Source organism: Canis lupus, chromosome 1 (assembly GCF_003254725.2).
Source record: "Canis lupus dingo isolate Sandy chromosome 1, ASM325472v2, whole genome shotgun sequence".
In the NCBI taxonomy this organism is placed as follows: domain Eukaryota; kingdom Metazoa; phylum Chordata; class Mammalia; order Carnivora; family Canidae; genus Canis; species Canis lupus.
Window position 1 is genome coordinate 40630247 of NC_064243.1, and position 71918 is coordinate 40702164.

At 43.0% G+C, this 71918-nt stretch overlaps 1 protein-coding gene, 2 long non-coding RNA genes and 2 pseudogenes across 6 annotated transcripts in view; 3 read left to right on the forward strand and 2 right to left on the reverse strand.

The window, feature by feature from the left end:
- LOC112644296 (UL16-binding protein 1-like) overlaps positions 1-6507 on the forward strand; it is an 8959-nt gene extending 2452 nt beyond the window's left edge. Inside the window, exons 2-5 of the mRNA XM_025422539.3 lie at positions 1593-1856; positions 2093-2368; positions 3060-3192; positions 4434-6507. Coding sequence (XP_025278324.1) covers positions 1593-1856; positions 2093-2368; positions 3060-3184 — 665 coding nt within the window. The 3' untranslated portion in view covers positions 3185-3192; positions 4434-6507. The remainder of the gene's footprint in view (positions 1-1592; positions 1857-2092; positions 2369-3059; positions 3193-4433) is intronic.
- A 7021-nt stretch (positions 6508-13528) lies between these two features.
- Positions 13529-13628, forward strand: LOC112645706 (U6 spliceosomal RNA; annotated as a pseudogene).
- A 5619-nt stretch (positions 13629-19247) lies between these two features.
- LOC112643456 (COBW domain-containing protein 2-like) lies at positions 19248-20871 on the reverse strand (annotated as a pseudogene).
- Positions 20872-42567: 21696 nt separating this feature from the next.
- Positions 42568-55633, forward strand: LOC125755997 (uncharacterized). Of its 4 annotated transcripts, XR_007413774.1 has the most exons (6): positions 47182-47246; positions 47641-47752; positions 51071-51384; positions 52840-53110; positions 53360-53477; positions 55258-55633. It is a non-coding gene; the product is annotated as an uncharacterized LOC125755997 (long non-coding RNA). The 4 variants fall into 4 exon arrangements; XR_007413779.1 differs by lacking the exons at positions 47182-47246; positions 51071-51384 and adding an exon at positions 42568-42634; XR_007413764.1 differs by lacking the exon at positions 51071-51384.
- LOC125756006 (uncharacterized) lies at positions 51992-59149 on the reverse strand. The gene is made up of 3 exons (XR_007413803.1): positions 58994-59149; positions 55932-56040; positions 51992-53025 (listed from the first exon to the last, which is right to left on the reverse strand). It is a non-coding gene; the product is annotated as an uncharacterized LOC125756006 (long non-coding RNA).
- Positions 59150-71918: the final 12769 nt, after the last annotated feature.

Here is a 71918-nt window from a genome sequence, read left to right on the forward strand (position 1 = left end):
AGCATGTTTGCTACTACAATACCTCTGTGTCACAGGGTCTACAGGGTCCTGTGGCCCAAGAAGCAGGTCCAGGCCACACACTCACCCGTGTATGCCTATGGCTGCTTCCCTGCTGGCAGCAGACATGAGTAGTTACAACAGGCCTATGCCCTATTTAATATCTGCAGAGAATCTGTGCACCAGGTTCACACCCTTGAATCCTCAGCTTTTAAGGTCAATATTCAACTCTGTCATTTGATCCAGGAAAGGGCCCTCTTTTACATTGTACTTGGAGAAAAGAGAAGACACCATAAGAATATTGTACTTGAAATTCCCTACTGCACAGCCCTCAACCCAACAACTGCAAAGATTTCTCATTACTGCTACAAATAATAATCACTGTGGGTACTTGAATCAAATGACATCAAGCGAAGAGTACCTGGGACACCTGTGTTTTCATGACCTGACCCTCACCCCTCACCATGTACAACACACACATTACCCTGCACTACATCAGTTACACGAGGCCATATTGACACTTGGATCCCCGACGATGATGTCAGCTCACACACTAGGTCGCACTCTGAATGTCCGGATGGCCTCTGCTCCCCACTGTGTACCTAGACCTGTAATGAGCACGTGGCTTTTTGGGGAAGGTGAGCAGGAAGCATTGCTCTAGCTGCAGACCTGAAGGGTCCCTACTCATCGACGTTGGCTTCTGCTTCTACTAAAGGGTTCCAGCTCTGAGAAGCGGCTCAGCTCTGAAACCTGGGCAAAAGACCCAGACTTGCTATTGGGTAGCTGCCTTCAGCCTCATCCTCATGACCTCTGGGGCTTGGTCTTTGTTTTTATTAAATCTAGCGGCCCCTGGGTTGGCTGTCCAGCTATTTTGCCTCTCCAATCATGGTGTTCTGTGAGTCAAAGGGATGGAGAGCAGTTTGTGGGGCAGGGCCAGGGCTGGCATACCACCCTCTAGGGTCATTTCAATCATTGCTGTCTCCCTGCTCTGACACTTGAGCACCTGTATCCCAAATCTCTTATTTCAGGATTTATCTCCCCAAATACATGCTACTGGGCATCTATCTCTGCAAAACCGTCTCCTACTGCCAAGCTTGGCCATCAACTACAACCATAACTGAGCTCCTTGACAATGCTGGTGCCTGTCTCACCATGCATTCTTTATGAGTTTAATATAGAAAGTCTTTCAGACCTGTCCGTGAGTATAGTTGGTGGATATATTTTTAGTTTTGTTTTTGGTATCTCTTACCATATGTTATCTGTCATATGCATGTCTCTGAACCTTTTAATCCCTTCTTCTGCTGTCTTCCTTGGCAATTCCTGATATTCGAGACTGTGCAGTGAGGACAACCTTTTTTTAAAGCTTCCAGGTCAATCGTAATGGCAGATGGTCACTATCTCCACAGCTATAGTAAATCCTGTGACCCATCATCGTGACCTCTCACTTATCAAAGAAGATGCGGTTTTGCAGGGGCAGGCCATGTCTTGACAGCCCAGCGCTACAGAGATGATGCTATGCTGACGCATGGATGGGACAGAGGTCCTGCCACTCTCCTCTTCCAACTCCAACCACTACCTGCGTTTTTACTTCACAGGTGCTACTTCTCTTTTTTGTGAATTCTCCGTCAAACCTCAGTCCAGTGCTGGACGACCATGGTGTGAGGTTCGAGGCTATGTCAAAAGAAACCTGTTTCTTTCCTACAACTGTCAGAGCAAGGAGCTCACACTTGTTGGTCCTATGAGGACGAGGATGAATGATACAGGGTTTAGGGAGACACAGAAAGAAACTCTGAATGACCTGATGGAAGAGCTCCAAAAGAAAGTGCGTGACATCAAAGCAGAGATTTACCCTAAGAATGGTAAGTGTGAAAGGCCCAGGATGGAAGCGGAGCAGTTTGGTAGGCCCAGGGAGCTATGGTGTTCATGGAAACCTTGGAAGTCGGGCCTACACGAGCAGCCCAACAGCCAGGCAGACAAGGAGAACAGAATAGGACTGGGAGGATTGGAGGGGAACTGAGGAGAGGAAAGCACAGGTGCAAAGAAAAGATTGTTTAAGACCAGAGGCTGACTTCTTTCCTGTGGCGGGGCGGGGTAGGTTCTCTCGACCTGCATGGTGAGATGAAGTGTGTTCGTGGGGCCAGCAGATACACCAGTGCATCCTGGAAGTTTGCCTTCAATGGGCAGATAACCCACCTCTTTGACTCAGAGAATGGAAAGTGGACAGTGCTTCAACCTGCAGGCCGACAGTTTCAGGGAACATTGGACAGTGACAGAGATGTGACCAACTTCCTCACGAAGGTCTCCAATGGAGATTGTAAGAGCTGGATGGAATACATAATGAACCACTGGGATGAGAAGCTGGAGACAACAGGTAACTCAGAAGATTGGATGGAATGGTGTTCTCTTGAAACGGGTTTGACCTACCCCACTCAGTGTGCCTGTCTGTGAGTGTGTGTGTGTGTGTGTGTGTGTGTGAGAGAGAGAGAGAGAGAGAGAGAGAGGAAGAGAGAGAGATTAATCCATCCATGGTGACTTTTCTTGGTGGAATAATGGCCCCAGGTCTGTTCTAGCATCCTTCCTTTCCCTTCTCCTCTCCTGGAATCACCTCCTGGCTGTACCCACCTGTAGTCCTCTGGTATTTCTTAGATTTCCTGCTGACCTCAAACAGGGGGGTGTCAGTATGGCTCCAGAGATTGTCTTCTTACTGTTCCCTTTTCTGAGAATCGCTGATCTTTTCTCGTCACCTGGGGCATTGCTGGAAGTCTGTTAGTGCCACCTGTGGTCGCTGTCAGCATCCTCATCCTCCAGCACTTCTGGTCCTGTCACAATGGAACAACTTATATGGCCACCCCTGCTTCCCCTAAGGCTATAGGAGCCCCTAGGGGACAGGATGTGTCCCTTCCCTCCCTCCAGACATCAGGACTTATCACCCCAGCTGCCACAATGGGATGATAGACACTGTCTGCCTGGTAGGATGGCCTTGGGGCTGTGGGCACTGAGGAAGCTTCTTGGGAGAAGTTGGGTACCGGACTGGGGCTCTCACTCTTGTGTTTTCATTTCAGTGCCACAAAGCAGGCCTCAAGACATGGCCCCATCCGGGGCCTCGGGCAGCGCACCCAGCACCTGGATCTTCCTCCTGTTCCTCTACTGTGCCATCCTCCTTGGCATCCATGTCGGGGTCCTTTAAAGGGACAGGTACCGGCAGCACAATGGGAGGGAAGGGAGGGACCCATGGCCTGGGGCGAGGACAGGGACAGGGGAATCCCCAGGCTGCACCTGCTCACTCGCCGAACCTTCTCACAGAGCAACGAGACCAAGTGAAAGAGGTCTCACATCACTTGTTAGCAATAATCTGGATATGCTCAGCCCTGAGTGCTGACACACGCTCATGGTTCAGGTACCTGGCAAGAGAGAGGGCCCCCCCAAAATTTAAGGCCTGGGGATACTAAGAGGATTGACCAAGCCGGGCCTGGGCAGACCTGAGTCTCTATGGAGAGTCAATCTGGGCCCAGAGAGGGTGGTGTGGGACAGGAAGGACCCAACCCAGGCGGTATTCACCTTTGAATGACAGCAGCCTGCAGGCTCCTTGTGATGTCTCAAGGGGGAGAGGACTCCATTCAGGGGCTTCCAAAGAGAGGGTCCAGAGTCTAAGCCCAGCAAGAGGGAGTGGGAAGGCCTCTGCAGAGCAGCTCTAAGTGCCAGAGAGTAGTGCTATGTCCCCCCCAGAATGGGGCTCAGGTTTTTGCATGGAAAGCAAGGGTGAGCTGTAGAGACTGAGGAGGACAAGACTAGAAGGGGGCCAGTTCTGCGTGCACGGGTAGGAATTCTGGCTCAGGTTGGTGTAGTGCCTGGCAGCCGGCTTCCCGAGGACCTCAGATCCGGAGCCACTGAGCAGCCCCTGCTTTGAGCAGAGCTGACCTGGGAGATGGGGGAACTGAGGCCCTGCATGTGCTCACAGTTGAGCAGCACCAGGAATGGATGGGGTGGGGGAAGGGATCATCATGCCCAGCACTCCGTGTGCTGCTGGCCAGGAGGTGGGAGGGCAGGAAAGGAAGGATCTGTGCCTGCAGCATTCCCCAAGGTTACAGTTGTCAAGTGTAGGTCCTTGCCTTCTGTCAGATGCCCGCAGCAGGTCCCTGAAGGCCTGCCAGGAGAGGGAGAATTAGAACCTGAGTCAAGGGAGCAGATCGATCTATGCCTCACTTTAGCCTTGAGCTCAGACCATTGGTAACACGGCCTGGGCTGACTCAGTGATTTGCTTCAGGAGGGAGGAGGTTTGTGAAGGTGGCCGGGCCCAGGGCTGGGGAGATGACTGGGTTCAAGTGCCTGCCGCTTGGCGAGGGCTGGGCTCGGGTAGGAGTGCTGGCAGAGGGCAGCCCCGGGATCACCAACTGAGGATTTCCTCAGCCACTGAGACAAACCTGTTCTTTCTCCAGGCTGGCGAAGCTACCAAGGAGCCCAGGAGAGTAGGGTCCAGCTGCGTAACCCTGCCTTTGTGCAGGCTGCCTTTGGATGAGCTGCTGTTCAATTTTAGACCACTAGAACTCGTGGCCTTACATTCCAGAGACCTCGAACCAGACCACATGGTGCAGCACTTGGACATTCTGTGTCCTTTCCTACATTCAGTGCCTCTCCTGTTCAGCACTCTGCCTTGGCAAATTCTTGTTCGAGGTTTTTTCTAGACCCTGAATTTCTTCTAAATCAACCACAAATTTGGGAACATTGCGAATGAAGTCCACTCTTTGATGAGAAAGTTCAGTTCCAACTGGGGAAAGTTACCTGAGTCCCAGCCTTTATAGCCTAACATTACACCTCACTTGGAAAAATAAACCAAACATCCAAGTGCCCATCTTGGGTCAAAGGAAAAATGTTATGTTTTTAGAAAACTGGAGCTACAGAATATAAAATGCCATAAAGTCAGAAGGAGCTGCATAAGGCATTTTTGCTTCTTTTTCTCTGGTAACCCCCCCCCAACACACACACCCATTCTTCCATGCCCAAAGTTGAAGGCAGGTCATACTAGAGGATCTGCCATATTTTCTGGGCAGAAAAACCACTTAAGCCACCTTTGTTCCTGTCTTCGCAGCATGGAAAACCCAAGTCTCAAGTATATGTAAGAGTCTAAAAACAGAATGAAGTTATAATGAAGTTGCAATATAGCAGCCTCTCTCATCTGAAGGAGGTGAACAGGGTTCCAACTGGACTTGAAGCTAGCTGTTTTGTTTCCCTTTTCCAACCTTTCAATAAACCCAAGCATGCATTCATAGAATTAGCAAATGTACAATGTGATCCTTCCTTAGAAGAATGAAAAATCATTTAAAAATCTCCAAAGACTTCTGAGATAGAAGCCAACAACAGCTTTCTTTTCTAGGAGAAAAATCCCTCTTCTTGTCCAAAATGTAGATTTACACATGTAAAGATGTGTATTTTACAGAGATTCTGTTAACCTCACATTATCTTGTCTTTATGCTTCTTTGTCACATCAAAGGTTTTACTGCAAAATTGGACCTTTGTTCTTTTCCAGCAAATGTACTTCACAGGATGAGTCAAGATTTAGATATTTAATATCTGTAGTTTTTAACCATCTCTTTCATTTCATATTAGAATGCACATGTGGAATTTACTCCTTGTAGACTCAACTGTGCTTATGACAGTAGCTGAAACTAGAAGACAGTAAAAAAAAAAAAAAAACCTGATGTCATCCATACTTGCTATTTATTTAGTCTTCTTGTTTGGAACAAAAGGTAAAGAATTCACAAATACCAACATCTAAAAGCACCTGTTTCAAATTTAACATCAGCTTCAGCTTCCAAAATAATTTCTTTATAATTAGGCAAAAAAAAAAAAAAGCAGAACAAGCAGGTCAGTTGCTTCTTTCTTCTTGGAGAACTCAGCAAGACAATTGCATCCTAGGAGCTTCTCAAGGTTGAATCTGAGAAGTGGAATAAAAAGAAAAGCAGCCTTTTCTGATCCAAATCATGGAGGTAAAATGTATAGAGAAGAGAGATCCACATTTAAGAATAGGGAAAGTGGCTGGATAAAAGGAGGACTACCTACTCCAGGAGACAACAGAGAATCCTTGCCAAATCCTGAGTTCAGAATTTTGTTTTCTTCTCAAGATGAATACCATAGCACCTGGAAGCCAAAGAAAATGCTCTTCCTCAAACCCACCAGAAGCCCTGCACCTTCCGGGGGCTTTATCGCCCCGTGCCCAACGGCCGGCTGGCAGTGGAACATCTCACTCTGCCATCCTTGCTCCTTTCCAAGTCCGCCAACCCTCTTCTCTTGTACATAGTATTACCAGAAAGACACTGAAGGTAAGAACAACTTACCTCAAAAAAGAGAACAAGAGGCAGTACTGACTGGTAGGGACCTAATTGGTATGTATATAAATAAGATATTAGAACTAGAGTTCAGATTAATGATTGTAAACAGACTAGCTGGGCTTCAAAAGAGCATAGAAAATACTAGAGAATCCTTTTCTGGAGAAATAAAAGAACTAAAATCTAATCATAGATCCTCTATGATGACAAAATAATCCCTCCAGGGTGACAAAAATAGAAAGATGAAATCAGAAAGGGAGACAAACCACGAGAGACTCTGAATCATAGGAAACTTATAAATATAGGCGGGGGGGGGGGGGGTTCCTGGAAGGGAAGGGCGTGGTGGATGGGGTAACTGAGTGGTGGGCATAAAGATGGGTCCATGGGGTGATGGGCACTAGGTATTTTTTTTTAAAGATTTATTTATTTATTTATTCATGATAGAGAGAGAGAGAGAGAGAGGCAGAGATACAGGAGGAGGGAGAAGCAGGCTCCATGCTGGGAGCCCAACGTGGGACTCGATCCCGGGACTCCAGGATCGCGCCCTGGGCCAAAGGCAGGCGCTAAACCGCTGAGCCACCCAGGGATCCCCGGCACTGGGTATTATGTCATGATGAATCACTGAACTCTACCTCTGAAACTTCCTGCAGACTGTATTTTAATTAATTGAATTTAATTTAAAAATGAGGGCAGCCCGGGTGGCTCAGTGGTTTGGAGAAGTGTTTTCCCTGTGCAGTCGCCTGTGTGCTCCCTTCTCCCTCTGTCTTTCTCTCTCTCTGCCACTTCTCTCCATGGCCAGATCTTCCTCTTCCCTGCCACAGTTGCAGTCCTCTTCTCCCCCAAACCACACCTCCACAACTGCTACCTTCCACCATGTGGCCTCTTCTCTCCCTCTAGTTGTGTAGGTCGTTCCTTCAGTTCTCAGATCGCTTTCTTGGGTGTTCAGAATGATTTGATATTTATCTAGTTGTGTTTGAGGGATGAGGCAAGCCTAGGGTCCTCCTGCTACTCTGCCACCTTAGCTCCACTCTCTAATCTTGTTTTATTTAAAAGACTTGAGGTTGTATCTCAAAAGAGAGAAAGAATCTTTTTTTTTTTTTTAAAGGTTTTTATTTATTTATTCATGAGAGAGGCAGAGACACAGGCAGAGAGAAGCAGGCCTCCCCATGGGAAGCCTGAAGCAGGACTCAATCCCAGGACCCCAGGGTTACCACCCGAGCTCAACCAATGCTCAACCGCTGAGCCACCTAAGTGCCCCAAGAAAGAATCCTTGAGGTTCTCTCTTATATACTGTCCTATAGTAATTTTTTAAGCAAAAACAGGATCATGATACTAACAAGGATCTGATTTCTGATCAAATGAGACCTTGGACAATAATCTCTTAGTACAGAATTCTTGTTTAAACAGTTAAGGCAAATGTAGGAATCCCAACAATTAGCTCCAAGAGAAAATAGTATTATTGTTAAGAAAAGGTGCAGAGAAAGATCATCATGTCCCGAAATGAAGGCAATGAGATGCTCCATTCCTGCCATAATCAGGATGATCTGGAGGATTCTGTGTTTGCCATAGGGATTGATATGAAGGTAGAAAGATCACCCACCAGGAGGGAGAGTGGATGTTGGAGAGTATATCGTCAGGGCCTCCTTGGTAGCAATTTCAGCCTCTACAAGAGAAATAGGTGTTTGTTTAAACTTTTCCCTCATTAGCATAACACAGAGTCAGCTCCAGGCCACCCACTGGACAATGGGGTTCAGGACTAGAGCCAGGACTAGTTCCCTTTACTTAGATCCTCCTGGCCCACCCTACAGCTGGAAGCCCTACCCAAAGACAGGGACATGGATCCTGGTTCTTGTAGCCCTGGAGAAGGTTGGAGCCACAGATCATTCTTCCCTTTTCTTTGGCCTCTCCTCATCCCAGTAGCTGTCCTTGCCCTGCCACATTCTTTCCTGGCTGGGTCAGGATACAGCATCCAACTCCAAAGCAGCTCAATCCCATCTACCTCCTGAGTCTGCTCAAGGTGGGGCAGTTCAATAAGCTTGAGATCTGGGCTCTATAGGAGGCCGGCTGAAGGCAAGAGCACCGGGGCTGAGCCAGGAATCCCAGGGCTCCATGGAGATCTGGCCTCCTAAAGGCCTAAAGGGAGAGTCTCCCCATTGGCCTTTCTTCCCTGCCACCTCCCAAGCAGAGTTGTGTGGGATGTAGCCCTAAAAGCCAGCCCTTTGGTTGGGTCTGCAAAGGCCTTCCCCCTCCTCTTCTTGGGGTCAGACTCTGGACTCTCCTGTATGCACCATGGAGAGGTCCTTTATCTCTAGGACATATCAAGTGCAGCCAGCAGGCTGCTCTCCCCCCAACCAGAGTGTTGTCTATGCCTTGTGTTCCCACTGCCTCTACAAATGCCCTCACGTGGGTCCCTCCCCAATTGAAAAGCTGGTCTGAGCTAAGCCTGAATTTGCTAAATCCATTTAGCATCAATAGGACCTAAACCTTGGTGAGGGCCCCTGTGCTTTCCCACTGGCCTTTGACAGTGAAGAGCTATCAGAACTCAAGGCTGAGCTTGCCTAGGACATTACTATCAAGCAATGTAAGGTCTTGGTCCTGCTTCCTTTTATATATTAACTTGATTGTGCTAAGGAATGCCCCAATAGCTGGGAAAACATTCTTTCTGGGTTTGTCTATGAGAGTGTTTCTGGAAGAGATTAGCATCTGAATTAGTTGACTGAGTAAAGAAGACTGTCCTCACCCAATCCACGAGGGCCTGAGCAGAACAGAAGGCAGAGGAAAGGTGAATTTGCTCTGTTTGCCTGGGGCATCCTACCCACCCCCTCCTCAGACGTTGGTCATTAGGACTCCTGGTATTTGGTTCTTTGGACCAGGACCTAGATTTACAACAGTGATACCCTGTTCTCAGGCCTTCATGTTTGCACTGGAACCCCAACACCAGCTTTCCTGTTTCTCCAGCTCACAGACAGTGAATAATGAGACTTCATATACCTCCATAATCGTGAGCCAATCGCCTGTAATAATTATCTACGTCAACATCTACAGCAGCAGCTCCTGATGATTCTCTTTCTTGGAGAACCTAATACGGTCGTATGCACAAGGTCTCATTTTCAGAGTGAGAAGGTTCAGACGATAGGCCAAGGAGAGGCCTGGCTATTCACCTTTCTCTGTGCTTGCCTCAGGCTATCTGCCTTTCACTTCCCATTCAATTCTGTCCATATTACCTGTTGCATAAAGGACACTGCCTTAGATTCCAAAGAGGATTGAGCCAGTGAGATGCACAGGGAGGATTGAGGTGATTGGTCTGATGGCTGTGGCTTGACTTGGGCTAATATGGGAGTTGTGGCTGATGCTCCTGACATGGAAACACAATAATGAAAGCCCTTGTAGACAAGGCTCCAAAACTGAGGGGATGAGTCCTTAGCTCCTGCTCCTTCAGGTAATGCTATGATACAGGGCCTCCTGTAGCCAACTTTGTGGTAGCTACTGTAACAGGTGCTGGGAAAGGAAAGAAGACAGAGGGTGGGCTCATACAGATCAAACAGCTAATGGGAGAAGCAAGGGTTTCCATATAAACAATAACTCCTGCCAGGACAGAAGAGGAGGTGACAAATATGGATGGTGATGGATATCTTGTTCAGAAGCTAACATTTCAGTTGGCATTGAAGGATTTCAAGAAATAGACCAGGTGAGATGAAAAACAATCATGATGATGATTGCTCAGAAAAGAATAAGATAAGAAGAAAATCTCTGGAAACAGAATGATCCCTTTAGGATAGGGGCCAATAAGAAATCCACAGTGAGAAAACCAAAGGTGTGTGCAGTGGAGAGAGATGCCAGGAGGGGAGAAGGGAAAGGAAGGATGCTAGAACAGACCTGTGGCCATTATTCGGCCAAGAAGAATTCACGATGGATGGATCAATATCCCTCTCTCTCTAGCTCTCTATCACTTACAAAAACACACAATCACACACACACACACACACACACACACACACACAGACACAGACACACACACACTGAGTGGGGTAGGTCAAGCCCATTTCAAGAGAACACCACTCTATCCAATCTTCCAATCTGAGTTGCCTGTTGTCTCCAGCTTCTCATCCCAGTGCATCAATGGGTGTTCCATCCAGCTCTTATAGTCTCCATTGGAGACCTTCATGAGGGAGTTGGTCACTGTCCAATGTGCCCTGAAACTGTTGGCCTGCAGGCTGAACCACTGTCCACTCTCCATTCTCTGAGTCAAAGAGGTGGGTTATCTGCCCATTGAAGGCAAACTGCCAGGATACGCTGGTTTATCTGCTGGCCTCACGCTCACACTTCATCTTGTCCAGCAGATTGAGAGAACTTACCTAGCCCCGCCACAGGAAAAAAGTCAGCCTCTGGTCTTGAGCAATCCTTTGCCCCATATGCTGTGCCCTCCTCAGCAACCCTTGGCCCCTCCTGGTCCTGCTCTGTTCTCCTTGGCGGCTAGCCCCTCCTGTAGGCCCAACTTCCAAGGTCTCCATGACTCAGGTGGTTAGGGAAGGGGCCTTCAAACAGGAAGTACCTCAAACTTCTCTGTATTGGCCTGGAGGTCTAGGAGCCCTACTGGATCCCCGCCCATTCCTCCACCTGGAGCCACGCCCTGGACTCTTTTTTTGCTCTCTTTCACTATATGGGGTAAATATAAGTGGTAATTCTGCTAGATTTCCTGTGGACACAGAATTTAAGGATTGCTTAGAAATCAACTTTCAAGCATTCATCTGTCAGGATCCTGACACGCCAGATGCAAACAAATAATCTGGGAATGAAGCATGTGAGAATCTTGATGATTTCCCCAGGCCCCCCATGCCTGACTGACTCTTCTGTATCCTTCTTCAGTGCATATAGAGTCTTACATCAGAAACAAATCTGCTTCTTACAGTTGATTTATTTCCCCTTAACAATGATCGGTATTGGGACGACTGGGCGGCTCAGCGGTTGAGCGCCTGCCCTTGGCCCAGGACATGATCCTGGAATCCTGGAATCAAGTCCTGCATTGGGCCCCCTGCACGAAGCCTACTTCTCTCTCTGCCTATGTCTCTGCCTTTCTCTCTCTTGCCTCTCATGAATAAATAAATGAAATCTTAAAAAAAAAAAAAAAAAAACCAAAACAAGGATCGGTATCCAGAATATACAAGGAGCTCCAACACATAAAAATATAGTTCTCCTAAGAGTTGGGCAAATTTGTATCACAAGTCACAGTGTATATAAATCTTGGAAATCATGAGTATATGCAAAGTAATCAAAATAACATAAAGCACAATAGGATCCTTACACACACGTCAAACTCACAAAACGGGAAAGATACCTATAGCAAGTGGTGGACAGGAAATGGAATCATAGGATTTCTCTTAAATATTTGTAAGAGTAGAAATGGAATCACTCCTTGCCTGTATTTCACCCTATCCAGACAGTGGTTGATGTGTTCATCCTACTGCATGATAATAGCAGTGTTAGTTTCTGGCTGGAAAACATGGCCATCAAAAAGCATGGAGCTGTATGGTTGTTTGCTGTCATCTTGTGTGTCATAGTAAAAAATGAGCAATATGCTATCCAACTGAAGTACAATATATACAAGATGTTAAGAGATTTCTGCTTCTCTCAACTTGAGACTACATAGCCTGAACTAACACCAAGAAATGACACAAGGATGGACGAGTACATGGGAGGAACAAAGCTTACAAATATATATTTGAGGACTTCTGGATACATACACTCACCGTGGCCTTGTAAATCTAAATCTCTTTACCTACATTTAAAAATTAAAGCAATTAACCAAAAGGTAAATAAAACACTCTGACCCTCATCTTCCGCACATCCAGGAAATGAAAAATGCCTAAGTCCACCAATCTGTGATCATAACAGACATTGCTGAAAGAAATGGGGCAGAGGCTGAGGACGAGGTGGCACTCAGGTACCATGAGACCTACAGTGAGATGATCCTGTGGTGACCCAGGAAAATGTCCTGGTCTGTGGGAAATACATTCTAAAGTGTGTGGGCTCAGGGGACATCAGGAAACCTGGAAGCACATCAGTGTGGCCACTTGCTGTCATGTGGTTCTGGAAGAAAAGGGTTTGATACAGGCCTCACGATGTCCTTAGACGTTTAGTTTGTTTCAAAAATGTGTATGGTTATGAAATATGGGAACATAAATATTTACACCTCAGAATGTGATGTAACAAGGTAAATGCCTCAAAACAGCTCCTGGTCATTGTTTAAAGGCAAGTCCTCCCTCTCTGTTCCCTTCTGCCTCTGCGTGTTCCAGCCTTGCACAGCTTCTCCCCCCTGCTACCTCACCAGCAGGGTCAGCCCAGGCCCTCCTAGAGAGGAGAGCAGCTGAGGTCTGGAATCGGGAGGCTTCACACGTACCTCTACAGACCTCAATCCTCCCTGTGGTGCAGGAAATGGCAGGCAGCTGAATCAGCGCCTTTGGGATGCGATCACCCTGTGTGTGCATGTGTGAATGTGTGTCTATGTGTGTATGTGTTCCAAGTGATTTTTCTGTTTGACACTCATGACTTCTAAGGGATTTCCACAGAACTCCCATTTCACTTCCTGAAATCTCTTCCTTTTCAATATTCTAAGGTTCTCGCCATAATGCCTCCAGGCTTTCTGTTCTGGCACCTTCTTCTGTCAGGTATTGTGGATCACACAGGCCGATAGCCTGTGGCCCAAGAAAGATGGGTAGAAAATTACCTGCCATGAAGTCTTCCTTACCATCCTGTTTTAGTCAGAATTCTCCAGAGAAATACAACCAGTATGATGTGGAGACAGAGAGATAATAAGGGATTTATTTACTCATGTGCCTGTGGAGCACATCAACTCCACAACTCCATCAACTCCACATCTGCAGCAGGGGCCAGCCTACTAAAGGCCAGGAGAAGAATGGTGCAGATGAAATCTGAAGGCAATCAGCAGGAGAGTTCCCTCTACTGGGGGGAGGTCAGTCTCTTGTTCTTTTCAGGCCTTCAACCGATTTGACAAAGCCTACCAACGTGAGGGAGGGCATTCTCCTTTACTTGAAGTTCACCAATTGAAATGTTAATTGCATCCAAAATATTGTCCACTTGGACAGGTAAAATTCACCATCCCATTTCCCAAAAATAAATGGATCATCTCTTTCCCCTTCTCTGGGTCCTCACAACTGAATCCAGAGTCACAATATCAACCTGGTGCTTGCTTTGGCACCTCCTAAAGTCAAGAAACTGGATGATACAGAGAAGATTAGCATACCCCTGTGCAAGGACAACATGCAAATTCATGAAGCACTCGATATTTATGGGTGATTGTTGCCACTTCAGCATTTTGTTCTCTTGTTCATCTATTCTTCTCTGGACAGAACAACAAGGCAAAGACTCACCTCAAAAAAGAGAATAAGAAGCATTACTGACTGGTAGGGACCTAATAAGAATGGATATTAGTAAGATTGGTACTAGAGTTCAGATTAATGATTATAAACAGATTAGCTGGGCTTGATAACAGCATAGAAGACACTAGAGAATCCCTCTCTAGGGGAAAAAAGAGCCAAAATCTAATCAAGTTGAAATTAAAAGGCTATTAATGAGCTGCAATAAAAATGGAGGCTACAACTGCTAGGATAAATGAGGTAGAAGAGAGAATCTATGACAGAAAAGACAAAATGATGGAGAATAATGAAGCTGAGAAAAAGATAGACAACTACAAGAGCATGATGAGAGAATTCAAGATAATAAATCATATCCTAAAGCAAAACAATGTCGGAATAATTGGGATCCCAAAAGAAGAGGAATGTGGGGACAGGGGATAGAGGAAGGTATCTTTGAGCACATGATAGCTGAGAAGTTCCCTAATCTGGGGAAGGAAACAGGTATTTAAGTCCAGGAGGCACAGAGATCCCCTCCCAAAGTCAAGAAAAATAGGTCAACATCTCAACATATAACACAGAAACTTGCACCTCTAGAGAAAAGGGAGAATCACAAAAGCACCTCGGGACAAGAGGTTCATAAACTACAAGGGTAGAAACATTAGTCTGGCAGGAGTCCTATACTCAAGTCCTGGCAGGAGAAAAAGGACTGGCATCCTGGCAGCCCTGGCCCTGCCCCACATATATATGATGTGATAAATTAGAAAAATATGCATCCAAGAATACTTTCTCCAGCAAGGCAGTTGTTGAAATAGGACTAGAGATAAAAATCTTTCAAGAGAAACAGAAATTCAAGGAATTTGTTTAATAACCAAGCCCTGGAAGAAATATTAAGGAGGATCCTTTAAGTGACAAGAGATCTTAAACGTAACACACACCAGGAGGAAACAGACAATATAGAGAAATAGTGACTCTACAGCTAATAAAATGGCCCTAAATTTATATCTTTCAATATTTCTTGTAAGTGTAAATGGTCTAAATGCCCCAATCAAAAGACACAGTGTATCATATTGGATAAAACAGCAAGACCCATTGATATGTTGTCTACAAGAGACTCATTTTAGACCAAAAGACACCTGCACATTGAAAGTGAGGGAGTAGAGAGCCCTGTATCATGCCAATGGACATCAAAGTAAGGTGGGTAGCAATCCTAATGGAAGACAAATTAGATTTTATTTACTTTTTATTTTTTAAAAATATTTTATTTATTTATTCATGAGAGACACATACACACACAGAGGCAGAGACACAGGCAGAGAAAGAAGCAGGTTCCATGCAGGGAGCCTGATGTGGGACTCAATCCTGGGACTCCAGGATCATACTCTGGGCTGAAGGCAGGCTTTATTTTATTTTATTTTTTTAAAGATTTATTTATTTATTTATTTATTTATTTATTTATTTATTTATTTATTTATGAGAGAGAGAGAGAGAGAGGCAGAGACACAGGAGGAGGGAGAAGCAGGCTCCATGCCAGGAGCCTGACGTGGGATTCGATCCTGGGACTCCAGGATCGCGGCCTGGGCCAAAGGCAGGCGCTAAACCACTGAGCCACCCAGGGATCCCCAGCCACCCAGGGATCCCCTGAAGGCAGGCTTTAAACCACTGAGCCACCCAGGGATCCCCGACAAATTAGATTTTAAACCAAAAACTAATAATAGATGAGAAGAACACTGTATCATAACAAAAGTGTCTATCCAACAAGAAGATCTAACAATTGTAAATATTGATGGCCCTCAGGTGGGAGCAGCCAATTATATAAACCAATTTATACCCAATATAAAGAAACATACTGATAATAATACAGTCATAGTCGGAAACATACACACCCCACTACTGCAATGGATAGATCATCTAAGCAGAAGATCAACAAGGAAACAAGGGCTTTGAATGACACACTGGACCTGATCATCTTCACAGAAACAGGTTTCCATTGATGTGGCCTCAAATCTCATACCACGGTCATCCAACCGTGGGCTGAGGTGTGATGGAGAATTCAAAGGAAAGAAAGAGAGCCTCTGTGAAGGAAAGACACAGGTAGTGTTTGGAGTTGGAAGAGGAGAGTGGCAGGACCTCTGTCCCATCCATGTGTCAGCACAGCGTTATCTCTGTAGCGCTGGGCTGTCAGGGCACGGCCTGCCCCTTCTTCAGGTAAAGGCTGGTGCTCTTCCTGTGTTGGAATAAGGTCAGGAGGCCTCTGCCTGGCAAGAAACTGCTCAGCCTTTGCTAAGTCCCCTGTGTCTACCAGGCTGATACCCAGCATCCCTCAGTCCTTAACCAATCTGGGGAAATGGCAGGCTTGCTGCAGGAAGGAGAGGTCTACATGCCAGAGGACTGTCAGGATGTAGCCCAGTGTCCTGTCGGAAGATGAGGGACTGCTCCTGGGGAACTGCAGTACGGTGGGGGCAGGGTGAGGGTAGGCTCCAAAGTCACAGAACGGAGGGGTCACGATTGTGGGTCACAAAATTTACTATGACCATGGAAGATGTTGCTGATCTGCTACAAAGATGGGTCTTGGAAAGTTGAAGAAAGGGATGGCCTGTGTTGTGCGGACTAGAATATCTGGAACTTCCAAGCAGATAGTCAAAGAAGGGATTACAAGGCTCAGAAAACTATATCAGAATGATATAGTAAGCAAAGCAAAGCTAACAATCCCGATCAAAAAGGAAAAAAACCGGAAATGGTCCACAAAATAAATCCATTGGGGAGGTCTGGGGATTTCTCCCTTCCTTCCTTCCTTCCTTCCTTCCTTCCTTCCTTCCTTCCTTCCTTCCTTCCTTCCTTCCTTCCTTCCCTTTCTTTCTTTCTTTCTTTCTTTCTTTCTTTCTTTCTTTCTTTCTTTCTTTCTTTCTTTCTTTCTTTCTTCTTTCCTTTCTTCCTTTCTTTCTTCCTTTCTTTCTTAAAGATTTTATTCATTTACTCATGAGAGACAGAGAGAGAGAGAGAGAGAGAGGCAGAGAGAGAAGCAGAACCCATGCAGGGAGCCCCATGCAGGAGTCAATCCCGGGTTCCCAGGATCACACCACCTAGGCCGAAGGCGGTGCTAAACTGCTGAGCCACCCAGGCTGCCCCAGGGATCTCTTTCTTTAACAAACCCATAAAGAATGCCTGATGAAAAGGGCACCAGCATTGTCAAGAAGCTCAGTGATGTCCCTGTTTGATGGCCACGCTTGGCAGCAGGAGATGGTATTGCAGAAATAGGTACCCAGTAGCACGTATTTGGGGTGAAAAATCCTGAAATAAGAGGTTTGAGATACAGGTGCTCAAGTATCAGAACAGAGAGGCGGCGATGATTGAATTGACGCTAGAGGCTGGAATGCCAGCCCTGGCCCTGCCCCACAGACAGCTCTCCATCCCTTGGTCTCAAAGAACACCGTGATTGGAGAGGCAAAATAGCTGGACTACCCAGCTATTTTGGGGCTGCTAGATTTAAACAATAAAAACAAAGACCAAGCCCCAGGATGCATGAGGAGAAAGCTGAAAGAGGCAGCCAGAGAGCAAGTCTGGATCTTTCGTTCAGCTTCCACAGCTGAGTTACTTCTCAGAGCGGGAACCCTTTAGTAGAAGCAGAAGCCAGCTTCTAATCAGGAGGGACCCTTCAGGTCTGCAGCTAGAGCAATGTTTCCTGCTGGCCTTCCCCTCAGGGCCACGTGGTCATTTACAGGGGTACATACACACTGGGGAGCAGGGGCCATCCTGTAACTGCTGTGGTGCAGGGTAGTGTGTATGTTGTACATGATGAGGGGTGAGGGTCAGGTCATGAAAACACAGGTGTCCCAGGTACTCTTCGCTTGATGACATTTGGTTCAAGTACCCACAGAGTGATTATTTCACATTCCCTGGATTTGTAGCAGTAATGAGAAATCTTTGCAGTTGTTGGGTTGAGGGCTGTGCAGTAGGGAATTTCAAGTACTTACGGCGTCTTCTCTTTTCTCCAAGTACAATGTAAAAGAGGGCCCTTTCCTGGATCAAATGACAGAGTTGAGTATTGACCCTAAAAGCTGAGGATTCAGGGGTGTGAACCTGGTGCACAGATTCTCTGCAGATATTAAATAGGGCATAGGCCTCTGTTGTAACTACTCATGTCTGCTGCCAGCAGGGAAGCAGCCATAGGCATACACGGGTGAGTGTGTGGCCTGGACCTGCTTCTTGGGCCACAGGACCCTGTAGACCCTGTGACACAGAGGTATTATGGTAGCAAACATGCTAAGTGCAGTTTTACATCTTGATGCAAGGTCAGGCAGAGATTCTTAATGTTCTAGCAACATTAGATCCATCTGGTTGATCTTGTGCTAGGCTATTGTTAACAGTTATAGTTCATGGAGTTCGAGGAAAATTTTAAACACTTTTTCAAACGATAGATGTGCTTATGGGTATGAGGAGTTTGTTCGTTTTCTTTTGTTCAGGTACTGCTAGTTTTCCTTCCCTCCACCTTTTATAAAAATCAAAGTTGTTGCGATATAATTTATAGGCGATCCTCCCCTTCTTTTTGAATGCAAGTAATTTCAAGTCCCTTATTGATGGAAGTGTATAAGAAGCACCTGGGCTTTTGGCAAATTATAAGGCGTGTTCCCAGGCTATGGAAGTAAAAACAGATGAATGATTTTGCTGCAGCTATGTATCCTCTTAGCAACCTGTAAATTCTATAGAGAATCATATTTCTAAGCAGCACTACCTTCAGGTTTCAGAGCGGACAAAATGGAGTGATTTTTTTTTTTTTTTTTTCAGCCACCACACTTTAGCTATGAGAGACTAAGTGAGGGTTGGAGCTGGATTACATCACTTTCACGTAGGATCATTTTTATCTTTTATAAATTTTATAAAATCAGCCGACATAATGGTCAATTTATTATAAGTCTGATAGTTAATCAAGTATCCAATTCCCTTTAGTCATTGGAAACACTAATGTTAATTCTAGGCTTTGAGAAATAAATAGCCACATTGTAGAGCAACAGCACCTGGAAAAACAAACTGAGCTGACTTAATCAGGTATAACCAGATATTTTTAGGACTCTAACAGAAACTTAGTGAATTGTTCCATCTTAAAATTTTTATATATTTGTATGTATATTTATTTACTTACCAAACCTAGATTTATCTCCTTTTGGCTTCCTTTAACAGAGGAACTCATGATATTTGGGTCAGTTGGTAAGTGTGCCCTGTGCCACACCTAAAACTTTACTATGAGGAAGCATGTATTTCTAAAAATTGTAAAGAATATTTATAAATCTGCCAGTCCATTAGGAATGCTAGGATAAGATACAGTCCACTACTGTTTACTTCTTTTTTTCCCCCAGAGACATTATATTTTATTGTATGAATGTCAAATTTTTGCGTACTTATTTGCTACATCTTACGTGTTCCATAAAATAAACGCTATTTAAAGTACGCTGGAATTCATAGCAGAAGTGATGCATAGAATAGATGCTTTAAATACACCCAGTAGGAAACTTACCCCCAAATTGACACCTGATCTCTGGGATAAGAAATGCTTCTAGTGTTATGGACAGACTTGATCTTCTTTGAAATGTGTTGTCCACTACTTCTCTGTTTCAGTTACAGTAGCTATAAACTGTTGTCTCAGGATCCCTGGACAATTGCCTGTTTTGATTTGTCTTTGATACCAGCCTCTTTAGCCCCATAGGACCTCAATGCAGTCGTCGTCCTTGTTTCTCACATTCTTCTCCCATGGAAGATTCTAAATAAATACATTCAGATTTTCTTCCTTTGGATTTCCTGGTACTTCAAATGTCACCGTAATGATGCTCTGATCAAGGTGAGGCTGTGTTGTTGGCACGTGCTGAAGTTTTTTCTGCAAACTTGTTCTAGAAAGACTGTCAAAGGCATGAAGATCTAATGTGTTCAAGAGATCAACTCTATCTTTGTGTTTCTAAAATTTTTCCTAGTCTATTTATTGATCTAATGGCTATTCTTTTTTTTTAATTTTTATTTATTTATGATAGTCACACACACAGAGAGAGAGAGAGAGAGAGAGAGAGAGAGAGAGAGGCAGAGGGAGAAGCAGGCTCCATGCACTGGGAGCCCGACGTGGGATTCGATCCTGGGTCTCCAGGATTGCACCCTGGGCCAAAGGTAGGCGCTAAACCGCTACACCACCCAGGGATCCCTCTAATGGCTATTCTTAATTTGCTTAAATCCTTTTCTGAAACCGTTTTATTAATGATGATGATATCTGCCAAAGCAATTTGCCTAGAAGCTCCATTGATAAGGCCATCAGGTTTTTCTTCTTCTAATTGTTTTATTTATTTATTTATTTATTTATTTATTTATTTATTTATTAATTAAGATTTTATTCAACCAGTCATGAGAGACAGAGAGAGAGAGAGAGAGAGAGAGAGGCAGAGACATAGGCAGAGGGAGAAGCAGGTCCCATACAGGGAGCCTAATGTGGGACTCGATCCTGGGTCCCCACGATCATCCCCTAGGTCAAAGGCAGACGCTCAACCGTTGAGCCACCCAGGCGTCCCTTCTAATTGTTTTAATCCATATTTTGAAATCACAACAGTTATGATGCCATCAAGATAAATATCAACTCCTAATTCAGCATCAACCCACACATAGAAGCTCCAGCAGCCATAGCTGTTAACCCAATGGTCTCTAGTAGTATGTACTCAAATTTCTCCTTCTGCATCAAATTCTCAGTAGTCCTAAGGCCATTGTCCTTTACTGAACAGCAGGGGCAACTGTTTCTAAGGTCCAACCATTTTCCATAGAACTCTCCGCCTTGGCTGTTAGCTAAAGATTTCTCTACTGCACTTCCTTCCCCAAATTCATTTAAAATAACTGCTACTCTTTAACTGTGTTCATCTGTCAAAATATAGTTCAGAAGTGTTGTCTTCCTAGTACCTCAGAGATATTTGCTGTCTGCCAGAAGACCCCGGTGCCTAAGGTGAAGAGGCACCGGCAGCTCCCAAATTCGCAGGATGCCAGCATTTATGGCATTTTCTGATCAGGTTAGTTACCTAAATAGCCGGTGATAAGTGTGACGGGATCATAGTGCCGGGACCAGACTTTTCCTCCTCCTCTCTTAGCTTCGTCTCAATAGGAACCAATTCAGGACAGTCCTCCTCCCTCTGTTCCTCTTCCTCATCTGCAGCACCCATACTTTCCTTCTTAATTTCACAAGAAATTAAGGTTTTTAAGAATGAGAAAGTCTAATATAGAAATGTAACAAATATTTTTTAAATAGTTTAAAATACATTTAAAAATATACATAACTGTGTAAATTGTAGTAAAACTTTGCCTTTGAGGAGAAATCATTAATTTTGGCTTTACCATGCAGGGTGGCGCTATAGGAAAACATGTAAGAGCAGGAGAATTGTACCTTTACGAGTTCAAATGAACAATGAAAATACATATTACCAGAGTTACCATGGGATGCTTAGACACTTCCGTGCAATGTGAGCATTTTTCTGCCTAGAAACTGCATAATTGACTGTTCAGCTACAGTGGGCAGACACCATGTGGCATAGCAACAATGGAGCAAGAAAACTAGGAAAATTTTCTGTTAGAAATCAAATGATTTCAAATTTTTTTTTGCAAAGCATTCTTGGTAAGGTTCCTGCTCCTCCTAACAAACTAACAAGCAAAGAATAGCAGCAACAATGACAACAGTTAAGTCTCTGATTTCTGCAGTAATGGATGAAAATTATTAATTAAGGGAATTAATATTTATCTGTAAAGAAAGATGTATGGGCATAATATTAATAGCTAGTAATATACATTTTCATGAAAATGTTTTGCTTTAGTAGCAGAAATGTGCTAAACATTTAATTACATCTGTATTTACTAATCCGATAATTTTATTTTCCAGTTTTTCTGATTTTTTGTGTATATTACATTTTCCCCACAATATTGAATACTTAAAAAAATTGCTTTTGTCAGAGAATGTCATCCGTTTTAACTATTGTCAAAATATTTCTTAACTAAAAAAAATATTTCTTAACTCTTTGTAACAGTAAACCTTATTTCAAAGCAGTGTGCTTGCTTTCTGTTCGGTTTCTGCTTAAAGAATATTCTTACCCGATGTTATTTGAATTCTCTCTTACTTTTCTTTTTTTTTTGGTAAGGACCCTTCTTGGTCTCCATTTTGAGCCAAAAAAAGATTAATCTCTGCTATCTATCTATCTATCTATCTATTATCTATCTATCTATCTATCTATCTATCTATCTATCTATCTATCTATCTATTTATTTTACAGGGAAATCATGTGAATGGGATGGGGGCGGGAGAGACAGAAAGAGAATCTTAAGCAGGCTCCATGCTCAGTGTGGAGGCCAACATGAGGCTTGATCTCATGACCTTGAGATCATGACCCCACTCAAGATCAAGAGTCAGATGCCCAGCCAACTGAGCAACCCAGGACCCCGCATCTTCACCATCTTAATAGCCTCTCTGCTTCCCTCCTAGAAAACATTTAACCAGTCACCGGTACTCCACGAGTGAGTCAAAGTTACTGAAGGTGATGCTCATTTTCTCTCAAAGGCAGGGCTAATCACTTGTTTGGTAGCCATTGGCAGAAGAGAGAATTGATTGGGCCATAGCATGAGTAGTCAGGGACATGCCCTGGAGAAGAAGGAGGAGGTGGAGGAGGGGAGGAAAAAGAGAAGAAACCTGTGGGAGAAATACATGAATTGTAAACAGGGGTGTCAGATGGTGGTGCACTGCTGCTCTTCATATAATGAACATTTGTCTAAGAGTTCTTTGACTCATTTGTCACCATCCCCTTGGGTTCCCTCTAGTATGGGGGAAATCTCCTCTTGATGTTTCTTGAAGACACTGTCTAGGCCTTTCTCTCAGAGCTTAGGATTTTAGAAAAAAGAAAGGAGTCTTTTCTATTTTTCTACTCTGCTGTGAATCTCTCCTGAAGAAAGGAGCCCCAAAACCTACTTGCTTATATGGGGAGAAGGGAAGGGGGAAATATTGAGAAAAATGTAATGTTTATCTTTATGTTGCTATAAATAAATTCCACTCAGCTGACATAGGTCAGGTTAGATTTTATTCCCTTCAAGTTTAACCTGGATAAGACCACATGAGAATCATTCATTGATGCTATTCCTATGTGTTTTAACTGGTTAAGATTCAGGATAAATTTATCCGTCTTTAACTGAGAGGTATGGCATTTTAGGTTTAGAGTTTTGGCTCCCCATCTCCAAGGTGGGAGGAATATATAAATCCTTTTTAAAAAGTACAACTAACTGGGGATCCTTGGGTGGCTCAGCAGTTAAGTGCCTGCCTTCCGCCCAGGGTGTGATTCTGGAGTCCCGGGATCAAGTCCCACGTCAGGCTCTCTGCATGGAGCCTGCTTCTCCCTCTGCCTGTGTCTCTGCCTCTCCCTCTCCCTCTCTCTGTCTCTCATGAATAAATAAATAAAGTCTTAAAAAAAAAAGTACAACTAACTGAGTTTGCATGAGAGGGAAATTTATAGGGGCCAAACATGAAAAAAAATGCTAAAAAGCAGAATGGTAAGCTAAGGGTGGACACTGAGTTTTCCAAAGGTTGGTGGGAAGGTAGGGAAGGTGGAGGTTGTTGGCCTCGGTATGCCAGGGTTTTAGATTTTATTCCTAGTTAGGGACAGGGATTAGGCTATGGGCTTTATCAAGGTGAGGAGTTGGAACTGAGACCACATATAAAGCTGAGGTATAGTAAAAAGGTGGGTTAGGAAAAAAAATCTGCTCAGGTGCACAAGGAGATACTACAAAAGAACACAGCAGGCACATTTCTCTGTCTTGGCCTGGGTTCTGTGTGTAAAAAGAAAATAAACAAAAGACTATCCTAAGAATGAATAACTATAAGCTGTCCTTATTTGGCTTTCAGTTTAGAATTTACTCTGCCTGACTGACCGATCCAGGTATCTCAAGCCACAAAATAACCTAAAAAAATTTCTGGCTGGTAGAGATCCAGCGCATCTAGCAGAATCAAACATAATATCCCTCTAGAGCACAACCTCAAATAGGCTGCAGAGATACCCTATAGATGATGCTCTGCCAAAGGAAACTCCTGACTTAATTGACATTAATCCTCAATTTCTGGAAACACAAGAAATACCAAGTAGGATATAGAAAAATAAATTCACTTGAAGGTACAATATGGTGAAATTGCAGAAAATCTTTGAGATCCTCAAAGAGAGAAAGGGGAAAAAATCTAAAAGCAACGATTAATACAGTTACCTTTAGTGGGAAGACAATCAAATTGACAATAGACTTGTAAACAGTTTTGAAAAATTCTCAGCTATTATCTTTCCAAATATGACCTTGTCCCTCTTTTCTTTTACCTCTCCCTTTAGGATGACAGTTAAATGTGGGGTGAACCATTTCATGGTGTTTGCTCTGTCTCTCACTCTTCTATATTTTTCTACTCTTTGGTCTTTCTGTGCCTTATTCTGGATAATTTCTTCTGATTCACCTTCCAGTTGACAATTCTCTCTTGAGCCATGTATAATCTGCTATTAAAGGCATTTGCCGAGTTCTTAATTTCAGCTATTCAATTTTAAAATGATAGATTATTCCATATTTCAAATATCTTATTTTACTTTTATATAATTTCCAGATCTATATTGAAGTTTTTCAACCTCACTTTTTTAAAAGATTTTATTTATTTATTCATGAGAGAGAGAGGCAGAGACACAGACAGAGGGAGAAGCAGACTCCATGCAGGGAACCCAATGTGGGACTCGATCTGGGGACTCCAGGATCATGCCCTGAGCCAAAGGCAGAGGCTTAACCGCTGAGCCATCCAGGTATCCCTCAGCCTCACTTTTTAAAAGTTCATTAAGCATAGGTATTTCAACACTCCTGCCTGATATTCTAAAACCTAAAGCTACAAGATCCAATATACAAGTTACTAGCCACATTCAGCTAATGAACACTTGAAACATGGCTAGTCTGAATTGGGATGTACTACAAGTGTAACATGCACACTAGATTTTTGAATAGTATAAAAATGTCAACTATCTCATTATTAATTTTTATGTTGATTACATGTTGAAATAAAAGTTCAGGTTAAATAAAAATTTGAGTTAAACTGATTTAAATAAAACAGTTTTAAGAACTGATTTCATTTGTTTCTTTTTACTCTTTATATGTGGTTACTAGAAAATTTAAAGTTGCATATGTGACCCACATTTGTGGCTTGCATTATACTTCCATTTAAGCACTGATCTAGATCTTTGGTGTGTTTTCTGTTTCTGTTGTATGTTTCTGCTGGTTCTCATTCTTGTTATTTTATTTCCCCCTGTGCTTGGCTATCTTTGTCAGTGTGCTGGGCATTATATTTTGAAAACTATTGCTGAAAGAATTAGAAGTCTAGGATGATTATTTACTTCCTCCATAAATGACTTCTTTCAGGTACTTGGTAGCTCTGAATCCAGAATTGCTTTCATTACATTTTAGGAATTAAGATATTTTTGGCTATATAGACTCTTTGAAGCTGGACTGTAGTCTGTTGGAGGACAGGTTTACTGTAGTTCATCTTAACCTAGGGTTTAGTCTCTCAGGACTCCCACCCAAAGAAGAGGGGGTTTATCAGTGTCCCTGCCTTTGGCAAGTTCTGGATTTCAATGTTTGTTTGCTTTGCCCCATGAGTCTGTCCAGAGCCTGCATAAACCACAAAGAAGGCTACTCCTTCTATGATGAAAAAGCTGCTGGTTCCATTACCATCCTGCTACTGCTACAATTAGGAAGCCACCAAGACAAGGATAAGAAACTACTGTAAGCAGGAGGTCACCACAATCAGAAGCCATAGCTGCTGGTGCTGTCTCCAGAGCCACACCATGCCTGCGATGATCTGCACAAATGGATGCCATGTGCCACGTGCCCTGCTCTCAACACGTCAAAGCCAGTGATCAGAGCCCAGGACCTCTGCTAATGCTCCTACAGAAATACCACATGTCTCCACAACCAGGCTTGCCAGAAGGAACAACAGAAGCCTGGCCTCTGCTCCAACTTTGCCACATTTGATTGACAGAATCAAAATCACATCCAGGACTCTGGTTATGAAGGAGTCTGGGAAATACAGTTTTTGGTTTTTATGTCTCTATAGTATAGAAAGGCACACTGGAAAGAAGATGGGATGGTTGTTAGGAACTGCTTCCTCCCATCGGCCCCAGGTACATGCCATTATGATGTTATTTATTTTCTGGTATGGCTTAGTGAGTTAAATGACATGTTGTAAGGCAAACACCCATGTATCCACCATCCAGGTTAAGAAGCAGAATTTTGCGAGCCACCTCAGCAGCTCTCCATCACCCCATCCCAACCTAACCTTACCTAAGTAACCACTTCCTTATGTTTGTGCGTGAGTGCAAAACATCCTCAGGCAGTATAGTGTAGAGTTGCCTACTCAAAAAAACTGTGTCCACTAAATCCATCTCAATCCATGAATTTCTTCCTTTATCTGTTTCTCTGTATCTTGCCCTTCGGTATATCATACATACATAAGTACGTGCAGATCCATTATTTGTGTCTATATAGCTACATACCTCCAACTATGCATACATTTCTATGAAGGCTTCAAGCATAGTAGTGGTTTCAAGCATAGGTTCTGGAATCATGCTACCTAATTCAAAACCTATATTTGTGTGACCCTGAGCATATAAGTTTCCTCAACCCCTCTTCCATAGCTTATTTTTCTCTTTCTGTAAAATATGTATAATGATAGTACCTACTTCAGAACATTTGCTGTGAGGTTCAGATAAGAGAATGTATATAAAAGACTTAGCATAGTATCTGGCTCGTGAAAAGTAGTTCAGAAATTTTAGCACTTTTTATTATATGGTAGCAGAGGATCTGCATGATAAACCTACTCATTATATTACCTTGGCAAGTCATTTGATTTCTCTGGGTCCTGATTTTTTTTTTTTTTTTTTTTTTTTGAGGGAGTTGTCCTACCTCCAAGTCCACTACTGGAGAGTGTGAGGCACTGGAAGAAGATATTTATCAGCATTTTATTAAGTAAGTGGGTTAGAGAGTCTGGCTTCTAGGCATCTTTCTTTCTTTCTTTCTTTCTTTCTTTCTTTCTTTCTTTCTTTCTTTCTTTCTTTCTTTCTTTCTTTTCTTTCTTTCTTCTTTCTTTCTTTCTTTCTTTCTTTCTTTCTTTCTTTCTTTCTTCTTTCTTTCTTTCTTTCTTCTTCATTTTCTTTCTTCTCTCTTTTCAAGTCATACTTTTAATGTATCTCTGGATGCTACTTAAGTATAAAACTCCTGCTATTAAGCACTTTGGATCAGGACACAGAAACCAATGATTTTGGTTGCTAAAATCAAGAGTAACACCAGAGGGCACTTCCATTAAATGGTGAAGTGGAAGACAGTAAGGTTGAATGTAGCCAGTCTTTTTAGAGGGTGAGAAAAAAGTGTGAGCAGAGGCCTGCAGGTGAAAGTAGTTAGTCTTTCATGGCAACCAAGTGAAAAAATGTTCTTTAGTCTTCAGCTAGGTGAATGGGCATGGTTTGGGAAAGTGGTTGTAGATGGTTTTGTTACCCTCATCTGGATTGTTCTTATAAAGCTTAATGAGTCACATTAATAAAACAAAACAAACAAAAACAGAGACAAAAAACTTTATTTTTTTGCTGTGGATTCTCAAACAATAAGAAGTGCTTCCAGGATTTTCGTATTTGGTGAATGAAAAAATGTTCTTATTTACAGTGTCTGTCAACACTACAGTCTTTCACAATACTTAGGGGAAATGACCCCTGGAAATGAATTAACCTTGGGGCACGATACACACAGTGACTTCAGTGCCCAAGGAAAATTTAGTTTCAGAGAAATGTACATTTGACTATAATAAATATTGGAGATGGGTAAAGATGAATGAGTAATAATTGAAATATAATTAATTAAAATTATATGATTTAATTAAACCATTTTTAACTCTCACAGAGATGATACTTTTTAAAAACTGTGGTTGAGCGTCTGCCTTTGGCTCAGGGCATGATCCTGGGGTCTTGAGATTAAGTCCCACATCGGCCTCCCTGCATGGAGCCTGCTTCTCCCTCTGCCTGTGTCTCTGCCTCTCTCTCTTTGTGTCTCTCATGAATAAATAAATACAATCTTTAAAAAAAAACCAAAACCCTGGAAATATAAGCAACTTCATAGATGCCAGGATCTCATGAATGTTCAATGCTACACAGGGCCCATAGATTACCTTTCAGTATCTGTTTCTGTGATAAGGGTTTATATACTGTCCTATACTCTTTTTTCTTAGTTAACGTAATTTCAAGGGAACAAATAAATGTCTTTATGACCTTTTGTAATACACTAAACTACCCTACAGTTCAGAAATAATGAAAATCTAGGCAAATGAAACATCTCTTAGGTTAAAAAAAGATTTCATTAACTATCACCCTCCATCTTAATCTAAGTGCTGCCCGTCTAGAAAATTGAAAAACTGGAAAGTCTCAGCAGCTATAACTGTAGCTTTGACATATGAAAATTGACCAAACTGAGCAGATGCCTATCCATGCACGAGGGACTTCCATGAAAGGAAGAGCTTAAAGACAGTTTTAGGATTCCTTTCGGTTACTCAGAGCTATCAAAAGAAGCCTAGATGTTTTTCATAAGAAGTTCACAATAGACTAGTTTAGTGCTTAGTGAGTGATAGAGTAGTGATTCACATCTAATCTGAAGTCCTAGTTGTTGCACTCTACACTGAAAATCAATAGGATAGTCGTTCATTCGGCATGCAGCAAGTATGACTTTCAGGTAGACAACTCTTTACCTGGTATCTGACTGATCCTTTCTCAGGAGATACTTGGGTCCTGGGCCAGGCTGGTGTGGGTAGGGGGGGTGGGGCAGGTTCTGCTCATTGTGGAGCTTATGTAAATGTAAGAATCATTACTTTAATTGTTCACTCCTCAATACTCATTATCAAATGTGAGTATGATTTCATACCTTTTTTTTTTTGAAGCCCAAGTACGGGATGATAAGATGTGGGGATGGAGATTTAAGAGATTTATAATTGTCTGCATCTCACACTGAGGTGTGTGCAGCTGCTGAGTGACAGGGAGTACAAAAAAAAAAAAAAAGCCACAGGAAAAGGCCACATATTGCCCTGGAGAATCTATTTTAGCCAGAAATTTGTATGGGATAAGCTTACTAATATTAAAAACAAATCCAAGTATATTATGGAGCAAAATGCAGACCTGCACATGATTTTTTTTTTTTTTTCAGTGAAAACAAGGGATTTTAAAGAAGCTTCTGTCTTGCAGAGCCGTGCCTGGGTTGGATGTCTTGGCCTTTAGATGTAAAGCAAATGCTTGTTCACATTTTTCTGCCATTAGTGATACTTTAGGGGAAACATTTGGAATTCTTGCTAACAATCTCATTTGACATCCAAGGAAACTGAAGCACAAAGAGAAAACTTCTAATTAAAGAATGTGGTTTGGGCTTTATATACTTTCCTTCTTGATTTAACCTTGGCTATTCCTTCCTACTCCCCATCCTAGCAATAGCCAATTAAAAAGTTCAGAAAAACATGATCTAATGGGAATGAAGAAGATTGTGCTGTCCATAATATTAGTTCCTGTTCTCCCGCTAATGAACTGTATGATTTAGACAAGGGATTTAATTTCTCAGTCCCTCAGCAATAAAGATATGCACTTAAAAGTAAAGAAATAAAAATACTCATTGTATTTGCCTGGCATGATTGTTAGATCAAACCAGGTAACATGTGAAGTTCAAAGTGGTAATAAAAAGAGACACCTGCTTTTCAACAAATGGTACCAAGAAAACTGGGTATCCATATGCAAAAGAATGAAGCTGGATCCTTACCTCACACCATGCACAAAAATTAACTCAATATAAGACCTAAAACAACAGAACCCTGGGAAAAAAATAGGACAAATACTTCTTGACATTGGATTTGCAATGATTTTTTGGATATGACACCAAAGGCATAGGTAATGAAAGAAAAAATAGACAAATTTGACTTCATAAAAATTTTAAAAATTGTGCATCAAAAGAGGAAAAAGGCAACCCCCAAAATGGGAGAACATATTTGCAAATCTATAAATGATAATTAAAATCTAGAATATATAGGAAACTCCTAAAACTCAACAACAAAAAGACAAACAACCCAATTTAAAAATGGGCAAAGGACTTGGACATACATTTCTCCAAAGAAGATACAGAAATGGCCAGTAAACATTAAAAGATGTTCAACGTCACAAATCAAAATTATGATGAGATACCACATCACACCCATTAGAATGTCTACTATCAAAAGAACAAAAAAAGGGGCACCTGGCTGGCTCAACTGGAAGAGCATGAGACTCTTGATCTCAGGGTTGAGAATTCGAGCCTCTGGGTGTAGAGATTACTTAAAAATAAAATATTAGAAAAGGAAAGCAGGGGTGCCCCGGTGGCTCAGAGGTTCAGCATCTGCCTTCGGCTCAGATCATGATTCCAGAGTCCCAGGATCGAACCCTGCATTAGTCTCCCTGCTCAGTGAGGAATCTGATTCTCCATCTCCACCTGCCCCTCAGCTCATTTCTGCTCTCTCTCTCTCAAGTAAATAAATAAAAAATCTTTAAAAAAAAGAAAAAAGAAAGCAAAAGAACCAAAATCAAGTGTTGGCGAGAACGTGGAGAAATTGGAACCCTTGTGCACTGTTGGTTGGAATGTAAAAATGGTATATCTGCTGTGGAAACCAGTATGGCATTTTCTCAAAAAATTAAAAATTAGAGTTATTATATGATCTGGCAACTCCACTTCTGAATATATACACACAAGAACTGAAAGCAGGGTCTCAAAGAAGTATTTGTATACCACGTTCATTGCACCATTACTCACAATAACTAAAACATGGAAGCAACTTATGTCCATTGGTGGATGAAAGGATAAGCAAAATGTGGTATACATACACACCCTGGAATATTATTCAGCCTTAAAAAAGAAGGAAACCCATGAATCTTGAGGACATTATGCTAAGTAAAATAAACCAGTCACATACACAAACATGCACACAGAATATTGTGTAATTCCACCTATATGAGGAAGTTTAGAGTAGTCAAAATCATAAAGACAGGAAGTGTAATGGCAGTTGCCAGGAGCTGGAGGTAGGAGAGAATGGAGAGCTGTTATTCAATAGGTGTAGAATTTCAGTTTTAGAAGACAAAGAATTATGAGGATGGATGGTGGTAATGACTGCACAGTAAGTGAAGATACTTAATACCACTGAACTGTATACTTAAAAATTAAGATGGCAAATTTTATGTGTATTTTACCACACTTAAACCAAAAGAGAGAAGTGGAGTCCAGTGCTTAAAGGCACTTTGTTAAGGGGTGGATGTGGGCTTACAACAAACAATTCTAGTTTCAAGACTGCTGCTTTGTGGGGCACCTGGGTGGCTCAGTGGGTGAAGGGTGTGCCTTTGGTTCAGGTCATGATCTTGGAGTCTTGGGATGGAGCCTTACATCAGTCTCCCTGCTCAGTGGGGAGTCCGCTTCTCCCTCTGCTCCCCCCCTCCTGACTCATGTTCTTTCTCTCTCTGTCTCTCTCAAATAAATAAATAAAATCTTTAAAAAACAACAGACAGGGATCCCTGGGTGGCGCAGCGGTTTGGCGCCTGCCTTTGGCCCAGGGCGCGATCCTGGAGACCCGGGATCGAATCCCACATCGGGCTCCTGGTGCATGGAGCCTGCTTCTCTCTCTGCCTGTGTCTCTGCCTCTCTCTCTCTCTCTGTCTGTGACTTAAATAAATAAATAATAAATAAAATATTTAAAAAAAAAAAAAAAAAAAAAAAAAAACAACAGACAAAGCCTGCTGCTTTGTCTGCATGGTCTATGACTTAATGATTCATCAGTTTGCTTCCACTGCTAAGCTTTGTTCTATTCCTTGGCTACCGGCTAATTCTGAGCCATGCATGCTAGAAACACACACTCAGACCACCAACAGCAATGGGTAAGAATAAGAAAGAACCTCCATCAATCCACCCCCCACTGTTGGGAACCAGGATCCTCTGAAGCCTGAGCCCTGGGAGTGCTGTATGATTGTCAGGCGTTGTGCTCACTATAGCTCTCTAATTCCCTCAGGAATGTCATTAGGTTGGGGGTATGTCTTCTCTCACTTTATACCTAAAGAAATTGAAGATTACACAAGGTAAGTGTTTTACTCGTGTGTCCTTCTATCTGCAATGCCTCTCCTTATTTTGGCGGGTGAATTTCTGTCCTCCATTTACTATCCAGCTCCTTGTCACCTCTCTGAGGAACCTCTCCTAGGTGCTTCTGTGAGGTGGCACACATGGATTCCTCATTTTTCTCCCAAGTGTTTGAATCTCTTTCTCCTGAGATGCATTGAGAGCTGTGCATATAGGACTCTGTGTCCCTGTCACCTAGCAGTGTCTGGCATGGGGAATGTTGTAAAATCCATGAATAAGTGAGTAAAGGGATGCATGAACAAATAAATAAGTATTTTAAAATAGTAGGTCCTCAAACGAGAAATTTATTCTGGTCTTGATTTTCTAGAACTTCTTATCAAGTCATCCTCTTTTTGGCTATTAATAGTTTGGCCCCATCCCAGCTGGTAGGAGTTCAAATGTCACTGAGACTATATTTAGAAAGGGGAATTTGTTCAGATCCTGCTGGCTCCGGCCCCATCAACACTTTCGAAGTCATTGTTAAGCCTGATGCTGGAGAGAGTTCCTTGATGGAGCAGTGTCTCATGAAGAACACACAATTTGAGTATGAACAAGCCAGTTTAAAGCAGCTTATCTGTTGGCAATTGTTTTCAGCTCTCCATAATTAATTTCATCTAATTAATTCTGTGTGCTCTTTAGAAAGACAGCAAATTCTCTGGAGATTGTGCTGGTCTCAGAGAAGATTCGATGGCCCCCAGGAGTTCTCTCCTTGTGTGGGATAAAATAACTGAGATAAGAAGGCGACTGCTCTAGAAAGGCCAAGAAACACTCTTGCACACGGGACTTAGTTTACAAGGCTGATAAGGGTACTGACTTGACTTCTCACCCCCTGCAGTCACACCAGGGAGAGAACAACACAGCTCTGCATCTGGGACCTTAGCTGCTGGCAATGAGTGGGAGAGGGACATGCTAGGGGCAGGGAGGCTCTTTAGTATTTTTTAAGTGTGGGTTCCTTCTAATCTCAAAGTTGGACCACTCAAATGAAGGCATTGTTTTATGGCTGTTCCTCTGTCAGGACCAGAGGCTGATGACCCAAGAGCTAAGTAACACCCCTGGCCTGCTGGTGGGTTGCACAGAGCCATTTCTAAGTATCCCCGCCAAAACTCACCTCACCCATGACATGTATTTGATATCAGTTGGGATATCACAGATGTTTGTCTTTCCCAGGTGACTGTGGTCTACTTGTGATGCAGGGCAGGGGCCAGGGCTGGGTCATACATCTCTTAATGGAGACTGCCATGCACCAGGCTTTGTGGTTAGTATGTTATTGACATGTGTCCCTATCTTTGATGCACAGTTAGATTGGGTCCCTAGTCTCCAAACTCTGTGATGACTGCTATGGCAGGCAAGGACAATACAGAAAACGTGGAAAACACTGCTTCCTCAAAGAAGCCCTCTCCGATTTCCCATAAGGTTGAATCTCACTGTCATAAGCCTCTATGTCACCTTGTACTAGACGTGAAATTCACAGAGGAGGAGCCATTTCCATCCTGCTCAGCGCTGTACTTCCAACACAAAGCACGGCGATTAGCATATCACAGGTGCTTAATGAATGTCTGTTGAATGAATGAGAAGTCCTGAAAAGCCTCGCAGAGGTGGTGGTATCTGAGGTAGGTTTTGACAAATCAGAAGAGTTTACCAAGAGAAGAGAATGAATAATTTTGTAAAATAATTGCACATGATTCAGTGAATGGCCCTCCTAGTTAGCATAGGGAAAATCCCTATGCCCCTTACAAGTACTCTTGATGACAGGATGAAGAATAGGCAGATGAAGTGTTTTCAAGGTACTCCTAGGAGCAAAAAGTATTTGTGATTGTTCCTCTCGATGTACTTGGGAAACTGATCTGTGATGCGAATAGGGCTTGGTGAGCTGGAGGGTCCCAATCAGGTTGGGAAAGCAGAGCTTGCCATTCCTTCATTCTTGCTCTCTCCTCCTAGGAAAGAGAGCTGACACCCCTTCTCTTCACCCCGTGAGACCATGAAGAATTAAACTTGAAAGAAATCTTTGAAAGACTGCTGTTCTTTGGTGAGTACTATTTATTTATTTATTAAGGATTTTATTTATTTTTTTTGAGAGAGAGATAATGAGAGAGAGCACAAGTAGAGGGGAGGGGCAGAGGGAAAGGGAGAAGCAGGCTCCCCTGCTGAGCAGGGAGTCTGATGCAGGGCTCAATCCCAGGACCCTGAGCTCATGACTTGAGTGGAAGACAGATGCTTAACTGACTGAGCCACCCAGGTGCCCCTGGTGAGTACTTTTAAAAAAGTCTTCCTCTACCTTCTAATTGGGATGAACATATTGGTGACAGGGCATTTACCAGTTGCAATGTAAATTAGGAGTTTTGTTCCTTAAATTCCACATACGAATGAGATCATAACTGTGTTTCTCTGATTGACTTATTTTTGCTTAGCGTAATATCCTCTAGTTTCATCCATGTCATTGCAAATGGCAAGATTTCATTTTTTTGAGAATTAAGTAGTATTCTATTATATATAGAATGTGGTATATATATTACATATATACATTATATATAATATATATTATCTTAGTATAATTATAATAATTCTATATTAATATTATTATATATTAATATTATATATATGTATATATACCACATCTTCTTTATCCATTTATTTAACTTTATTATTAATTGGTTTATATAATTGGCTGCTCCCATGTTAGGGGCATCAATATTTACAATTGTTAGACCTTCTTATTGGATAGACCCTTTAATTATGATATAGTGTCCTTCCTTATCTCTTATTACTGTCTTTGGTTTAAAATCTAATTTGTCTGATATAAAGATTGCCACCCTAGCTTTCGTTTGATGTCCATTAGCATGATAAGTGGTTTTTTACTCTCTTACTTTCAATCTGGAGGTGTCTTTGGGTCTAAGTGAGTCTCTTGCAGACAGCATATCGTTGGGTCTTGCTTTTTTATCCAATCTGATATAGGGCAGGGATTTAAACTCATGTTTGGTCTGACTCTGAAGCCGCTATATGCCTGTATATACCTGTATACACTGTGGCATAAATAAGCTATTTAACTAAATATCTTGGAGTGAGGAGAAAAGTGGTGGAATTTTCAGGAAACTTCTTTGTCTACCAGATTTGTAATACAAAATTTTCCTCAATTTCTAAAGCACAAGGTCCACTGCCCATTGATCTGAGGAGAATGAGAGTTTGGGAGAGGTTCTTCTCACTTAGCAGTAGGAGGAATCCGAATGAAAAAAAAATTGGTTCATGAACACTATAGAATTGGTTCTTGTTTTGATCAGACAGTTGGAATTTCATATCTGGTTTCCATTTTTTAATTAAAAAACTTTTTTTTAAAGTGAGGGCTGGAAGAAGGAAAGGAAGAGAATAGTGTTGTCCTCCATAGGAAAGAGGGTGCAGGAAGGAGAGGACCTCTTAATCATAAGCACAGTGGGCTCAGTGAGCTTGTGGAGCTGCTATAGTGCAATATGGATCGAGAGCCCTGGGAAGAATGAGCTGGGAATCCAGTTCCCACGTGTAGGATGGTTTCTGATAGAGGGCAAGTTCCCAGTTCTAAAACTGGCAGTCAGGGGCTCCTGCCTGGCTCAGTGGATAGGCCATGTGATTCTTGGTCTTGGGCTTGTGAATTCAAGCCCCAGGTTTGGTGTAGAGATGACTTAAAAATAAAAATCCTTAAAAAATAAAAATAGTGGGCAAATGAAAGTTTGACTGCAACCTGGTTATAAGTTGAGGTCATAATAATATTAATGATTTTAGATTCAAAACAAATTTTAAAAACTTGATGAAATATTTATAAACACAAATTAGGGTTGACCAGAACACTAAACAAATGGGTATGTCTGACAATGAAAAGCTAATGGTCTTACAGAGTGGAGATTAAAGATAAATCCATGTATCTTTGTCACTCTAATACAAATTAAACTAAAATCTATCACTGCCAGAAATAGCTGTCTCCCAGCCAAACAATTTCTGACCTGTCTCTATTAGGTAACCTTTGTTTGTCCTGGCTTGGTGCCTTTGATGGATCTCCCCTACCATGTAGCAAGTTGAGTGGTAATATATTAATTCTTGCTGTACACAGCTGGTGCAGTGGAAGGACACCAGTGTCAGAGGTGGATGGGTCCCTTTTCTTCCTTGGTCACTATTGCTAAGGGACCTGTTTTAACAGCAATCTGTCTGGTCGTAAGGGTTGACTTGCTTCAAGGTAACACACTCCTTGCTTGCTGACTTATGGTTCCTGATGTGGAAAAGAACTAATTTACTTTCTTTGAGATTTGCAGACCACTGGCCTCAGGGAATAAAGGACCAGAATGTACCTAGGCCACAGAAGCCAGCAAGTCTGTTTGAGGCCCCCTTACTTTTCTGATTAGCCCAGCAGTCTGTTCACAAAATGTTTTTCTTTTTTATGGTCACAGAAATGACTTTATTGACCTCCCTCTGTGCATCTGTAGACTGCGCTGTCCTTTGCAGAAAGGACAGAGGACTCTTGCACAACCCCTGGGTATCAAGGAACCAATCCTTCTTGCATAATGTCCCCCTATCCCTTTCCCGGAGCCACGAAACCAGCACTTCTCATACAACCTCCAAGCACCCAGATAACTCATCAGTCTGCCCATAATGGGGGAATGTCACAGACCACTGCACTCCCTTAACTGATTAAACCCCTTTAAAAATCCCTGGGTTAGGCAGAAAGCACAGAGTAAGGTGGTCTTTGGATAAGAGTTTGCTTTCTCCCCAGGTGGCTGGCCTCCTGTATAAACCGCACATTCCTTCAGAGTCAAAACTCCTCTCTTGAGTGTTGGCCTCTTGAGCCCGGGCAGCTGAACATGGGTTTTGATAAGCGCTGGGACAGACCATTTGACTGGCACAGATCAATTTGCTCATCCAGGTATGAGATGAGGCTTCATTCGGCTCTGAAAGTCTCTGATCCTATGTATAGAGCAAAGTTCTATAGTACAGCTTCTCTGAAGATGATTTATAAAATTATTGCTCAATGAATGATTTTTTCCACAACTCTCTACATACTGTCTTGCCAGAAACAGGTCATTGTTTATTCTTAAAGTCTGGGTTTTGAAAAGATCCATAGTTTGTGTTTTTAAAAACCTACCTGAGTGGCAATGGATATCCAGTAATAACTGTGGATCTTTTGTTTTTTTCTCTCTTTCCTTTCTGACATTGCAGCTGGCAAGTTATCTGATTCCAGTAGACAATATGGGAGTAAATGCAACTAGGAAACTTGCATCTTGGAATTAAGAATGTTGCTGGCTATACAAATTATAACTATTTTTTTTTTAATTTTATTTATTTATGATAGTCACATAGAGAGAGAGAGAGAGAGAGAGAGGCAGAGACATAGGCAGAGGGAGAAGCAGGCTCCATGCACCGGGAGCCTGACGTGGGATTCGATCCGGGGTCTCCAGGATCGCGCCCTGGGCCAAATGCAGGCGCCAAACCGCTGCGCCACCCAGGGATCCCAAATTATAACTATTTTTTAATTCAAGAATTGGACTTCTGAGAAAAGAGGTGGCCTGAAGTATCTTAAAAGGGGAAGAAGTATCATTTCATTCCACTGTGGTGCATACTTAGGAACAACTAAGCTATTTCTCCATTGCAAATTCGAGCTGTCATTCATTCATTTTTTTTTTTTTTGTCATTCATTTTGATCAAGCTACTTTCAGCTTCAGAAAGAAGCAGAACCTTGTGCTGTGAGTTTTCTTCTGTAAACACGATTGCTTCATTCCAGGATGGGGTGGGCAAAGCAGAAGTTCATTCTTGCAAGACGATCCCTCTATTTATGTGCTAACGGATGAGAATATTTGTGGTCATCTGGGATGAAGTGTGATTTCTCTTATAGTGTGTCCACCACATTAGCTATCCCACAGTGAGACCCAGGATGATATATATCCGGAGTGAAAGGAAAAGAAATAGCAAGAGGAAACATTTTTTTTTGTTTAAGCTTATGAATCAGGACCAGCTCTGCAGGAAAGCTCTGCAGAGAGAGGGAACCTAGCTTTAAGAAGGCAGAATTCTGCACAGCACTCCGTTTATAGGGAGAAAGAAGCCTGTACACGCAGGCATGCTGGGGGCACAGGGCCGGGGAGACCAATATCAGATCTGCCTTTGGCCAGAGCAGAGAAAGGTGGGGTGGAAGCTTCGGTGCCTTCCACCTCTCTGCCCTTCCCTTATGCAACCATATTTCTACCCTTGCCACGCCAGACTCCTGTTTGGGCAGCATTATCCATGGCAACCACTTGGCTCCTGAGTCTTGCAGGTTGGTCAGGAAAATTACTTCCTCCTTTTCTCCGTTTTCTCCATAGAAAGGTGAATTGAAAAGTAGATACCTGCGTTAGAGACCTTGGGTTTGAACTCGCTTGACTTGAAACCAAATGCAATGCTCTCTTTGCATTCCTTGTTACTTCTGAAAGAAATTCTCAGAATACTTCCTGCACTGATTTGCTGCCTTTCTGTTATTAAACTTCTAGCAGAGTGCTAATAACATCCTTTGTGATGGGTGGTTTAACACTGTTCAGAGGCTGTACAAATCTTACATCCTGCCACCCCGGGAAAGCAACCCCCCCCCCCCCCCCCCCCCGCCCCATCCAGCAAAGAGAGGGCAAGGGTCAAGAGGGGATGGCTCTCTGTCAACCAGCTTGTTCTTTGCAGAGGCTGGCTGGTGGCTGGGCTCTTTGCCAGTCTGGTAGACTCAGTGAGCTTCATTAATCCTCAGGGATGGGGCTGGGAGGAGAAAGGTGGGAAGGGAGCTAATGTTTATGGGACACCGGCGACCTATCTAGCTCCATAGTGGGAAGTGTGAGGGCAGTATTTTGTCTTTCAGTTCCCTGGCAGCGAGGTGGCAGGCTTCAGACCTGAGCCAGGTGACTAATGCTTCGGTCTTAGAAATAGAGGCCCCACGTGCATTATTCACAGCAGCAGCGTTGGAGCGAGTCCCCAGTGGGGCGAGTGTGGTTTTCCAAGCAGAATGTTCTATGGGGGATCCCGGCTGGGACTTGCTCGCTCTGGTCTCTGCGGTGGCAAGCCTGGATCTCCAGTTCTCCCATCCGTCCTGAGGGACCCCCTTTCAACAGGCTTTTCCTGCTAGAGATAGTTTCTATTATGTGCAGCTGGAAAACCCACTGATGTGGCCAGGAGGTGGAATCAGAATTCAAACAAGTCTTCCAGATACTGTAAACCATTGTTTATTCTTCTATGCCCAAAAAAGTGATTGGAATCTGAGTGACTCAGATTGTCTAGTTTGTGCCTTTGTGAGAAAAAGGATTTCCAAGTACATCAGTGGTCTGAGAGATCAGTAGTGATCACACACACGTATATATTTGTACACACACATATTCATACACACACACTCAAATTGACTGGCAAGTTTTCATGAAAGAAGGTGATTAAGCTTTCCCTTGCTGGCAGTTCTGTGGGGAGAGAGCAGGCATGACATGTACTGAGTGGTTGTAAGTGTAAGAAGCTATGGGTGGGCCACAGAGTCGGGGTATTGGTTAAGAACAGATTTGAGAGTCAGATTTGATTTCATTCCTAGGTCTGTTATTTAATACACCTTTCTTACCTTGGACAAATTATTTATCTTTGAATCTCTGTTTCCTTATTTGTAGAATGGGGATAATAATATCTATTTCACAGAAATTGCATCAGCACACATAAAGCACCTCACACGGCGCTTGGCACATGGCAAGTGCTTAATAAATGAGAGTTATTATTATTATTATTATTTTTAAAGATTTTATTTATTTGTTCATGAGAGACACAGGCAGAGGGAGAGCAGGCTCCCCATGGGGAGCCTGATGTGGGACTTGATCCCGGGACCCAGGGATCAGGACCTGAGCCAAAGGTAGATGCTCAACCACTGCACCAACCAGGCACTCCGAAAGTTATTGTTTTTATCTAAATATATTGTCTAGTTTAGTTCCTACAGCATTTCTGGGAGGTGGATGGTTGTCCTTTCTTGAATAAATCTAGGTATCTTACTTGCTAGCACATACTTTTGCCATCTTCTAGAAGGGGAATGCGGGAGTGGTTGAAAAACAGGTAAGATGAGGAGGAAGACTAACAGATTTTTATAGAAGTTCTGTTTGAGCCTTAAAGGTAAATTGGCTTATCTTTTTTCAGGTTCATTATCGAACTATTTGTTCACAGCTCGTTCGACTTGTTCATTTTACCTGCCAAGGCAAACTTAGATTTAAAAGAGGCTGTCAGAAACCAAAAGCCCTCCGAATTTTATGAGAGACCATGATATAATTCCCCTGAATTGAGTTACCCACGTTTCCCCTGGCTTCCCAGCATTTCGGGTGCTTGTTGCACCCCGAGGTGCACCCCGAGCTCCTAGCATCCCCATCGTAGGATGTGGCTTATCCCATGAAGTGGGAGCCACAGGCAGGATTTGAGCAGTTCTAGTCTAGGAGCAGGCCACTTCACCAGCAAAGGGATGATGGATTCAGGGAAAAGAACTGAATCCACTTAGAAAATAAGTCTATCTGGCAAATTGAACACCAATAAAAAATAAATTTACAAAAATATAAAAAATAAAGAACAACTTAAATCTAGTACTTCTCAGAGGAAAAAAAAAGAAAATAAGTCAATCAACACATATTCACTAATGAATACTTAGTAGTAATTCACATTGTTATTCTATTACACAAGGTAACCTATAGGAAAAGTCTTTGTTAGTATGCTTGCAAGTAACAGGCATTAAGAGAATGTTAATTTCCCTTCTTTCTTCTCCTTTCTTCTCCTTCTTCAAACTATTTGTAGCTTGTAAAAATTTTTTTATCTGAATTAGCTTATTATAATTCTTATAATGATTTTAAGAGATGTGTGTTGTTTTTAGTTCCTATTTGATAGAGGTGGATATTTGGAATTTGGGAGGGTTTTTCTAGGATTGTGCTGTCTGGCAGAGGTAGAGGAGGGACTCAAACCCTAATCTTTTACTCCAATCTTGTTTTCATTCACTCCTCATTTGTGGATCATCTTCCATGTGCCTGGAGCTGGGTTGGGCACCAGCCATAGCCCCTGCCGCCAAGGACCTCCTGCTTGTTAGGAAAAGTCTTTGCTTTTTGCCATAGTGTCTGAGACAGCACCATTTTGTTTCTGGCCCTAATTAATGATCTATTCATATCCCAAGGCCCACAGATGAATAGCTATATTCAGATTTCCAATTTATGGTAATTTTCTTTGGAACCCAACCAGTTTTGAGTCTCCATTTCAATCTGCCCACACATTTCATAGTTAAACTGTCAAAAATGACATGGAACATGGAAATATTTTTTATAAGACCTCAAAGAGGGGCATTTTAGGAGTCTGACACCCTGACTCTCTTCAGTAGGGGAAACAGGGATGCCTTAGAGTTAATGCACACCCAACTGTTGTGCTTTCTGTTTTGTGTTAAGTCTGTTTTATTTTTCTTATAAGATAAAACTGGGTTTATTGCTTACCCTGGAAGGGAGATAGCTACTCCAACCAAGGCTTGTTAGCATCTCAGATGGGTAGATGTAAAGTTAAGTTATTTATTGAGACTCTGAGGTCTAGTTTAATGCAAGGCTTTTAATGTGGTGCTCGAATAAAATTGTGTTATTTTAAAACTTGAGAGTTAGCACCTTGAGAAGAAAAGGCTCAGAGAATTCTTTAAAGGTTTGGGGCTATTGTCCAAGTCAGTCTTCCTCTTGTCATACTGTAAGATAATTAGTCCTGAGAAGTCCAGCTGTGGAATGTAGGGACTGTGATACCAGTGGCTGGTATATGTGCATGTGTGGCCACTTTGATTTAAAAAAAAATATTTATTTATTGAGGTGCCTGGGTGGCTCAGTCAGTTAAGCATCTGCCTTTGGCTCAGGTCATGATCCTAGGGTCCTGGGATCAAGTCTACCTGGAGCCCTGCCGGGAGCCATTCCTCCAAGGACTTAAGCTTGCCTTCCCCTGCCTCTGGGCAGCCTTAGCCTCTCACCTGGCCTTGGCCCTGCCTTGGGCTCTGTGCTCAGGGAAGAGCCTGCCCTCCTTCTTCCTCCCCACCCCCACTCTTACTCTCTCTCTCAAATAAGATCTTAAAAAAATATATCTATTCTGGAGAGAGAAAGTAAGCACACATGCATGTGCATGCAAGCTCAGGGAAAGAGGCAGAAGGGAAGGGAGAAAGAGTCTTAAGCAGACTCCATGATGAGTGCAGAGCCCCACAAGGGGCTGAATCCCAGAATCCTAAGATCCTAAGATCAGACCTGAGCTGAAACCAAGAGTCAGACGCTTAATCAACAGTGCCACCCAGGTGCCCCTGATTTTTCTTAATTCACTGCTACTTCCCAGTTTAGTCCAAAGACAAATCCTCCCTCTTTTATTTTTTTTTAAAGATTTTATTTGTATTTATTTATGAGAGAGAGAGAGAGAGAGAGAGAGGCAGAGACACAGGCAGAGGGAGAAGCAGGCTCCATGCTGGGAGCCCGATGCGGAACTCGATCCCGGGACTCCAGTATTGGGCCCTGGGCCGAAGGCGGGTGCCAAACCGCTGAGCCACCCAGGGATCCCCTCCTCCCTCTTTTCAACCTGCCACCCTCCCCCTCCAAGGCTGGAACTTCCAGGGAACATCATATTCAGGACAAAATAATAACCATAGCAAACATGACAATACTAACAGCCAACATTTGTTTACCTTGGACTTTGTGCAGGCAACTCTGGGCTAAGTACTTCGCATGGATTCCTTGCCTTAAAACCTCATGACAATGCTGTCAGGTGGGTACTATTTTATTCTTATTTATAAACTGGGATAATGAAGCTTCCTGAGGTTTTATAACTGGGACGAGTTGTAAAGTAGTGCTGGAGCCGGATTCAAGCCACGGCTGTATGAGCTCTTGTGCTACAGAAGCTCTCTTCCCTTTTAAAATTTATTGTTCCTATAACGGATTTCTCTAGAACAATGCCAAAATGTTTGCTCACCAGGAAGAAGACTGATTCTCTGGGTACAGAACTCCTCCGTTCTTTCAGCCTGGTGGGGAGTTGAACATTTCGTCCATGTTTGAGTGATTGAATGATCCTCCCCTTCTTGGGGGCAGAGTCTCCCCCCTTTTGAGCCATTCTGCCCAATTCCCTGGGAACCCATCCAGGTAAAAACAGCTTCCTTAGTAACTGCCAGCCCACCCACTGGCCTCTCTGACAGAGTGAATCCGTTGCTTTGTGACTCTTGGTTTCCTAAAGGTGTTTCTGTTGGGATATTCCCAACTGCTTTGACGTGTGTTATGACAAATCAGTGATGGAGGAGACACTTTGTTGGGCTGGATGGAATGGTTATTCAAATAAATAAGAGAAAACTGTCAAAATAAAAGGTGGCTGCTAAGAAGTAGGAGGACTCTGCACAACTGGTTCCTTTATTTCCCTGGCTTTGGGCAGACATAGCTAATTGTTCCAGAGACATGAAATTCTCCCCATTTAAAAAGCTTCCAGGTGGGGTGCCAGGGTGGCTCAGTTAAGCATCCAACTCTTGACTTCCACTTAGGATCTCAGGGTTGTGAGATTGAGCCCCACATTGAGCTCTGCACTGAGTGTGGAACCTGCTTAAAATTCTCTCTCCTTCTGCCCCTGCCCCTCCTTAAGAAAAAAAAAAAAAAAAAGCTTCCTAGGGAAGGAGATTCTACTCTTCCCTGTAACCAGCGTGTAGCAGTTGAGTGATTATTTCTAATAAGAAATCGAATTCTCCCACCTGGCAACTGTGACGTCATTTCTAATTATTTTTTCTTAAGTAGAAATGGACAAAGGATTGTCCACTTGATAGAAGGGGTCATGGCTGTTCCACTTTACTGTCTTAGAAACAGGGGCAGTGGTGAAGGCAAGGGCTTGTGGGCCTTCATGGAAGAGAGGAGGATGAGGGGAGAGGTGAGCCCCAAGCTCAAGCTCAGAAGTGGAGGGCTATGTCCCAGAGATCAGGAACCATGGCCATAAGAACTTCTGGAATCTTTGTGGTTGTTCTGTGTTTGCTTAGCTAGCACCTGTTTTCTCACTGAGAAAACACTTTGTAAAGAAAGGCTGTCTATCTATGCTTGCTTCCTGGGCAGCAAAAAAGGTGATGATGAGGAGGTGGCAGGGTGATGCTTGACTCTTAGGCACCTGGGGGAGAACAGCCCTAATGACAGGTGAGAAGGGTCACTCTGCCAGGGGAGGAGGCAGCTTGAGTCTCAGCCACCTGAACTAATAAAGAGATAGCAGCATGCTGACTGAGTTAGGGTCTCAAGAAGGACCCTGATAGTCAGCAGTGGGAAGACCAGATTAGAGGTGACATGAATCCCACCATGGTCTTCAACACACTTGTCAATTCTTAGTAAAGTTCACAGCATCTTGACATGATGTAAAATCCCACCTCCTCCTGAACTGTGGCTTTTAAATTTCTTGTATTTTCATCTGTTCTTGTCCAAGATTGTTATTTTATAGGAACTAAGATGGAGAGAAGAATGAGACAGATTTCTTGGAAAAGGTGGACTTTAAAGATGGAGCTTTGGGAATGGAGGCTATTTTAGTTTAGAAGGACGACACCACAAGTAAATAAGCAGAACAAAGGAAGAAACAGTAAAGAGAGAACACAGATATGTTATTCCAGTGCTATGTGTCTTTTCATATGCAATGACTTCACAGTCTTCCACTTGTTCAATAAGTATTTGTTAAATACTCCACCATGCCTAGTTACTGCACTGTTTGCTCTGGAGGAAGCATATAGGAATTAGACTTGGAGAAGCCGAGTCCTTCAGGTGAACTGAATTACCTAATGGGGGCAAGTTGTGACAAGTGAAAGATGGAGGTCCAGAGCTGGTGCCTTGAGGCTCAGAGAAGGCAGGATACATCTTGGCGGGGACAGTATGAGAAAGGCATGAGGGAAAGGAAGCCTGAGAACTAGGCCTTGAAGCATGGCAGATGGAATTTGGTCATATCAACCTGGTGGGATGTCCTTGGGGGGGAGAATAGCAAGGACTAAGGTGCAGAATGAGACAGTGCAGGGCTCAATAAGAGGAGAAAGCCTGGGGTACCTGGGTGGCTCAGTGATTGAGCACCTGATTTTGGCTCAGGTTGTGATCCCCGGGGTCCTGGGATTGAGTCTTGCATTAGGCTCCCCACGGGGAGCCTGCTTCTCTCTCTGCCTATGTCTCTGCCTCTCTCTCTGTGTCTTTCATGAATAAATAAATTAAAAGAAAAAAAAAAAGAAAAGAAAAGAAAGCCTAGCCCAAAGGGGGCCTGATACAGACTGGAAGAAAATTATGTTGGAATGGAGTTCCAATGATTATAAGGAGGTCTTGTTTTGTCTTGATCCATCCTGGTCACACAATTGCTTTTTCTGGTATCGATGTACTGTGAAATTATTTATGTCCAACAGAAGAACATCAGAGCCTAGCTGTGCATGTCAGGCCAGCTTCTGAAGGCCAAGAGTGTCTCTCTTTCTCACCAACAAATCATACAGAACTGAGGGGAGGTCTCCACCATGATTTGGATGACCTACAGGACCCAGGTGAATATTTGAGAAGCACATAGAAAAGTCTCCCCTCAAAACTCTCAATACTAAAGTGTAGGCTCCATTTTTAAAACATAAATATTCTTTTGTGAAGGTGAAATTTGCATTTAACGTTTTAGTTGGTACTGCCTCTATGGAAACATAGAACAATTTTTCTCTAGTTTTGTACAAAAAATAGGTTTACTTAAATGTTGACAAGAATGATGACTTTTCAAGTTCTCTGCTGCTTCCAACCACATCAATATCTTTGTTGTGCATCAAGAGAGATTTCTTTTCTTGGGATCCAAACACCAGAGTTATTCTAGGTGACAGTTATATCCATAGGCTGCAGACCTGGAGGTCAATAAACAGGCTTGAGATGGAATACAGTTGCATGCATTTAAGGAAAATTGCTTCGTGTTAAAACTCAGCAGAGGAAGCAGAAGTGTCCTAACAGAGGCAGGAGCATTACTGTTTAAACTCAGAACTTGAAGTTGGGCAGAACCCTATTTGAGGCCTCCCAGTCCTCCCATTGACCTGCTGTGTGACCTTGGGCAGGTTATCCAGTCTCTGTAACTCTCAGTTACTTCCATTATAAAGTGGTGATAAATATACCCATCAGTTTGTTGAGAGGAGTAAACCAATCATGACCATGGGAAACACATTACTTGCATATAATATGTGTGTAACACGTGGTAGCTTTATTTAGTGTCAGCCTTAAGAATAAATAGCCTGTTAATTTTTCAGCAAAATGCATTTATTCAGGAATTGCAGAGGAATTGCAGATCAGGTTGGCAAACTGTAGTGACCCATAGGGAAGTCCGGAGAACAAAAGAGAGGGACTTGCCTTTATAGGGGAAAGGAGATAGGTAGGAAGCGCTGGTTGGAAGAAAAGTCCATTGAAGAAGAGCAAGAGTTTGGAGTTTTGGAGACTTCTCACTGGCTGAATTATGGCAGTTTTAATTGGCTGGGTTGTTGCGGGGTCAGGAGAAACTCTCCCTTCTTCTCAGTAAGAAATGCAAGGTAGGTTTCTTCCTGTTGGGTTCTGGGCAAGTGCATTAAAGCTCCCCTTCAGGGCTTTAAATGAGGTTTCACTTTATTCATTTTTAGAGTAGTTACCAGATAATTGCCAGTCATCAATCATTCCTTTAAGTAAGAGTCCAGGGAGAATCAGGGGGAGATGACAATGAAAGCTTTCCTAGGGTCCTTGCATTCTTGGATGAAGGAGACATGGCTGATGGTTGTGGAAGGATTGTTTGATTTGGGTTCAGGTGACCAACGTGTAGTTCTAGTTGGTCATGAGGAGTTGTGTCATTTGAATAAGTCTTTTCATCTCTTTGAACCTCAGTTTATTTATTTATATAATCAGAATGAGAATGCCTGACTCTTTGCACCATGCAGAGATAAGGTGAGGATGGAATGAGCCAGTAATAAGCCATGCATATTTATGTGAGGGGACCACAGGCAAAGCATGCTGCAAAGGTACATGGCATTATGAAGCATGAGATGCTGTTAATGAAACTTAAGACTGATCATATACTTGCTCCTAAAAAGTTGCCTTTAAAGTGAATTCCTTTAGAGCATATTCCTTGTGTTTTTAATTTTGGGGGGGATATAACGTATAAAAGCACACAATTTTATATACATTCATCTCCATGTAACTGCTACCAGATTAAAACCAATGTTTGCAGCACTTGGAAAATTTCATCATGCCCCTTCTGAGTTCTTACCTCTCTCTAAACAGAGGTCACCACTGATTTATTTTTGCCTATTCCGTAACTTCATATAAATAGGATCATACAGTGTGTTCTCATTCGTGTCTCGTTTACTTTGTTTTCATAATGATTATGAGAGTCATCCTGGCTGTGGGTGCCAGTAGGTTTTTTCTGTTTGTTTTTGAAATGATGAGGAGTATTCCTTTGTTTATCACAATGCTTCTGTCCATACCAACCATTCTTTTTTTTTTTTTTTAAGATTTTATTTATTTATTCCTGAGAGACACAGAGAGAGAGAGAGAGAGAGGCAGAGACACAGGCAGAGGGACGAGCAGGCTCCATGCAGGGAGCCCGACATGGGACTCCATCCCGGGCCTCCAGGATCATGCCCTGGGCTGAAGGTGGCACTAAACTGCTGAGCCACCCAAGCTACCCTACGCCAATCATTCTAATGTTGATGGACATTTAGGCTATTTCCAGTTTTCAGCCATTGTAAGTAAAGCTGCTGTGAACTTTCTTATCTTTTAATATTGGCTTCTATTATATAATTTCAGATGTGTTTCCTGGGAGACATTTTGGCCATGGCAAGTAATGGGAAACATCAAACATTTAAGTGAAGGCTTCCACATTTCAAGGACAACAATGATTTCAAATGCCATCATTCTTGTAAGTAAATCACAATATTGTAAAGTAAGTGCCTGGCATTATTTTTCCCTTTGGCTCACAAGCAGAATAGTTCTCAGCAGCATTTTGCATCCTGCAAATTGGGAACCACCAGTGTGTTGTAAAGTAAGAAAAAAAATTTTTTTTTTTAGGAAATTGAAAATAAGAGGAAAACTCAAACTCTTTTTGCATGGTAAGGGCAAGAATCATTATCTTTAGACTTCTGTTTCAATGATGCATGCAAGAATTTTCTGGGTTGTAACTATAAAGAGAAAATTGTTCGGGATCCCAAAGTGATGGAGTCTATGATTTTTTTCTGGGAAGAAACTAGCATTCCTGATAAAGCTTAAAGCATGGAAGATTTTCTGAAGTTAACAGTATTAAGACTTGTTCAAGGAAACTGGTTACCTATCCACTCAAGTTACTGTCAGGGAGTGTCGTTAAGAATCTAGTGACCTTTATCCAAACATTCCTTTTCTTCTAGTTGTTGGTCTAACAATAACCATTTTCTTTTTCCATAAAATGTCCCCACCACAAATACACCTTTGAATGGCTTACTATAGCTTGTGGTTTTTGAACAGCAAGATTGTAAAAATAACTTTGAAATGTGTTTGTAATTGGATTGGTAAGAAGTTTCCTTAATACTATGTAAAATATTTTTCTTTCTGTGAGTCGAGATTTAGACGAAAAATTCTGGAAGTTACTGATTCCAGGGGACAGGACAGGGGCAGACTGGTGGGACAGAAAACATAGAAGTTGGTGGTTTCCCAGATTGGGACCCTAGGTTTCTGCTGGGTGACAGAGGCTCTCATCCCCAGACAATACTTTCTAGAGAGGAGACCCAGTGTGGACTCACCAAGGGATCTCCGAAAACAGGATCTATGCCATGACATTGCTCTGGGCCAGTCCTGCCTCTGTGGGAGTGGGCTGAGAAGCCTCTGATAGGGCTGACTGATGTGGCCAACAGGTGGAGGTTGGTCTAAAGGACAAGGAGTGAGATGCTGGAGTCTACAAGAGCTCTTAGAATAATCACCTTATGGTCTTATGCCTTCTTGGAGGCCCTGGCCATGAAAAGCAGCATCATGTGGCCTTACTAGATGATAAAACCTACAAACACATGAAGTTGTCTGTCTTGGTCTGTGGTGCATCCCCTAGGACATAGTGGGTATGCAATAACATCTGTACAATGAACGAGTGTGAACTTCCTGTCACCAAGGGGTCTTGATGTGTCTCCCTCTGCTCAGAAGTCCTTTCTACTTCCTTGAACAGGTCAGTGCCCAGCCCAGAGCTGGTTGATAATTGCTCTCCTTGGTCCTTGGGTTTCTAACTTAATCTGCTTCTTTCTAAAAGGGCCAGGGGCTGGAGCCTGACAGATGGGTTTTGACCAGGGCCCTCAAAGTATGTGATTACCTGGATCCTATTTAGGGACTTTGTGCAAGCTGTTGGCTCTGAGTATGACCAGTTGGAGGAAGGAGGAAATTAACAGAGAGAGAAAAATAAAGTATAGACAGTCATTGTAAACAGGACAACAAGGGAAAGAGAAGGAGGGTATATTTACTGTAGCAATGTACAACAAATGAACTATTAGATGAATAAATTACTGAAAATGCTGGAAGATATCTTAATATTCTATAAAAGGGGTTATTCGGCACAATGTACTGAATTAGTTGTCTGATATAAACATTCTGAAACCATGAATTTTATTTTTTAAGATTTATTTATTTGAGAGAGAGAGAGAGACAGAGAGAGCTCGAGCAGGGGGGAGGGGCAGAAGGAGAAGGAGAAGGAGAGCGAATCTCAAGCAGATTCTTCACTAAGTGTGCAGCCCGATGGGGGCTCAATCTCACGACCCTGAGATCACCACCTGAGCCAAAACCAAGAGTCAGATACTCAACTGACTGTGCCAACCAGGTGCCCCTGGAATCATGAATTTTAGAATATAAAATCTAAAATAAACCATGTTGCATATCTCTCAGTTTGTTACTCTGCTGGAAATAATTTGATCTGGGTTATAAAAACCAATTTTCAGAATGAGGTAGAAGGCAGAAGAGGAATGGAAGGTTTGTTGAGGATTTTACCGGGGAGTATGATCCCCAGGAAAGAAGAGTGGCTGTGTTATTGAGTTAGTTGCCTGCAGCCATGTTCACTGGTCCCCAGATCATGGGGACCCCTGAGGAGCCATCTGAAATGCATCTTGAGAGTACTCATCAGGGGGAGAAAGGGGAAGGACTGCCCGCCAACTTCTGTGGGTTTGCCTGTAAGATGTTAACTCTCTCATCTTCCAGATTAGAGATTTGAGGGGCACCAAGTGGGTTCCTAAGGCATCCCACTCTGCAGCCACAGAGAGGTGCTGGTTTGGGTGGTAAGAGCCTTGGGTGTAGGTAGAACTGACTGGAGCTGTCAGTGGATGCCCCAGTGGAGGCTGAAACAAAAGACAGGTGGGGTTGAGGGGGTTCAGAGTGGTAAATAAGAGATATCCCATACAGGTGGTGAAGCAGTAGCACCACACAAAGTTATTCCTTGGGACAATGTTTTGGGCAGCAAGATAGATTGAAAATATTTAGACATTGGCTTCAGTCTTGGGTTTTGTTTCTTCCTAGTAGTAATCTTACTACTGAAAAGTCTCCTTAATATATCTGCTCAGAGCTAGAAAAACAACAAAGGTCCAGTTGAAGATTTACTGACAGACCTCACTTCTGAATGCCATCACAGGGTGGTGCCTTACAAGGCACGTATTGACCTCCAAGATCCTATTCACAGACTGGATGTCTGTATGAGTCCCATCTTGAAATTTCCATTTCAGCTTCACTTCTGAGCCAAGGGTCTATTTACTTTTTCACCTTTAAGAATCTTTCCAGTGGAGGGGCACCTGGCTGGCTTAGTTGATTGGGCACCCAACTCTTGGTTTCAGCTCAGGTCATGACCTCAGGGTTGTGGGATTGAGTCCTGTGTTGGGCTCCGCACTCAGCATGGAGTCTGTTTGGGATTTTCTTACTCCCTCTCCTTCTGCCCCTCCCCCATATGCTCTCTCTTTCTTTCTCTAAAATAAATAAATAAATCTTAAAAAAAAAAAAGAGAGAAAAGAATCTTCCCATAGGAACTTGCAATATAATCTACTGGAGATAGAAATCAATACCAACATCTTGCCCTCTTGCCTTGTCAGTGATATGACTGGAAAACAGAGGGCTGGGACTGGGAGGGAGTCATCTCTGATCCTTCTTTTTCCTCCATCTTCATTCTCATCCCATGGTCAGCCAGATGTGAAATCCCAAGTCTACCCCTTCCTAGCTGCAGGCTGTCCTCTCTTCTCTTTTCCCTTAGGTGGCATAGTTCAGGCCCTCATCTCCTCTGCTCTGGGTTGCAGCCACAAATGGCCTCCTGACTGTTGCTCTGCTTTTAGTCTCTTCTTCCAATTGTTTGGGAAGACATCACTGACTGCCTAGAGACCAGAGGGGACAGGAGAAGTCATGTAGTCTGGTGATCCTCAACCAACAGAAAAGAAGTCGTCTATGTGGGACCTGAGGTTTTTACAACTACCAAAATTGGCTCTTGCTTGTTCTCCAAGCCTACCAGTATTTGTGATGTGATTCCCACTCCTTCCTGCCATGGCTTATCCACTTGTAACCTTCTGGGAGGTGGGTTCTTGGACGCTCAGTACTGCTCTTGGTCCCCCATTAGCAAGTGTTGATGACATACTGAAGCGTGACCATAGATATACATTTAGTGGTGGTTGGAGGTCTGGAGGTGATACTGGACCTACAACACAGAGCACTCTTCACAAATACCACAGGAAGGCATACCCGAAGAAGATAGTCACTGTCCAGCAGGGCCTTTCTGGCTCTTAGCCTGGTCTTAATTTCCTGTTTCACTTTGCTGGTTAGGGGAAGAAAAAGATGATTTTGGTCAAGCTCCCTTGAAGGGGTGGGGATTTAACTGAGTGACTGTTGGAAAGCATTTAACACATAAACTCTTGCCTAATGTTACAATAATATGGATATCCCACAGGCCAGCTATATTCAGTCTTAGCAGAGGCATTGAGAAACCTAAAATGTGGAAGATATTTTCCTCTCAAAACACAGGAGACAACCTATGTACATGGACCAAGTACAGGGTCAGAGAGCCCAGGGCTGAAATGTAGGGGCAGAGATAGAGACTGTTGGAGATTTTGCAGCATCTTTAAGAGCCAGTCATAAAAAAAAAAAAAAAAAAAAAAAAAAAAAAAAAAAAAAAAGAGCCAGTCAAAAATCTACAAATGAACCACTCTGGCCTAATACTGTATTTTTAGAATTGTAGCTCACAATATATCCAGTGTATTTATTTACCTGGTTTTCCTAAAGTAGGATATTTTACCCGACTTGAGTTTCACTGAAGGTTCACGAGGCACCTTTTCTTATAATTCTAGTTACCAGCTATTTTTCTCTGGTGCCAGAACAAGTGAATGAACAGAGAGAAACTCAGTCATCTGTCTGGTTTTTTGCTTACTTTGCATGATTGAATTTTAAACTGTCCTTTAAAATGTGGGCAGCCTGTAGACTCAGACATGGCAAATCTCTGCTAGAGATTCCAGTCATGAGTTAATGAAAGCCGCAAGGAAATAAGCGCGGATGTGTTGCCTTCTGTCAGTGTTTACTGTGTGACATGGAGATTAATTTTATTTTAATTAGAATCATCAGTGTGGCCTCAATTTCTTTAATGAATGCCAGGTTAAATCCATTGCTGATTTCCCAGCTGTGAATGAGTTCCATTCTTCGATAACATGTGCCTATTCCACAGGTCAGATTTTTCTTTCTTTATGTAACAAATTTTTTCCTTTTGTTTCATGGTTAGGATATTTAACTTGTTGGTTCTGTCAACAACTGAACAGAAGTAGAAGTAACATTTATAATCACTGCTTCTTAGGTTGAATGGATTGATTTGACTGAGGGTAAAACTTTCCAACATCTAACAAAAATGATTTATTCTTAAGACAAATGTTAGATGCTTGCTTCAGTTAGGTCACACTCAGCACACCTGTTATGGGTTGAATTGTAGCCCCCCCAACCCCAACCCCAACCATTCATATGTTGAAGCCCCAACTTCTCATTCTTCAGACTATGGCTATACTTGGAGATAGAGCCTTCAAAGAGGTGATCAAGTCACAGTGAAGCTGTTGAGTGAGCCTCTAATCCAACCTGACTGGTGTTCCTGTAGGAAGAGGAAATTTGGACACACACAGAGACACCAGGATGGGCACAGAAGAAAAAGACCAAGCCAGGACACAGCAAGAAGGAGGACATCTGTAAACGAAAGAGAGAGGTCTCAGGGGAAAACAAAGCTACTGGCACCTTGACCTTGGGCTTCGAGCCTCCACAATTGTGAGAAGTAAGTTTCCATTGTTTAAATCATCCAATCATTGGCATTTTCTTATGGCAGCCCTAGCGGACTAATACAACATCCAAAACCAAGTTTATTATTTTCTTGTTCAAACCCATTCATTCATCCTGTGGCAAAGGCATTTACTGCTCACTGAATATCCATGTAATTCCCTGAAAGCCCTGTGGACCCACAGTTAGGTGGGGCCATGCACTAATTCTGGACTGTGAGTGACACCAATCTTATCCCCTGTTACAGTGACCAAAGAGGCTACTATTCCAGAGGTGGAGCTCCAAGATGGTGGGTGTTCATCAGGTCCCTGGGAGACCCAGTGGAGCAAAACCTCCCACCAACCAGTGTAGGGGATGTCTGCCAGGTGAGAAATAATTCATTACTGTATTAAGCCTGGATTTGGAGGCTTTAATTTGTTTCTTCAGCTTAACTGTGTTTATCATGCATGACCAGTACAATCTTCATCCTTATAGTTCACCTGGGAATATAAATTTAACTGTGTGTTTGGACTCCTCTCACTTCCTAATCTCACATCTGATAGGTCATTAGTCCTTTCCATTCTACTTTTGCAACATTCCACGGTCCCTACCTTCCAGTCACAGAACAAATGATAGTGATGATGATGGTGATGATGGCCCATTGTTCCAGGCACTGCTGTGGTACATTACATATATGGAGTCATTGAATCTCATAACCTATAACGTAGATACTATTATCATTCCCTTTTTCAGGTGAAAAATTGAGGTACAGAGAGTTTAAGTAATTTGTTCAAGTTCACGCAAACTGGTAAATGACAGAGTTGGGATTTGAATCTTGTCAGTCTGGTTTCCATAGCTTTCGCATAAATTCATGGCATTAATCATCCCTTCAGGTTCTAAGCCCAATGTACACTCTCACTCTCTTCTCCCACCAAGGACAATCCTCCACCTTGATGACTTCTAATCTCTTAGTCTAGAGACAGTCTAGGTTGTTCCTGCAAACCAATCCTGCATTTGCCAACCTCTGTTTCATTGTTCAAGCTCTTCAGCAGAAGCACTCTATTTCCCATTCCCTCTTCCCCGTGGTCCTATCTATAGCCTGTGCACTCTGCAATGCCTTATTCATTTGCTACCTCTTCTGGGAAGCTTTCCTTGAATCATCTTCATTCAATACTCCCCAGATCCCTTGCCTATACTTTTCTTTGGGCATTCATGGTTCAGTTATTTGTGTATGTATTTATCTCTCTCTCTAAAGTATAAACCTCCTGAGCACTGGGACCAAATTTTTTATGTCTTTAGATCTCTTCTATAGGTAATGAGTACCAGTGCATTGCACATAATCATTGAGTTATAGATGTCAGTTGCAATTAATTGAAACTTTCCTTGAATGCATTGCCACTTAATAGAATGTAATAATGTTACTCCTTCTCACTTTGGCCACCATAGCTTAGAATTTCCAATCACACTGAGTGTAAGTGACTTTGTTAACATCAGAACATTTTTTTCTTCATTCCTCTATCTGCTTTCATTTCTCTGAGTTTGATGCTATCGCTTCTCATCTGTGTTATGTTAGCAAATTGCTCCTTTGGTTTTTATATCGGAACTGAGTTTCAATGGATCTCAATTATTCCTGAGCTTTGATTTGTTGATTAAGAGCAGTCTTTTATCCTTGTGGTATTTTTTCAAACGTGGTGATATACGTTCCAGCAAATTGAAACAAAAGAGAACGATGGTATTCCTGCCTTTTTCCTCCCTGCAGTCACCTTTGAGTATTTTATGAAGCCTCAGCCCTCTTCTCTCACAGGTAGGCAGGAAGCTGAAAGGATCGTATGGTTTGGTCACTCCTGCCACAAGTGTTTGTGATTCAAATGCAGGATGGAATTGTAACTTGAACAAATTTTCTGAAGACTTCAGGTGATCATTTTCCCCCAAGAATGTATTTGTGTTAACTGAATTCTTACATAGGCATGTATTTTCCATGGTATGGCAGCCAGCCTCCAAGATGGCCTCCAATGGCTCTTGCCGCCTGGTATTTATGCTTCTGTGTTGTCCCCTCCCACACTAAATAAGAGAGAAATCCCATGTTAAACAATAGAAGGTGTGATGTGGTATAACTTCCAAGGCTATATTATAAAAGACATTCTGGTTTCTACCTTGCTCTATTAGATCACTTGCTCTGGGAGAAGCCAGCCTCCAGGTTGTGAGGACCTGGAGAAACCCTTTGGAGAGCTCCATGTGGCAATGAATTGAGGCCTCCTGCTAACAGCTAGCACCAACTTGACAACAATGTGAATGAACCCTCTTAGAAGTTGATGCTCCATTCTTAGCCAAGTCTTCAGATGATTGCAACCTCAGTTGATGTCTTGACTTTAATTCAGGAAAGACTGGAGCTAGATCAGCTCAGCCAAGTTGCTCCCCAAATCCTGGCCTACACAATCTGTGTGGGATGAAAAATGCTTATATTTGTTTTAAACCACTAAGTTTTGAGGTAATTTGCTGTGCAGCAATAAATAATACACATGGCATGTGCAGTTTGATTTTACTGGTTCTCTGAATCTACAGTCTTATGTTTTCAGTTCTAACTATTTTTAGCAATATATAGAGTATGACTGTTCATATGGTAGAAGTAAAAATCGATGATATAAAGGAAAAACCATCATGGTTTGTTCAAATGCTTAGCATAGAGAGATTGCCTCAGTTTCCTGCTTCACTTGTGCCTGGACCCCTGGAACTTCTTCACAGCATGCTCACCCTACCTGCTTCACCCCAAGACTCCTTTTGCTCCCTCCCCTTAGCCACCCTCACCCCCCTCCGTCAGGTGCATTATTACTGCCACCTACCTCAGGTCAACCTGGACCTCCACACTTCTTACATTACTATCATGTCTGATTGCTCTGCTGGGGAGGTCATGACTTTGAAGAACCTTGCAGAAGACATTCTTCATCAATCCTAGAAGGAGAGAAAATGTGCTGAGAAGTCCATACAAAGGCAAAACCACCAAAAGCAGTGAAGTCTGCATTTCAATGAGGTGGTGGGGTAGGTGGGGGAGAACATGAGTCATTCACAACATCTACAGACCAAATAGCCCCAGACACACAGACCAAGAGACCAAAGTAACCCCAGACACACACCATCCCACACCGTCACTGAATGAGCAAGTGAAAATGCCAAAGCTAACTTGTACAAGACAGGTCTTACATGCTGAAAGTGGGGAGGAAGGGGGTAGGAAGTGGAGAAAACACGAGTCATTCACAACATCAATAGACCAAAGTAGCCCCAGACATACAGACCAATAGACCAAAGGAACCCCAGACACACACAAGCCCATGTGTCTAGCCCCAGACACACATGACCTCACGTGGGGAACCTCTTTGACACCATTACCTGAATGAGTAGGTGAAACCGCCAAAGCTAATTTACACAAGACAGACCCTACATGCTGACAAAGCAGAGTATCTCCTGAATAACCTGGAGACAAACACAGCTAGAATGAGGTCCTGGGCTACCTCCCTCTGGCCTTGGAAAAGGTGCCAGGCCCACTGCCATCTGTTTTCCCTGGCTGGCCAGGGAAGTTTGCATCACCTGCCTGAGACCCTGCACCTTCCCCCTCTCCTCTTTTTTTCCTTTCTCTAGCTTCTTCTTTCTCTACACTCTCACACACTGGCATGATTATAACATGGATTTTTACAGTTCTAAATAGTGTATTTGAAGCATTTAGTTAATCAGTGGAAATTCTGCATTGCTTTAGAGGCAAGGAGTATGGAAAACAATGCCCGAAATTCTGGAAGGATTAACCCTATGACTCTAGAAAGACAAAAATTGAAACAATTACTTTAAGCGTATGCACATCTCCTATAAAATGTTTGCTAACACAAGCCATCTCTAATTTAAACATTTGCCATGTATCTATATGATTTAGAGAGAAATGAAAGCTAAAATCTGTATGGTTAATGTATTCAGTGTTCAAACCAGACGGGGTAATTTAGGCAAGAAAATGTACCTCATTTACTTTGAGTGAATCTGCAAAATGCCATAGTTGCCAAATTTTCACTTGGCTCCACGTATTGCATGAATAAATTTTTGGGAAAGTGATCAATAATTCCAGTATAAGGGTACATAAAACACCTGTTTCTGCTCACCTCAAATCACTTAGGATTTTAGTTTACTAATGCTCCCGTAGCAGGTGAAACTTGGCTAAGTATCTGTTGAGAGTGGCCTTAGGCAGTCTGAAGCAGTGCTGGTATCTTATCTAAGCCCTTAGGGTCTAAGGGGCCACAGAAGATTCTAGTTCTTTCAGTCCTCCTTGGAAGCTCAGATGTTCTCTGAGGCTCATGTTCAACTCCAGGTCTTAGACACGGCCCTGACCTCTCTCTTCTAATGTCTGACACCCCCTGGTCTGGGTTAGAAAGCCCCCAGCCTGAGCCCACAGGGCAGGGTCAGCTTGCCCTCTAGCTCCTGCCCTTTCTTCCCCGGTCTCCCCAGGCTGGCCTGCTCAACAGGCTCTTAGTGGCACAGCATACCTCTGGGACACAATGGTGCCAGCCGCCTTTTCCTATTCCTGGTGTCAATCAGGTGTCTTACAAACTTGTCACCCCCATTCCATTCTTCCCACACCTCAACAAGAGCTATTGTGTTATTGAAACTCCCATGGGCACTTCCTGGGAATGAGAAATTAATCAAACAGAAACCCACAGTGAAAGAATGAACACATTCTAAAGTGTTTGCTCCTCCTGGGGCTGCCAGGTAGGAGAGTGTTCCAAGCCTCTTACCCTGGGCAAGAGGCTGGGGGCCCCCAGCCAGCAGCTAGCAACACTGGCTCCCAATCAGGAGTCCCATTCTTTTTTTTTTTTTTTCAGGAGTCCCATTCTTGATCTTGATCGTGGGTAGGGAACGTCTGGGAGGGAACACTGTTCTCCAGGGGCGCAATCCATCTACCTGGAGCCAAAGGCTCTTCTAGTGACCAGGTCTCTGATGTGGCCCGGACACCCACAGATGGCCTTGGGGAAGCCCTGAAGTGCGGCTTGTCCTGTGCTGTCTCTCCGCTGAGGCCTCTCTGCACAATGGGTCCAGGTTTTCTCATCCTCTCTCTCATGCTCTTGTCCCCTGCGCTACCCCTTCTTACCACGGTCCCCCCACTGCCCAGGCCAGCAGGCCTCATCCAGGCCGGCTTCCCCGGGGGCTGTTAGGGCACCGCGGGCTCCACCTTCCCCCCTTCTTCCTTTCCCAGGCTCCCCAGACTCACCTGCCAAGCAAGGATGCCGCAGCACCCCGCGGCCTCCTCTGCTCCCCGGGGTGGCGGGGGGCGGGGGGGGCACCCGGCCATCGTAAGACGCTCAGTGCACAGGTAAGACCAGCGGCAGGGGGGGACGCCAGTGTGCCTGACGGGGGCAGGGTGTGGGCAGGGGTGTGGGCAGGTGACCGGAAGTGTCTCCGAGGTGGTTAGGGTCCGCGGATAGGGTCCTTGGACCAGAAGAACTCGGGGACCAGAAGTTTCAGGCTCATAGATGTCTTCTGTTCTACCTGCCGGTTTCCTAAACTTTTTAATATATTTTTTTAAAGACTATTTATTCATAGACACACACACACACACACACACACACACACACACACAGGCAGAGACACAGGCAGAGGGAGCAGCAGGCTCCATGCAGGGAGCCCGACGTGGGACTCGATCCCGGGTTCCCAGGATCACGCCCTGGGCTGAAGGCGGTGCTAAACCGCTGAGCCACCCAGGCTGCCCGGTTTCCTAAACTTTTATTCAGTTGTCAATATTTTAGAATTAGGAGATTTCACATTAAAAAAAAAAAAATCTGTATGTCTGGATTCTCCGGAAAACCTGAAGACGTGTCCTTGCGGGCTGGAATAGACCTTGGTGAATGTGAAGCGCATTCTCTGCACTTACTGCGCAGGTGGGTGGGAGGCCCCCGCCTCCTTGGGCCCTGGGGCCTGCAGGTCGGGAAAGCTTGCTGCCAGAGGGGAGGAGCCCCCCGGCCCCTGGGGAGCCGGAGCCTGGTGCCACTTTGAAGGGAACGGGGGTCAAGTTCTCTGCTCAGAACCTGCACGCCTGGAATCAGAAGAAGGTGACAGAAGTAAGCGGTGAACTTGTTCCTGACTAGCATGGTCTCACACTGTGAAGCTGATGTCAACCCTTCTAACCAACTCAGCCACTGTATTGCTGGGGAAATTCCTAATCAGTTCTGGGGAGGTGAGAGGTGGAGCTTGGGGCAGGCCTTAGGGCAGGTCACACAGCACCCATGCTTGGAAGGGCCTCATGCTGGGTTTAAGGCTCTGCTGATGTTGCCTTGCAATTATTACTACTCTTTGAACGAGGGCTCCAGAGTTTCATTTGTACCATGCACCCTCCCCATGTGATACAGCCGGCCCAGGCAGAGTTTAACCAAAGCTCTCCCCACCCCCACAAGAGGATATTTTTGAGACTGGATGCTTTCAAGAGATGTAAAGTGTTGATGCGTGCTTGTGTTCTGAGCAGAGAGTGACTTTGTGTAACACTGCGCTAATCAGAGAAATGAGAGAATCCTGTCAATTTGTGTAGAACTCCCAGGAGAATGTGGGAGACATTGTGCCAGGTCCCACATTAATCACCCTATAACACAGAGTCAAACCGTATGATCTCATTTCATCCTCATAAGACCTCTCTATGTGATAGCTACTATTCTTGTACCCATTTTACTGAGGCTAAGAAAATTTAATATTTTGCCCAGATAACCAGCTACTAAGTGACAAGGCCCAGATTCCAATGAGGTTTCTCCAACTCCAGGGCCTAATATATGGCAATAGTTAAGAGTTTTGTCAGTTTTTATTTGTCCAGAAAAGCCCTAAATTGGAACTTTAAAGTAGTAACCAAAACTCTTCCTGAAGCCTACATTGTTCAGAATGGAACATCTTTACTGCAAGTGGGAAATAAGGTTCAGCATTTACCCATAATCTCACAGTTTAGACTTTATTTATTTATAATCTTTTAAAAGATTTTATTCATCTATTCATAGACACACAGAGAGAGAGACAGAGACTCAGGCAGAGGGAGAAGCAGACCCCATGCAGGGAGCCCGACGTGGGACTCGATTCCAGGTTTCCAGGTTCACACCCCAGGCTGCAGGCAGCGCCAAACCGCAGCGCCACCGGGGCTGCCCAGTTTAGACTATTTAATCTCATAGTTTAGACAGTTTAATCTCACAGCAAGACTACTAGTGGCTCATCAGAACCTGTGTTCCTCTTTTTTCCCTGGAGACTTCATGGCTGAATTCTATTTCCCAGGTGTCCTTGCCTTGTGGGTTCCTGGACCCAATTCCAGTGCGTGTGTCTATGTGTGTGTTTTCCACAGAACACCAAGAAATTCTCTTACCAGCAGGTGAGAATTCAACTCAACTCAATTCAATTCTGACACTATCTACCTAGATATAGGATCAGATCTCACAGGTTAAGGATTTAGTTGTATAAAATTATCCCTACTCCCCACCCCTACCCCAACTTCAGATGCCAGTTTCAAGTTCAGGTTGTCACCAGTATTTCTGACAGACTGGCTATCAATCAGAGGTTTCCATTCCTCCTTGGGTTTGATTTATTTTCTAGACTGGCTCATGGGATTCAGAGAAGCATTATACCTATGAGATCACTGGTTTATTAGAAGGGGCTATACCTCAGGAACAGACTGATGGAGGAGAGGCAAAAAGTAAGTTGTGGGGAAAGAGTGTGTAGCTTTCATACCATCCTTGGGGCTCTACTCTTCCCAAATCTCCAAAGTGTTTATCAACCTGGAAGTTCTCTGAACCGTGACCTTTGGAGTTTTTTACAGAGGCCTCATTACTTAGGCATGGTTTATTAAATAATTGGCCATTGGCAATTAATTCAACCTCTAGCCTCTCACTTCTCCCCAGAGGTTAGGGAGTGAGACCAAAATTTCCAACCTTCTAATCACAGGACTGGCTCCATTGGCAACCAGTCCCCATCTCCAGGTGAGATTCCCAAAGCCATCTTGTTAATGTAATAAAAGATACCTTTACCACCCTCAACACCTAGGACATTGCAAGGGCTTTGGCAGCTGTGAGACAGGAACTGTGGAGTAACTCCAAATATATATGAGAAATATATTTTGGCCATCTAAATAACCAAATATATATTTCTTATAAATCAAAATTTCACACCTTGCAATTAGGAGTGGCCCATGTGACTTAGTCCCACCCAATAGAATGTGATGTGTGCCATTTCCTGGCTTGGTCTATGGAAATCAACTCCATGCTGTCTCCAGGCTTTCCTTTTCTGAAGGATTGATTTCCACACCTGAGACTACCTAGAAAGTCACAATTGAAGATGATAAAGTTTTCATAGTCTGAGTCTCTTTTAAGTGACTGTATGGAAGGGTCTGCTATGGAGGAGGGCTGTTCATCTGTCCAGAATTAGTATGGGAGCACAGAACAGACTTCTATAGTGGTGGAACCATTATGTATTTTGGGTTTTTGCCATAGAAATGAAGTATTCTAAGGAACACACACTGCATTACTGATATATAAGCAGATACATAAGCAAAGTGTGTGGCTTATGGGTCAGATGGGGACAAGTGTCACATAAAATTCATGCATAGTGTCTATTTCCCCCGAAAATAAATGTGTTGATTAAAGTTTTTCTAAATAGTTTTAAGATATCATTTAATGTCAATAAAGACTCAGCCAACTAGTGATAGCCTAGGAGGTGTCCTGAAGGGCAGTTCAAGGAGTCCATAAATAACACGAACCACACATTATCTTGGCCACATCAGGTAAAACATCCCCATTAGCAAAAACCCCTCATTCCCATTCTAATTTCTCCTTTGCACTAAAAAAATTTAGTAGAACTTCCAGGAGGTTTGGCAAAAGGAAGTCATCACTTGATCCTGCAAATAGAATCATCACTTCTGTGCCCTGCCTGTCTGTTTAAAAGTTAATTTCAGTCTGGTCATTCTAACCATGTTCAGGGGAAAGATGACATCTGGAAAGATAGCTATTTAAGCAAACAAACAGTTCAGCTTTTTATATAAATTAAATTAATTTATTTGCAAACCCTACCTTCCCCTTGTGGGAAGACAAGCCACATCTCCAGGTCCTTTCCAATTACACCATGATTTGTATCCTGTTCATGACGTGTTTCATTGGAAAGGATCTGCTATACTTGCCTGACTCGGTAGGGAGAGAGAATTGAATGAGTGAAAGCTTGCTGAGTTTGAACATTAGCTTTATGAAGGATGCTGTCAAGTGTCAGAATCTTGGGTTTGCAGGAATGTGAGTGTGTTGTGACCAGGAAGAATTTTCCCTGCAGAGGTTCCGTGGTGCTTTTTGTCTCAGCGTGATGGCCAGACTTGCATGGAATGAGTATTTCACAAATATCTGCTGGAGGAATGACTCTGATCAGCGTGGCTCTTACTAGCTGTGTAATTTGAGCAAGTTACTTGACCTCTCTGTGTTTCTGTTGCCTCATCTACAAAATGATGAGTTGTGAGGATTGAATAGTTAGTAGATGTAAAAGAAGCAATCATGACAGTAGCTGGCATTTAGTAGCGTATGTAAGTATTGCTGTTGTTATTACAGTGATAGTATTAATATTCTCCTTGAATATTGACTTTTAGAACATTGACATGATTCTCAGTGTTCCTTCTTAAAAGCTTGACTGGAAGAGTATAATGAGTTACAGCTTATTAAGATGGTATTTTTATGTCCAAATAGCATTTGGTATTTAAATATATGTTTTTTTTAAAGAAAATTAACATATGTAGTCATGTATTCACTATTAAATCTACTACTTGCCAAATTTCATGCGAGGTAGTGGTACCAAGCTAATATAGTAAGCCAAATCAATCTTTGTTTTTCTTCTGAGATTTTATCATCTTTTTTAAAAAAATATTTTATTTATTTATTCATGAGAGACACAGAGAGAGAGAAAAAGAGGCAGAGACACAAGCAGAGGGAGAAGCAGGCTCCATGCAAGGAGCCCGACGTAGGACTTGATCCCGGGTCCCTGGGATCATGCCCTGGGCTGAAGGCGGGGCTAAACCGCTGAGCCACCCGGGCTGCCCCATCTTTTTTTTTTTTTTTTTTTAAGATTTTATTTATTTATTCATGAGAGACACAGGCAGAGGGAGAAGCAGGCTCCATGCAGGGAACCTGACGTGGGACTTGATCCCGATCCTGGAGATCCAGGATCAGGCCCTGGGCTGAAGGTGGCCCTTAACCGCTGAGCCACCCGGGCTGCCCAGATTTTATCATCTTAATCCTATTGGTTAGAGACCATGTTTTTCCAGCCTCACAAATTTTATGGAACCATCTTGACTTTGTACCTTATATATTAAACTTTTATAAGCTGGTCCTTTCTTGCCAAGCCTTTCTGCAACATTCTTTTGTCTATTAACTAGGTATTGGATCTGGTTTCCATGAATTAAGAAATCAACTGACATTTAGTGCATTTGCATAAGAATTAGTAATTCCACCTTTAAAAAAACGATTAGATCTATTTGAAAAAGTTAACTTCTACTTGTGTTATTTTGTATTTATTTCTTTATTTTCCTATAAAGTGAAAAACAGAAAGCTTTTAAAGATGGTAAGATTGTGGTGATTGTGGGAGTCGCTGTCCAGAAAATGTGGGCTATGAGCCTGGGAAGTGCCACCAGCAGGGCAGGCATGAGCTGTCACTCTCTCTTTGGGGTCCATGACAGACAATGCCAGTACCCAATGTCATTCTTCCTTGCAGAGCCTGGACATAGCCTTACAGCCCAGCTCCAAGCCTCATGCTAAGTGGCTCCATGAAGCAACGGCTGCCATTTGAGAAGAAACTTATTTTCCAACTCAAGTCTGCAGGAGGCTATAGTTAGCTGCCAGGTGCACACTTACTTTTAAAGGCTCTGTATTAGTTCCAAGGGGTAGACGAACAAAGTAGTGGCTTGAAAGCACAGAAATGTATTCTTTTCCTGTTCTGGAAGCTCAAAGTTAAAAAATGAAGATGTTGGCAGGGCCATGATCTCTCGGAAGGCTCTGGGCAAATATCCTTCCTTGACTCTTCTAGGTTCTAGGGGTTCCTGGCAATCCCTGGTGTTCCTTGGCTCGGAGATGCATCGCTCCAATCTCTGCCTCTGTCATCCACGGTCTTCTCTTCGTCTCTTTGGTCTTCCTCTGTGGGTGTCTGCATCCCTGGGTCTCTTTTCCTCTTATAAGGACACCAGACATGTCAGATCAAGGGCCTACCCTACTTCATTATGACTTCACCTTAGGTAATTACGTCTACAATGATCCATTGTCCAATAGAATCACATTCTGAGGTTCTAGGGAGGATACGAATTTTGGGGAGCGTGGACACTGTCCAACTCAATACAGGCATGTTGCCTTGTGTCATTATCATATGGCAAGTTTATCCCAGTCAGTAGTGCCACCTTGGTGCTGAAGGATGAGCTAGAGGGCTGGTGGAGGATGGGGGTAGGGAGTAGGAGATGGGTGGGTGGGGATGGGGGATGGTGGTTGGGGTTGGGAAGTTGGGGGTGGGGAGGATGTGAGGAATGGGAGGCATATGACAGGGGAAAGCCTTGTGAGAAGCTCTGCCGGTGAAGGGTTGTGATGGAGGGAGAGGGCACTTGGAATATGCACCTGGGGGAGGTAGGGGACCCAGAAATCAGGAAGGAGGACACATGGCTCACAGCCTGGAGCCCACCCACAGCTACACACCAGGATTAGCAAATGCAGATGGCCTAGCTGACCTCCCCGGGTGTGGGGTCTGCCCGGTTCTTGTCCAGCTTGACTGATTTTACAAGATGGAATACGGGATACAGCACAACAAGTAAATTAGATTCTTACCCTCTTCCCAGAAAGACTACACATTTCCTGGTTCACCAGAAGCATGAATTTACTAGCATTTTTATTTTCTGAAATGATGGCTGTGATTATAATTGCAGCCCTACGATATATACAGTGACAGTTTTGGAAGTACCTTGAGGCTTATCTTCATTCATTATGCTCTACAGCATTTCTAGGCTTTTCTATATAAAACCTTCAGAAGGGTTCAGACAGCCAAAGGGCATTTGTGGAATTTTTAATAATTTTCTCTTTCTGTGGGTTGGGCAGTAAGGGCAGAGGAGGTTAATGCCATTTATTACTTATTCTGCAGCTTATTGCTTTGCTGTCTACACTGAGGGCATTATGCACACTTCCTGCTTGGTTCATTTTCTGGGTTGCAGAATTATTCCTGCACCATGACATATAACATTATAATTTGGTCTGTTTTTCAAACATTATATATGCAACAAAGTGCAATAGATTTTTCTGTTATCTAAATAAGAAAGCTAGAAAGAAATGCCATTTTCTACTTTTCAACATGTTATGATTTCTTAGGATCAGTATAATTCTCTACACGAGGTTCTGAGACACTATACTCTGTGAGGTTATTGGTTTTTTTTTTTCGTCTAGTTAGGTAATTAGATTTTTTGGTGGTATAATAGATTTACTTATATTTATAGAATCATGTAACTATATCTGATCTCTTTATTATTCTATAATCAAGGTGTTTTGTCTGTCAATAAATATCTAATCTTTATATTTCAAAACATTTGTCAAATTGCTTTACCATTTTCAGATTGTACAATGAAACTCACACTGTGACCGAATAGCACATTTTTAAAAGAAATTGACTTACTTGATTAAGCACTCTTGGAGGGTTGATGATGATGATTCTGAGGTTTTTGTGGAGCAAAACTACAGAGGAGAGAGTACTTAAGGGTGGAAAAGAATGGAAGAATATTGAGAAAGTTGTCACATGTGAGATTGTCCCCATATGGTCTGCAGCAGTGGTCCTCCACTCTAGTAGCATAGAGGAATCACCTGGGAATGTGAAATGGTGCACCAGCACCCAATTCTGGCCTCTGGAGCCTTTGGCTTAATTGGTGTGGGGAGGGTGCAGCGTCGGGTTTGCCTCCCACGTGGCAGGGAACATGGGACTGAACATCCAGCAGATGCTATATATAATTGCTGATCTATTTCAGAGGTTGTCAGTTTTCAAAGCAGAGAAGGGGAAAGGGAAAGTGCCCTCATCAATAAAAAACAAAACCCGGCTCCTCTAGATTTGGAAGTAGACTCGCAATCTTAGGAGGGGTGGGCTCATGCTCCTCTAAGGCTGCCTGTCCCCTGAGGGTCCCTCATGATGACTCCAAGCCAAGCCAGAATGGAAGGAAAGGGGATCCTTTGTGCCTATCACCTTGTGGCCTTGTCCTAAACACAGCTCTGCCCTAACACCCCTTCATCGAACTGAGGGCAGCCTGGAGACATTCAAGTCAGATTTTACTATCAACGAGGCTGGAAGATACAAAATAATATCTGAGCTCCATTATAAAACTTTAGATTGGAGGTAGGGGTTACTTAGCTTCTCGTAGCTATTTTTTTTTTTTAAACCTTTCAAATGAACATAGTCATCAACATTGCAGGTAGATTATCACGTGGGATTGTGAGAAGTTTAATGAGAGAGCATTTATAATAAAATGCCCGACACCTAGTAGATGTCAGTGATGGGTAGCTTTTGGTATTGTTAGACTCAAAATATTATCACCTTGGGTCATCTGCTCCAGATAAGACTAGCGACCTTGTTGTGGGTCCAATTCCCCATGGAGGACACCTGTAAGCAGAGCAGAACTAGGTGGAGACATCTTCTCCAGTGCAATTACAAGGCCAGGGAAAGACCTTTTTCCCCATCTCCCTCTGCAGCATCGAAAGAGTTCAGTTTCCAGAAGGGCCTTCTGGGTCTTGAGACAATTGACACTGGGAATGTCAAGCCTTTCATGAATAACCTGCCTCCTGTCCACTGGGATGGAGCTCATTGTAACACAATGCAGCAGACAATACAACACAGTCAACACAACATGATGATCTCCACAGTCATGAGAGACACATATGGGAACAGGGATGTTGATTTCTAACACAAGGGCTCTCGCACCGTCCTCTACAGCAATGGTGTGCAAATAGATCTTTCTCATATTTTCTTTATTCATCAGTGGCCACTTAGCTTGTTTTCATATCTTGGTTATTGTAAATAATGCTGCAATAAACATGAATGTGCGGGTATTTTTAGCTAGTGTTTTTGTTTTCTGTGGATAAATACCCAGAAGTGGAATTGTGGATCATATAGTAGTTCTATTTTTGATTTTTTGAGGAACCTCTGGACTGTTCTCCCTAGTGGAGGCACCAGTTAATTCCCACCAACAGCTCATGAGGGTTCCTATTTCTCCACATCCTCATCAACACTCACTATTTCTTGTCTTTCTGAAATTCTCATTTTAACAGGTGGGATGTGATATCTTATGGTTTTGATTTGGATTTCTCTGGATTACTGACGTTGAGCATCTTTTCATGTGCCCGTTGGCTGTCTGTATGTCTACTTTGGAAAAATGTTCAGATCCTCTGCCCATTTTTAATTTTTTAAAAGATTTTATTTATTTATTCATGAGAGACAGAGAGAGAGACAGACAGAGAGAGAGAGAGAGAGAGAGAGGCAGAGACACAGGCAGAGGGAGAAGCAGGCTCCATACAGGGAGCCTGACTTGGGACTCGATCCTGGGATCTCCAGGATTACGCCCTGGGCTGAAGGTGGCGGTAAACCGCTGAGCCACCCGGGCTACCCCTCTGCCCATTTTTTAAATTGGATTTTTTTTGTTGTTGTTCTTGAGTTGTATGAGCTCTTTTTATAATTTAGATATTAGCCCCTTATCAGTTATATGTTTGCAAATATTTTCTTCCATTCAGCATGTTGCTTTTTCATTTTGTTGATGATTTCCTTTGGTATGAAGAGGTGCTTTATTTTGATATGGTCCTACTTATTAGGTTTTGCTTTTGCTGTCAGATTAAAAAAAAAAAAACACACACATATCACCAAGACCAATATCAAGCAATTTACTGCCTATGTTTTCTTCTAAGAGTTTTTTAGTGTCAGGTCTTACATTCAAGTCTTTAATCCATTTGGAGTTAATTTTTGTGTGTATAAGACACTGATCTTGTTTCATTCTTTTGCATGTGGCTGCCCAGTTTTCCCAATGCCACTTATGAAGAGAGTGTACTTTCCTTATTGTGTATTCTTGGTTCTTTTGTCATAAATTAATTGGCCACATATATGTGGGTTTATTTCTGGGCTCTCTATTCTGTTCCATGGATCTATGTGTCTGTTTTTATGCTAATATCATACTGTTTTAATCACTTAAATCACTTTAATCACTTTAATCACTTTAGACTCAGCTCGATTTTTATCAAAGATTTCCAGAGGAGGAAAAAAAAAACAGTGTCTCATTTTCTCTAGCTAAAGGACAATGCCCAATTATTATTGCTATTATTATAGCTGTTAAAGTTTATACACTGTCCATAATTACAAAATGGCACAGGCTTTTCAGGGCATGGTTCCTGAACTGGTGCCAGCTGGTGAACTGTTTGTTTCTGGTCCATGCTGAGGTAAGTATAGAGCTCAAGAATTGGTGTTTAGAAAATTTCTGGGGCATTTGACACTGCCATAGGACCTTGGTATGGCCTGGTGTCAGAGGGCAGGCCTTGGACCAGTCCGTGGGTTCTCAGACTCGCTTGCTGTGTCGAAGGCAGCTCCAGCTGCAGCTCAGTTGTGTGCTGCAGGACTACACCTCTGTCTACGAGGTCCTGGGGAAAAACAAAATTGGTGCTTCCTCTCAGGTGGCCTAAGCTGGTGGCCTCAAGGCTCAGTCCGACTTTTGAAAACAACTTGGGGAGATTATGTCCTGCTGATGGCAGAACCTGATAAGAGCAGAGTTGGAATGACAATTTGAGTTTACACCTGATGCTTCAGCCATGTCTCATAATAGCCTCAAACCGACAAGGTGCTCAAAAGCTGAGACTAACTGCTAAAGCAAGAGGTGACTAGAGATCCAGCTCAAGATCTTGGGAGGTTTGGGTGGCAACCGTTGCCTTTGCTTACTATGGAAACCTAGTAAGATCCCTGGGAGTGTCTCTGTAGAGGGGAGAAGTGTGACTTCCTATGACTTACAAGAACAGCCAATACCAGACTGGGCCTGGACTGAGGAGTGATGAGATCTGCATTGTTGTATATTTATATTGGAGAATCAAGAAAAAAATGTGTAGAGGCAGAAAGTAGAGAAAGTTTCTCTCATGTACTGTTTTGGGGTGCCCACCATATTGTAAGCACTGTTCTTGGTCCCAAGAATACAGACTACTTGGTTACATACTTGTTTTTAGAGGTTTATAATCTAGTGGGAGGGACAGATGACCCAAAAGACACCTTCTGTCATCATATAATATACGCTATTATGTAATACAGATGTAATATGTAAAATATAACATCTGATATAATCATATATGTAATTTTCAAGTGGTCCTAAGAGTAAGGAAGAGAAATAAAGAGAGGGGACAGAGCTGCAGAGAGAAGGCTGTCTGAGGAGGTGACATTTGAGCAGAGCAGAGACTTGATCACAAAAGGGCTTGATGGAAGGTGTGATAGAGAGGTGGTGGCCAAGGGGCAAATATGAGAGTGACACATTGTTAGGAAACCAAGAAGAGCTTAGTCAGGGAAGTGACTAACCCCAGGGGTTAGGCTAAGTGCCATGGGGAACTGGGACATGAGGTTGTAGGCACAGACAAAAGTAGACAGGGAGTGTTCCATACTTGGGAACCCCAGGCTGTGTAAGGTATTGAGCAGAATGAGGTGTATGTGTCTAGGGGTGTGGTGGGGAGTATTTGAACAGACACTGGAAAAGAAAGCAAGAAAAGCCTTACATGCAATGCGAAGTTGTTTGAACTGTACCCTGAGGGGAACAGGGAATATGGAGGGAGTTTTAAGCATATGATATGATCGCATTTGCTTTATTTATTTATTAAATGACTTTTTAAAAAAGATTTTATTTATTCATGAGACACAGAGGGCGGAGACGGGCAGAGGGAGAAGCAGGCTCCCTTTGTGGAGCCGGATGCAGGACTCTATCCCAAGGACCCAGGATGATGACCCCAGCCAAAGGCAGATGTTTAAGTCATTGAGCCACCAGTTGTCCCGGCATTTGTGTTTAGAAAGCTCTCTATGGGGGTATGTGAGTGGCTCAGTGGTTGAGGCTTTGCCTTCACTGGGTTGGTGATCCCGGGGTCCTGGGATTGAGTCCAGCATCAGGCTCCCAGCAGGGAGTCTGCTTCTCCCTCTGCTGATGTCTCTGCCCCTTTCTCTGTCTCTCATGAACAAATAAAAAATCATAAAAAAACAACAGCAACATAAAGCTCTCTGTTGGAGCAATAGAAAGAATGCATGGAAGGCAGGGTGTGTAGACAAGTGAGGAGGCCACAGGAGAAACCCAGGCAGGAGGGTGTGGACAGAGGAGGGGGCAGATCAGGCACAGGAAAGCATGTGATCATTGGGGTTTGCTCATTCATTGATTGGACACAGTGGGTAAGATAAAGGATTTCTAGGTGTAATAAGAAGTGAATGCTGTTAAACCATCCCGACAAAAGGAAAACTGGAAGCCAAGCAGGGTCAGCTTGGGAAGATGGTGTTTTGGTTTGAATTTGTTAACTTGGCGTGGCTGCAAGACATCCAAGTGGAGGTCCCAACTGAGTAAGCAGTTGGAGATACATGTTTACCTTCCTGTATTGGGATTCACCAATGATGACAATTACTGAATCATTCTATACAGTGAGTTGCAGCAGGATGTCTATGGAGATGATTTCCCACTGCTTGCGTCACATCCTCAAAGTCAAGATGTGCCTGTGGCGATAATTTCTTTAGGACATTGTTGGAAGCATAGTGAATCAGTCCTCTCTGCTATGTTTATGGCATTTGGTGTTCACACATAACAACAGGCACTGTTTTAGGTGCTTTATTTGCAGTGATTCATTTTCCCCCAGAACAACCTGTTAGGCAAGCACTACCAATCATTTTCAAGATGGAGAAGTGAAGGCACAGAGAGGTTAAGTGACTTGCCAAGGTCACAAGCTGCCTAAGTGGCAGAGGGCAGATTCAATCCAGGAAGTTGGGACACAGGGCTTATGCTGGTAACCACAACATACTTGTCCTCAAACTGGAGGTTTTATGGATCCTTACTGTCCTCCTTATCTTTACTGTCCAGGCCTTTTACCATGTCCAGGGAGGAGGGCCAGCAAAGGGTATATCTTTATATCTAGAATATTTTTCCTCTTTAGGGTTTTTTTTTCTTTTTTCTTTTTGGTGGCATTTTCAGGAGGAGGATCACACACATGCCCTGTGTCAGCCATTTTGGGTCGAAGTTGTTTACCCGAACACTTGATAACCTAATAATGACAGAAAGAGAGCTCCAGGGAAATAAATAACCCGCCCAGAGTGTGCCATAGGGACTAAGGAGAGCCAGGATTTGTTCTCATAGGCACAGCTCTGGCTGACAGCAGCGCTTTCCAAACTCTGGGCTGCAACCCTTCAGTGGGTTGGGAAGTCAACTTGGTAGGTTGTAACCAGCATTCCTTCCAAATAATGAAAGAGAACAGAATAGAAAAAGATGTGTAGCAGGTGTATTACATGTAATATGTGTAAGTTATGTGTGTAGATATATATTTGGATCATGACATAAGTGTACTTCTTTTGAATGTTTGGAAAATCCTGAGCTAGAGCACCCTTTACGGTGCAGTCCCTGGCCAAAAACATACTCACCATAGTACTGTAGTCCTTTCTTATCTGTGGTTTCAGTTACCTATGGTCAACTGCAGTCCAGAAGTAGGTGATGTTGTTGTCAGAAGGTCAGTAGCAGCCCTAATGCTATGTCATAGTGCCTATGTCAATCCCTACATGTCATCTCATCACACAGGCATTTTATCATCTCACATTAT